This window comes from Zea mays, chromosome 6 (assembly GCF_902167145.1).
Source record: "Zea mays cultivar B73 chromosome 6, Zm-B73-REFERENCE-NAM-5.0, whole genome shotgun sequence".
NCBI classification, from domain to species: domain Eukaryota; kingdom Viridiplantae; phylum Streptophyta; class Magnoliopsida; order Poales; family Poaceae; genus Zea; species Zea mays.
In genome coordinates, this window is record NC_050101.1 from 152030359 (window position 1) to 152102447 (window position 72089).

General features: G+C 45.8%; 1 protein-coding gene across 1 annotated transcript; it reads left to right on the forward strand.

Annotated features, from left to right (window-relative positions):
* The first annotated feature begins 20936 nt into the window (after nucleotides 1-20936).
* LOC103630267 (sorting nexin 2B) lies at nucleotides 20937-30018 on the forward strand. Its single transcript, XM_008651332.4, has 5 exons — nucleotides 20937-22089; nucleotides 27285-27494; nucleotides 27602-27862; nucleotides 28681-28767; nucleotides 29707-30018. The coding sequence occupies exons 1-5, from the start codon at nucleotides 21085-21087 to the stop codon at nucleotides 29803-29805; spliced, it is 1662 nt and encodes a 553-aa protein (XP_008649554.1). The 5' UTR covers nucleotides 20937-21084; the 3' UTR covers nucleotides 29806-30018.
* Nucleotides 30019-72089: the final 42071 nt, after the last annotated feature.

Genomic DNA, 72089 nt, shown 5'->3' on the forward strand with positions numbered 1-72089 from the left:
AACCCTAGGTTTCAAGATCTTTGAGGTTGCTTGGGAGTCTCCAAATTTGTGGACGACCCTAAGAAGTTTGTATCACCCGCTCTTTGAGCTAAGATAAGAAGAGATTGCCTTGACCTTTGTGGTCGGCTTTTGGAGGATTAGGGTTGAAAAAGACCCGGCCCTTTGTGGGCTCCTCAACGGGGAGTAGGACACCTTTGTGGTGTGGCCGAACCTCGGATTAAATCTTGTGTCTTGTGTTCTTGCTTGTTTCAACTTGAGATATTTTTACTTGCAAGATTGACATAAAGATTTCTCCGTAGAGTTTATCTAGAAGTAAAATAGCCTTTACATATTCATCTTTTCATCCTCACTTAGCTATATCTTACTTCTCTCAAGAACTTGCGAAATACTTTTCGAGTAGATTTTAGTCTAAAGTTTTAAAACAGTTGGATTGGTTCAGAGTGGTTCAACTTGCGCACGTAGCTGTTGAACCGGCCTGCACCAGTCGAACTGTGTATCTAACAATCTTTCGAAGTTTGTTGTGAAAATTTTCAGATTAGCCTATTCACCCCCCCTCTAGGCTACTTTCAATTGGTATCAGAGCCTCGTACCTTGTTTTACGCTTAACCGCGTGAGAAAACGATCATGTCTACTCAACGGGACCATGTGGATCCTCTCCTCGAGGAAATCCCCATCACATCTTCCGGTGAGGAACTGGACCCCAAGGTCCTCGACCTCGCCATGAAGATTGCCGAGAGAATGTTCCTCAAAATGAAAGAGGAAGATGCTAAGAAAAAGGCCGAAGAAGAAGAATCAAGAAGAAAGGCCGAAGAAGATAAAGGTAAGGGAACATTTGATTATAATGACGATCTAGTAGATCTTTTGGTGTCTAAGGTATTGAGCAAGGTAAGTCTCAACACCGAAGGATCATCTACCAAAAGCAAAGGTAATGAATTTAGCAAAGTTCAATTTGATTACTCTAGAAATTATATTCCCAACTTCTCTTTCGCCCCACTTGGAAAGTTACCAACTCTTAGTGAGTTGAACTATGATGAGTGGGCCGACAAGATGAAGTCGCATTTAATAGGTGTGCATCCTAGTCTTTGGGAGATTGTTAATGTAGGTATGTACAAGCCCGCCCAAGGAGAAGAGATGACTCCGGAAATGATGCAAGAGGTTCATCGAAATGCTCAAGCAGTGAGCATAATTAAAGGAAGTCTTTGTCCGGAAGAATACCGGAAAGTTCAAGGAAGAGAAGATGCCCGTGACATTTGGAATATTCTTAAAATGTCACATGAAGGAGATCCCAAAGCTAAAAGACATAGAGTTGAGGCTTTGGAAAGTGAGCTTGCAAGATATGATTGGACAAAGGGTGAGTCACTTCAATCACTCTTTGATCGCTTGATGGTGTTGGTCAACAAAATAAGAGTTCTTGGGAGTGAAGATTGGAGTGACTCCAAGGTCACAAGATTGTTCATGAGAGCTTATAAAGAAAAGGATAAGAGTCTTGCAAGGATGATTAGGGATCGTGATGACTATGAGGATATGACACCTCATCAATTATTTGCAAAGATTCAACAACACGAGTCCGAAGAAGCCCCTATCAAGTCAAGGGACTCTCATGCATTGATCACTAATGAACAAGACAACCCCAAGAAGAACAAAGACCACAAAGCAAAGAAAGTGGTCGAGACCTCAAGTGATGAAGATAGCTCAAGTGATGAAGACACTGCTATGTTCATTAAAACATTCAAGAAATTTGTAAGGAAAAATGACAAGTTCCAAAGGAAAGGAAAGAAGAGGGCATGCTATGAATGTGGCCAAACCGGTCATTTCATAGCGGATTGTCCTAACAAGAAGGAACAAGAAGCTAAGAAGGAATACAAGAAGGACAAGTTCAAAAAGGGGGGCAAGACCAAGGGATACTTCAAGAAGAAGAAATATGGTCAAGCCCATATTGGTGAAGAATGGAACTCCGATGAAGAGAGTTCTAGCTCCGAGGAAAAGGAAGTGGTGGCAAACGTGGCCATCCAATCTACATCAAGCTCGCAACTCTTCACCAACCTACAAGACGAATTCTACACTCCAACTTGCCTCATGGCAAAAGGAGATAAGGTAACCTTATTTAGTAATGATTTTTCAAATGATGATGATGATGAACAAATTGCCATGAAAAATAAAATGATTAAAGAATTTGGCTTGAATGGATACAATGTTATCACCAAATTAATGGAGAAGCTAGATAAAAGAAAAGCAACTCTTGATGCTCAAGAAGACTTGCTTATCCTTGAAAAGGAAAGAAACCTAGAGCTTCAAGAATTGCTTCACAATAAAGATGAAATGCTAGATGTCTTGACTAAGGAAGTATCTTTAGTCAAGATAACTATAGAGAATAAAGATAAAGAAGTAATTAACATGAAAACATCTATAGCTAGTCTTGCAAATGAAAAGAATGCACTTGAAGCAAGCATGTTGAGCTTAAATGCTCAAAATCAAGAACTTCAAGTGCAACTTGAAAATTGCAAGAACATCAATGCCTCATGTTTAGTTCTTGAATCTAAGTCTAGCTTAAATGATAATTCTTGCAAACATTGTGCCAAATATCATGCTTCTTGTTGTCTAACTAACCATGCAAGGAAGAATAGCCCACAGGTGAAGGTCAAAGAAATTTTGAAAAGATGCTCTAGCAATGATGGGTTAAATAAAGTTGAACCCAAGTACAAGTCCCTTAAGCCCAACAATGGAAGAAGGGGGCTTGGGTTCAACTCATCCAAGGAAAACCCTAGCACAGTGCATAAGGGGTGGAGATCCCCCAAGTTCATAGAGGGAACCACCCTATATGATGCCTTGGGGAGGATTCACTCCTCAAATGACAAGTCACCTCAGGTAAAGGTTAACTTGAGTTCCACAAAGAGTAAGATGAAGGAAGTGGGATCCTCAAGTGGACAAAAATCTAATGCTCCCATTTCCCACTCATATCTTTGTGATTATATGTTGACTTGGGATTTAGGAAAATTGGTTGTAAAATATGTGGGTGCCTACACTAAACGAAAAGTCATGAAAAGAAGTGTGTGGGTACCCAAGGCTATAACTAACACTGTAGGACCCAATTCAATTTGGGTACCTAAAAGCATAGCCTAAACTTGTTTTGCAGGTCTACTCCTCTGGTGGGTCAAGTTGGGTGCTTGACAGTGGATGTACAAATCACATGACCGGGGAGAAAGACATGTTTCATACATTGCAACTAACTCAAGAAGCACAAGAAATTGTGTTTGGAGATAGTGGCAAAAGTAAGGTGATTGGTATTGGTAAAATTCCTATCTCAGACCAACAATCACTTTCAAATGTTTTATTAGTAGATTCTTTAAGCTATAATTTGTTGTCCGTTTCACAACTTTGTGGAATGGGTTATAATTGCCTATTTTCGGATGTGGATGTGAAGATCCTTAGAAGGGAGGACTCCTCAGTTGCCTTTATCGGTCGCTTGAAGGGCAAGCTTTATCTTGTTGATTTCACAACAAGTAAAGTGACGCCTGAGACTTGTTTAGTGGCAAAGTCCGACAAGGGTTGGCTTTGGCATCGCCGGCTAGCCCATGTCGGTATGAGGAATTTGGCCAAACTTCAAAAGGATAATCACATCATTGGACTAACAAATGTTGTATTTGAGAAAGATAGGGTTTGTGGCGCATGCCAAGCAGGAAAGCAACATGGAGTCCCACATCAATCAAAGAATGTGGTCACAACAAAGAGGCCATTGGAGCTTCTTCACATGGACCTCTTCGGACCTGTGGCCTACATTAGCATTGGTGGTAGTAAGTATGGTTTAGTCATTGTTGATGATTTTTCTCGATTCACCTGGGTTTTCTTTTTGAGTGACAAAGGTGAAACTCAAGAAATTTTGAAGAAATTCATGAGGAGAGCTCAAAATGAATTTGAGCTCAAAATCAAGAAAGTAAGAAGCGATAATGGGACGAAATTCAAAAACACAGGTGTCGAAGAATTCTTAGGAGAAGAGGGAATCAAGCATGAGTTCTCGGTGCCTTACACTCCACAACAAAATGGTGTTGTGGAAAGAAAGAACCGAACTCTAATTGAAGCTGCAAGAACCATGTTGGATGAGTACAAGACACCTGACAACTTTTGAGCAGAGGCGGTCAACACCGCCTGTCATGCAATCAACCGTCTCTATCTTCATAAGATCTACAAAAAGACTGCTTATGAGCTTCTCACCGGTAACAAACCTAAAGTTGATTATTTTAGAGTATTTGGATGTAAATGTTTTATTCTTAACAAGAAAGTCAAGAGCTCAAAGTTTGCTCCTAGAGTGGACGAGGGCTTCTTGCTTGGTTATGCATCAAATGTGCATGGATATCGTGTTTTCAACAATACCACCGGTCTTGTTGAAATAGCGATAGACGTGACATTTGATGAGTCTAATGGCTCGCAAGGGCATGTTTCTAATGACACTGCAGGAAATGAAAAACCACCTTGTGAGGCCATAAAGAAACTTGCAATAGGTGAGGTGAGACCTCAAGAAAGGAATGATGAAGAAGGAACCTTATGGATGACCAATGAGATAGTTGATGTGGGTGCAAGGGTGGTGAGTGACAAAGTCTCCACCCAAGCAAACCCATCAACCTCAAGTCATCCAAGCCACGAAGAAAATCATCAAAGGATGCCAACAGTGGTAGAAGATGAACAAGAAAGTATTGATGGTGAAGTGCCTCTTGATCAAGTAATTGATGAGGAGGAGCAAATACAAAGACATCCATCAGTGCCTCATCCTAGAGTCCATCAAACAATACAAAGGGATCATCCAGTGGACAACATCATGGGTAGCATCAGGAGAGGGGTAACAACTCGATCTCGTTTAGCTAATTTTTGTGAATTTTACTCGTTTGTTTCCTCTCTTGAGCCACTTAAGGTTGAAGAAGCATTGGGTGATCCGGATTGGATAATTGCCATGCAAGAGGAGTTAAACAACTTCACCCGGAATGAAGTCTGGTCCTTAGTCCAAAGACTCAAACAAAATGTGATTGGGACTAAATGGGTCTTTAGGAACAAGCAAGATGAACATGGCGTGGTTACAAGAAACAAGGCACGGTTGGTTGCCCAAGGCTATACTCAAGTGGAAGGACTTGATTTTGGCGAAACATATGCGCCGGTAGCAAGGTTAGAATCAATTAGAATATTAATTGCATATGCTACTAACCATGATTTCAAGCTATATCAAATGGATGTCAAGAGCGCATTTCTAAATGGACCACTACAAGAGAGAGTATATGTGGAACAACCACCGGGTTTTGAAGATCCAAAGAAGCCAAATCATGTTTATCTTCTTCACAAGGCACTCTACGGGCTTAAACAAGCCCCTAGAGCTTGGTATGACTGTCTTAAAGAATTTTTAATTAAGAATGGGTTTACAGTAGGAAAAGCTGACTCTACCTTATTTACTAGAAAAGTTGACAATGAATTATTTGTGTGCCAAGTATATGTTGATGACATTATATTTGGTAGTACTAATGAAAAATTTTGTGAAGAGTTTAGCAAAGTAATGACGAACAGGTTTGAGATGTCTATGATGGGCGAGCTTAAATACTTCCTGGGATTTCAAGTCAAACAGCTCAAGGAAGGTACTTTTCTATGCCAAACCAAATATACACAAGATATGCTCAAGAAATTTGGCATGGAAAAGGCAAAACACGCCAAGACTCCAATGTCATCAAATGGACATCTCGACCTAAATGAGGAAGGTAAACCCGTAGATCAAACATTATATAGATCAATGATAGGATCACTGCTTTACTTATGTGCATCTAGACCTGATATTATGTTGAGTGTTTGCATGTGTGCACGTTTTCAAGCAAATCCTAAAGACTGCCATCTTGTAGCAGTTAAGATAATTCTAAGATACTTAGTTCACACCCAAAACCTAGGATTATGGTATCCCAAAGGCTCCCTTTTCGATTTACTTGGCTATTCTGACTCAGATTATGCCGGTTGCAAAGTAGATCGAAAAAGCACTACTGGGACTTGCCAATTCCTTGGGCGATCCTTAGTATCATGGAGTTCCAAGAAACAAAATTGTGTTGCACTTTCCACTGCAGAAGCTGAGTACATAGCAGCTGGGGCATGTTGTGCACAGTTGTTATGGATGAAGCAAACACTTCGAGATTTTGGTTGTGAGTTTAACAAAATTCCACTTTTGTGTGACAATGAGAGTGCCATAAAACTTGCAAACAACCCTGTGCAACACTCTAGAACTAAACATATTGACATCAGACACCATTTCTTGAGAGACCACGAAGCCAAAGGAGATATCGAATTGTTTCATGTGAGCACCGAAAATCAACTAGCCGATATCTTCACAAAACCCCTCGATGAGACTAGGTTTTGCTTTCTTAGGAGTGAATTAAATATCTTGGATTCTCGTAACTTAACTTGAAAACGGTCACAAAAATTGTTTGATTCACTGTTTTTGATTGATAGTTTTAAAGCTATGTGATGATCTTTCAAAAACTTGGTGAAAATGTTAAAATTTGAATGCATTTTAGTGCTAAGATTTCTTTTGGGCTCAACTGGCTTGACCAGCTGAACTTTCTAGTTCAGCTGGAGGAGGCCAGTTGAACTTAGCAGCTGAACTTCAGCTCAGCTGCTTTTAACCAGTTTTTACCAGGACCATCCTGGTTAAAACCGGTTGAACCGGCATAGTGGACCGTTTGAACCGGTCTCTGACCGGCCTGTCCGCGCAGGTCTGTCACCTGCACTTTTTCAGTCGCACAACACCTTTTTGACCGGTCGCAGGTCTGTCACCTGCACTTTTTTCAGTCGCGCTGCACCTTTTCTTTTGGTCTCGCAGCACTTTTTCTTGACCGGTCGCTTCCTCGTGCATTTTTTTTATTCGGTTGCATCCTGCATGACCAGTCATTTCATCTGCGTCCGGTCACTTCCCCTGCGGCGCACGCAGTGTTTTGTTTTTACTTGCTGCCGCTCTGCAGACAGCAGCGTCTGTCAGCGCCCCTGTCCGGTCACTTCACGCGCGCGCAGAGTTTTTTTTTTGGCTGTGCATGCAGAGGCTTTTCCACTTTTCCCTGTCCGGTCCTTCACGCGAGTGGAGAATCTTTTATTTGGTCACCTGGTTGTCTCAGCTTGCATGCAAATGTCAGGGCGTCAATGCGCGCAGTGTACTTTTTTTTGCATGCATACACCTTTGCCTTGTCCGATCACTTCCCCTGGCGCGCAGATAAAGTTTTTTTTTGCTTGCTGCCGCTCAGCGCGCCACTTTTTCTGTCCGGTCGCTTCTTGTCTGCGTGCACAGTCCTTTTTTTGTGGAGTTCGGTCAGCAGGGGTGTGCATGCAGAATCTTTTTTCTGGGTGTGCATGCTGTGTCCGGTCACTTCTCCTCTGCTGAGCGCGCGCAGATTTTTCTTGGACATTTCTGCTCTGCCCGCGCACTAGCCATGCATGCGTGTCAGGGGCGCCCATTTTTCCTGTCCAGTCGCTTCCAGCAGCTGCGCGCAAATTTGAATTTTTTTTTTTGCATCTTCCCTCTGCTGTTTCTGGTTCTCTGACCACAGTGGTCAGAACCAGCTGAACTGGCCTATGGGGGCGGTTGAACTGGTCCTGAGGACCAGCTCAACTGCCTATATATACTTGACTCTCCCCTTCTCTTCTCCCACTTCATTCACTCTCGCCTTAGTCGCTTCACAATCTTTAGAGCCTCTCCTTCACACACTTCAACCGGTTCGCAGTTTCACCACCTTTTCAATCATGGTGCGTCGTCGCAATCCCTCTGTGATTGAGTTTAGCAGCGACTCCGACGAGATTCAGGAGGAATCTCCCGTCCCCTCTCCTCCGCCTCGTCGCTCCCTCTCTAAGAGAGGACGTGGCTCTGGTCGGATGGATGGCGAGGGCTCTTCCATGCCCTCGCAGCCGACTCGCGGGAGACGCCAAAAGGTTGGCGCCTCTCGTCCTCGTCGTAGCACGTCTTCCTCTGGGTATGCTCCCTGCCAGGAGGAGGATGGGGCTTTCGACGACTTCGTCGACCTTCCGGCGCCTGATGCTCTCTACGTCACCGGACTGCACATGCATCCGGCGAACGTCAGCCGCGGTCCGCATGAATCTCCCGTCGACTTCACTCAGAAGGGAATAGACACCCTTCAGCGTCTGAGGTTTACCAACCCTACTCTCACTCCTCGTCATCCTGGTGTCCAGGACCCTCGGTTCTGGAATCTTTTCCAGGCTGACTTCTACAATTCTGTCATTCTTTCCAAGAAACACCCAGTCGTCCGACATAGATTTATTGACTGGGAGGGTTGTGAGAATATGGGAGATGCTGACATGTCGTCAGCTCTCGTAAACTTAGAGAGAAAGGGGTTACGAAACATTATGACCATGGAATACCCCTGGAACGATGAGGTGGTAGCTCAGTTCTATGCCACCCTCTGGATAAAGAAAGTAGATGAGGAAGCCGATGGGTATGATTACCCAGTCATGTATTTCTTCATCCAGGGTAACTGGCACAAAGTCAGTTATCGTCGTTTTGCCCATATTCTGGGCTTCTCTGATGCAGACATTCAGGGCAGCAACATGCGAGTGCATGGCATTCGGCTGCCCATGCGGGAAGAGACGGAATTCATTCATGTCTCTACTGAGCGGGAGTTCTGGACAACCGCTAACATGCATAGGTACTACAGGTACCTTAATTCTTTGTCCCGGATGACCGTTCTCCCGAAGGGCGGTAATCAAATGAACGTCCTTGGGGAGAGTCGAGTTTTCCTCCTCCTCCTTGCTCCAAACAGTCTCGCCCGCATCAATGTGTTTGACATGATCTGAGAAGAGATCGTCCGTGCTTCCTGGTCTCCTCACAGAGGGTGTCTTCATGCACCCTTTATCATGAAGATGATCGAAGTGGTCACCCAGACCCACTTCGAAAAACCCGTCAAACACTCCCGCTACGTGCCCTACTGGGTTGATTCCTCCAACCCAGCTGCTCGTACGAAGCGGGCTCCCTCACGGTCTGGAGGCCCTGCCTCCTCCTCTGAGCCACCTCGCCAGCCTCCCCATCATCCATCCTCCTCTCCCCCGCTGCTGCCTCGCGTCCCTCTCCTGGCCGCGGCTCTCCCATGCCACGTGCTCGTGGTCGTGGTCGAGGTCGTGGCCGCGGGATGGGTGCTCGCTTGGTCCATGGGCTTGCGGCATTTTTCTCCATGTGCCGCAACATTTCTGCTGATGTCCATGAGGTGGCACGGCGTCAGCGGGAGACTGACAACAATCTTCGTCGTCAAGCTTCCTCCATGGGCATGCCTTTTGTCCCTCGTTCGCCTGATGTGCCTCTCCATCCTCCTCCCCCGGAGATCAATGAGTGGCACCAGCAGGCCTACGGGGTGCCTTTTATGTCTGCAGACGATGAAGATGAAGAAGTCTATGTTGATGATCGCGAGGAGTTTGCCCCGCCTCCCTACCATGGGGATCCGGGTCAATCATCCTCCCACCCTCCGCCTCCTTACCTGGGTCCGGGACCCATTCCTGGTGACCCTAGGCCATCCGGCTCTGGTTACCACCACCACCCTCCACCTCCTCCTGATCATCGTACATCTTCGGCCTCTGTTTTTTCTGCGGCTGATGAGCCACCTCGGGACTCCACTTTTGAGGAGGACGCGATGAGGACTTTTTTCCCTGACTACACTTCATATCCTCCATCGTATCCTCCGTCATATCCTCCTCCTGGAGGATACTGATTCTTGTATCCTTGTCTCTCTCTCTCCGTTTTTTTGGTACTTGTTGCCAAAAAGGGGGAGAAAATCCAACTTCTAGTTTGTGGTTCTTTCGTTTTTCTTTTGGATTATTTTTGTCTTTGGCCACTGTTGTGGTTTGTACTTTCTTTTTACCATTGTATGAAATAGAACTGTTGGATTGTTATTCAAAGTGATATGATGGTCTTCTGGCCATCATCTTTTGTCCTATCAGTTTGTAATGTCTACTCTGCTATGAAGTAAAAATAATGGGTTTTAGAGATAGTCATGTGCATCACAACTCCTGTTATGACACTCTTGCACCCCTCGGATGATTGTACTTAGTATGGTTGTTGTCACTATCTCTAAATGTGTTGCTCACATGACATATTATGTCAAGACGTTGGATTCACAATCGTGCACACATTTAGGGGGAGCCATCTACATACAATCATTCAAAAGAAATTTTCTATTGCAAATATATATCTTTTGACCTTAATTGTTTTGGCATCAATCACCAATAAGGGGGAGATTGTAAGTGCAATCAACCCCAAGTGAGGGTTTTGGTGATTTAATGACAAAACAAATAAGGGTACTAACAGTTTTTGTTCTCAGTATCTGATTAGAAGGAAACAGGAACTTAAGGAAGCACCAAGGAATTCATGCAACGGACGTATAATATTTATGTAAAATCTTGTGTTGCATGATGTAATTCTTCCTTGTTCTTTTCCGCACAGGTACAGGTGTTTGCTATAGCTCAAGTCCTCTAATTCAAAAGCTATTTTTGAAAACCAAAAATCACTTTAACTTTATTTGGCTGACCATGGTTTGGGTTGAGAAACCTAGAGTGTTCTTGCTGAAAAACAGCTGAACTTCTTCAACTGCAGCTGAGCTTTCCAGCTGAACTTAACTTCAGCTGTGATGAGCTTCTTCAGCTGCAGCTGAGCTGGACTTCAGCTGAGTTGAACTTTCAACTCCAGCTGAACTTCAACTTCAGCTGCGGACCTCTCTGACCATACCCAGCTGAACTTGCCCCAGGGCAGCTGAGCTGGGGTTTTCTCTCCAAAACTCTCTGGTCTAGACCAGCTGAACTGGTCCTGGGGGGCAGCTCAACTGGTCTCTGACCCTCTGACCTCTGATCTGCAGTCTGCCAGTCAGACTGGCAGTCAGGTCGCCAGGGGTGTCAGGGGCGGTTCAACCGGTCCTGGCCTGTCTGACCCGCCTGCAGGTCAGTCTGCTAGTCAGTCTGCCAGTCAGACTGGCAGACAGTCTGCTGACCTGTCAGGGGGCGGTTCAACCGCCCTAGGGGGTGGTTCAACCGGTTTTCAACGGGGTTTTTGGTCAAACGGCTAGTTTTTGAGCCGTGACTATAAATAGACCCCCCTCTCTCTCTTCTTCAATACGGCTGAACACTCACTCATTTATTGCTCACCTAACTTGAGACAAAGCACTCATCTCTCCATCTCTCTCACACTTAAATCTTCCTCAAGATTCAACCTTGTTGGAGGAGCTCTTGGGTGTGAGGTTTGTGCTTGTGCTCACAATTTGGTTTTCCTCTCCCATCTCTCTTTCAGAGACTTGAGCTTGTGCAAACCCCTCTTGTGCGTTCTTGGTGTTCTTGAAACCCTAGGTTTCAAGATCTTTGAGGTTGCTTGGGAGTCTCCAAATTTGTGGACGACCCTAAGAAGTTTGTATCACCCGCTCTTTGAGCTAAGATAAGAAGAGATTGCCTTGACCTTTGTGGTCGGCTTTTGGAGGATTAGGGTTGAAAAAGACCCGGCCCTTTGTGGGCTCCTCAACGGGGAGTAGGACACCTTTGTGGTGTGGCCGAACCTCGGATTAAATCTTGTGTCTTGTGTTCTTGCTTGTTTCAACTTGAGATATTTTTACTTGCAAGATTGACATAAAGATTTCTCCGTAGAGTTTATCTAGAAGTAAAATAGCCTTTACATATTCATCTTTTCATCCTCACTTAGCTATATCTTACTTCTCTCAAGAACTTGTGAATACTTTTCGAGTAGATTTTAGTCTAAAGTTTTAAAACAGTTGGATTGGTTCAGAGTGGTTCAACTTGCGCACGTAGCTGTTGAACCGGCCTGCACCAGTCGAACTGTGTATCTAACAATCTTTCGAAGTTTGTTGTGAAAATTTTCAGATTAGCCTATTCACCCCCCCTCTAGGCTACTTTCATTAAGGATGATAAACTTTGCTTTAAATGCTCAAAGAAGGGACACTTAATTAAGTCTTGTCCCTATTTAAAACAAAAAGGCATAGGGTTAGAAAAGAAAACACTCACTAACCATGTAGCAAGCAAGAGACAAGGAAATAAGAAATCTTCAAGACTTGAAGATCGCCTTTGCTACATATGCCGAAAGAAGGGACATCAATGCAAGGATTGTCCCATTGGTAAATCTCTCACTCCTAGCTTGTCAATTAACCTTGATGGACCCATCAAGAGATGGGTACCAAAATATGCTTGACAAGCTTTACAGGAAAAGGAGATGGTATGAAGCTTTGGGGTGCTTGAGAGAGTTAATTCAATTCTTGTTAACTCAAGCTATCAATCTTCAATGATCTATATCCATGATTGACCCAAGGCTATTTTTCAAATTACTATGTCTTAAACTCATATAATCTCGGGAAAGATATTGATGTTGTAGGAATTAAGGAATTAATCCTATGCCAAAAAGTCGAGGCCTACAACTTGGAGGAAAGCCAAAGGATGGTAACATTTATGTTTTTAAATGCAAAGTATCTTAGAATATCATTTCTTATGTGTCTTGTGTAGTCACATAGGAAAAAGAAGCACTTGAGATGTTTTTAAATTATGTCACCATTCTTTGAAGAAATTCCTCTCATATGGTAGATTGCATATTCATCATTTCTATATTATGGCAATCTACATGCTTTAAATTGTTGCAAGTTCCCATGGCATGTTTTACTCTAATTATCATATTATTGTCATGATCTAGATATAGAAAGAGATTCCATGTTCTTAAAAGAATAAGGTGTCATGTAAGGAATTCAAATCCTAAGGACACTTATAAAAGGGAATCTTTCTTTATGTCTAGAATAGTGAGACTAATGTTTTTATCTAAGTAACCTAAGTAGTCTCACATAGAGAATAAGTTTCTCTATGGAAATGCGTAATCCATCATGTCAAGGAAAATCAATCCAACAATTTGTGTTGTATGTCTTATTGTTTAAACTGGATATGATTCTTCTATATTTATCGCTCTCCGTGTTATGAATTAGATTTATTCCCATAATCTTAAGGAATTAACTATGCTTGTTTTATGAGTTAAAACTAAGCGTACTTCATGGAATAGTCTAGTTCATATTATAAAGTTTCCATACTTTGGTAATCCATTTTTCATTCCATGCCAAAATGATTACAAAAAGGGAAACTAATGCTTGTGTTACTAATAACATATCTCTTGAGCTTACATATGAAAATCTACAAGAGAATAAGTGCAAGTCACAAGCCTCAAGGGTTACTCTTTGCCCAAAGGAAGAAAGGTAAAAGCAAAGGTATGGGAACTCATCCTCTTAATCAAATATAGTTCCCTTCAAAAGTTATTTACTCAAAATTATCATTCTTGAAGAATATATTCTTTATTTGACTAAATTTGTCTAGATGTGCATTCAATCACATTCTCATAAATGCACTTGTCCATTAGAATCTAATTTATGTCTTTGCTATATTTGTTTTCATATTGATATGCTTCTAAGTTATGATGTTAAAATTCAATATGAAGAAGTGAACTTCCTATGATTGGTCAAAATGTTTAAAAGGTGCATATTCCTCTTTTCTAATGATGTGCACTAATAATAAGGATTTTACTTCATGTCTGTGTGACTTTTGGATGATGAATTGTGTATATTAATTATCTAAAGAAATCATCCTTCATCATATACTCCCTTGCGCTATTAACATCTCTCTTGAGTATTTTCAATAAGTTTGGAAGGAAAAAGAGACAACTACAAAGGGAGGACACTCAAATAAAAAAGGAAGAACATCAAGGACAACAACACCTACTTGGACAATAAGGTCTTCACAACAATCAATGGTGTGGTTGTAAGCATTCTTTATCTTTTTCATTATGAGATTACAAGGCTTAAGTTTTTTATTGCAAATTTTATAAGTCTTGATCAAGATGTATAATGCTTCTCCCTATATGTCTTTAAAAGTGAATGCATTGAATCAATTCTTTCAATTACTTGATGCATATCCTTAGGGGGAGTCTATTCTTATATCTTGATTATGTTGAGACTATCACTTTATCCTAATAATCTCATATAGTCTATTGAATGGGAATAATGTTTCTCATAAAGTATGCTACTACATTTCAATCCAACTTGGTAATATAATGTCACCTTTATCAAGGATTGTAGCTTTCATTGTTAAAGTAGCATATTTACTAGATTCTCCCATTTTAAACTTGTTTGAAAATCTAATGCCTATGTTGTTCTTTTGATCGCATCTGTTGATCATTGAATAACTTCAATTAACACTTATGTTTCTTAGTGCTTCATGCAATTTCAATTAATATCTCTCTTGATGTGCACTAAGTTAACAGGAGAATTCATGTTACAATTATGCACCTTGTGATCCATTTTGATATATGCTAAACAATGACTTACAAAGGATCACTAGTTGTAGAACTCTCTCTTGTGCAAAATATTTCCATATATTGTCTTGAGTATAGGTCATAAGTGACTAAGACTAAGGACAAAGCACAATGAAGGGAGCGCCTCTATGTGAAGGTACAAAAGGGTAAAATAACTTCATTTCACTTTACCTTGTACCTAAATCTTCCTTTTTCATACTTTCTTTGCATATCTTGTATAAAAGGAAGAGAAAGCATGTTCATGCATTAACCCTGCTTCATACCGAGTTTAACTTCTCAATTACTCATTCTTGCATCTTTGTTAAAACTGGGTGAAGTAATTTTATTGTCAAGGAGCTTAAAGCTTAACCTTGTAACGAGGATAAGCTGCCTTTGTTCCAAAGGTGGATGGTCCTTAAGCCTCTTTGAAATCCTTAAGGGTGAATGCTTGAGATGTTTATAACATGCTTTCATAAGTGCATAAACTGTCATGAGCATCACACTTATACTATGACACAATGCACTTCACATTCTCTATGATATAGACATGATCTCACTAACCTAGTTATGTGCACTTGGCATTTAAGACCAAAAATTTGTATTCCTCTCAAAGCACATATTTAGGAGGAGCAATCTATATTATATAGAATTGTTTAAGCTTAATTGACATATCCTTTTAATCATGTCTCTTTCCTTTGGTACATCTGCATATTTCTTATCACTATTTGTGCCAAGGCTAAGACTAATATGTTTTCATGAGCATCTCATGTATTAAGTCTTAGATTGAAAGGGAAATGGAGTATTCGGCAAAGACATCGCTTCCACTCAACTCCATTGGTATTATCCTTCCTTGCCGGTATTCCGTCGGCTCTCCAATTTGGTATAATCTTCTCTCATATATTATTTGCCAAAGGGGGAGAGAAAGTAAAAGGGCTTATATTTCACTCAAGTATCCGTTTTTTGGCGATTCATGCCAAAGGGGGAGAAAGTAGCCCAAAGCAAAAGGACCGCCACCACCCTAATTTTATTTTAAAATAAAGATTCTCAAATTGATATCTTATTGTGTTCAAAAGGGGGAGAAAGTAGTATCTTCGAAAATTGCAAAACCCTCTTGAACACTAAGAGGAGGATTTTACTGAGGGGGAGTTTTGTTTAGTCAAAGGACAAGCATTTGAAACAGGGGGAGAAAATTTCAAATCTTGAAAATGCTTCTCAAAATCTTATTCATATACCTTTGACTATTTTGCAAAAGACTTCGAAAAGAACTTCCGAAAGAGTTTGCAAAAACAAAACAAATGGTGTAAGCATGGCCCAAAACATTAAATATGAAGAAAATATTCATGCAAATCTTATGAAATAATAGATTGGTTTAATTCCAAGCAATCTTTGCACATATATTATGCAAACTAGTTCAATTATGCACTTATATATTTGCTTTGGTTTGTGTTGGCATCAATCACCAAAAAGGGGGAGATTGAAAGGGAAATAGGGTCAAACCTTTTCCTAATTGATTTTGGTGGTTGAATTGCCCAACACAAATAATTGGACTAACTAGTTTGTTCAAGATTATACATTCTACAGTTGTCAAAGGTTCAACACAAACCAATCAAAAAGAACAAGTTAGGTCTCAAAAGAAAGGAGCAAAAAGGAAACCGAAGGCCGCCCTGGTCTGGCGCACCGGACAGTGTCCGGTGCACCAGGGTGAATCGGCTCGAACTCTTCACCTTCGGGTTTCCCAGGCGCAGCTCCGCTATAATTCACCGGACTGTCCGGTGTGCCACTGGACAGTGTCCGGTGCACCACCGGACTGTCCGGTGCACCAGCGGAGCAACGACTATCTGCGCGCAACGGTCGACTCTGACGGATGAACAGTACCGCGACAGAAGTCAGAACAACGGTCAGAAGGGCACCGGACTGTCCGGTGTGACACCGGACTGTCCGGTGCCACATGAGGACAAAGCCTCCAACAGTCGACCAGCTCAGAGGCCTAACGACGAGGTGACGTGGCGGCGCACCGAACACTGTCCGGTGGCGCACTGGACTGTCCGGTGCGCCCTTCACCAGCAGACTACACCAACAGCTAGATTTTGGTTTGTGGCTATAAATACCACCCCAACCGGCCACTTCAAAGTGTGGGAGTCCAAACAACATTCCAAGTCATATAGTTGACATACTCAAGCCCTCCCAACCACATATATTCATTGATCCATCATATACACAAGATTTAGACCACTACAACCAACACAAGTGCCACAAAAGAGAGAGCAAGCAATAGAGAGCTACTCATTTGAGTTTAGCACTAGTGCCTTGTGAGATTCATTGAGAGATAGTGTGTGCTACATCTTTGTGTTCATTTGCGCGTGGAGTTTTGACTCCCATTGAACTTCCTCCAAAGTTTTGGAGGCTTGTAAAGCTAGCAAGAGACGCCAAAGTGTGTGGTGATCCTTGCGGGGTCTTAAGTGATCCTTGAGAAGAAGAAGAGCTCGTTGGTCTTTGGTGATCGATGGAGAGAGGGAAAGGGTTGAAAGAGACCCGTCCTTAGTGGACTCCTCAACGGGGACTAGGCCTTCGAGGGCCGAACCTCGGTAAAACAAATCACCCGTGTCCATTGTGTTTATTGATTATGATTTGTTTGTTTTCCCTCACTCTAAGTTTTTCTTGCACTATTCTTTGCTAACCTTATTTGGTGTTGCTTTAAGTTAAATTCTCATTTAGTGAAGCAACACATTGCAAGAAAGAACTCGTGTCATTACTCTTCTCATCTAAGCCTTCTTGCTTTATTCTCATAGACTTGTTAGTAGTATTGATTTATCAATTCCGCATTATTTAAGAGCAATACTCTTTACAAGCAAGAACTTAGTTTTTATACTCCGATAATTGTATATCTTGTTCTAACCACTAATCAAGGGATCTAGTTGGGGGATAAAGTTTTAATTTTCAGGTTTCGCCTATCCACCCCCCTCTAGGCGACTTTCAGAGGAGTCACCCAAGCATACTTTGAGCATTCTAAGTCTTTCACATTCCGTCTCCGCGCACTTGATTGACTTTGTTAGTGATTTGAGCTCCGTTCTAGTGGTGAACTTGTTGCGCTTCATTTGAGCTCAAGTCTTGGCTTGTGTGTGTGCGTATTGCTGCAGATTTGTGTGTGTTGCTTCCCACCCTTACTCTTGTGCTTTCACCGTGATCTTTATTGTAAGGGCGAGAGACTCCAACTTGTGGAGATTCCTCACGAACGGGAAAAGAGATAAGAAAGAAGAACACCGTGGTATTCAAGTTGATCATTGGATCACTTGAAAGGGGTTGAGTGCAACCCTCGTCCATTGGGACGCCACAACGTGGAAATAGGCAAGTGTTGTACTTGGCCGAACCACGGGATAACTCGCGTGTCTCTTGTGATTGCTTTTCTGTGACTACTTGTGTATTCGCAAGAGCTCGCTACTTAGCCATACTAACACTTAACGAAGTTTTATTGGCTATTAGTTGTTGAATTTTACAGGATCACCTATTCACCCCCTCTAGGTGCTCTCAAGGTGTCCACGGTGCACCATGCCCTCGCCCCCTCACGTCGCTCAGCTGCCCGCCCCTACCCCCTCCGCAACAGACATCGCACGACCCTCGTCTCCCTGTCCTTGGCGCCCCAATCCCGATGACGGCGCTCACGCTTTACATGCCGATGCGCTCGTGACTGTCGCACACGCCCTCACTCGCGCTTTGCCCGCTACATCTGCCGCAAAAATGGCCACCCTTACCCGCGCCCCCGCCGTCACCTCAAGTACTGCAGCTACGACTCCTCCGGGATCGCGCTCGATGCCGACGCACAGCTCCCTCCCCCGCTTCCACTTCCCCTTCTGATGTGCGGTCGTACGCCCTGTTGCCCATGTCTTCATTGGTGCATTTGCCGGAGACCCGAACCCACCACAGTAGGTATGCCCAGCCCCTTCTCTTCCCTTCTTGTTGTGCAAATTTGAGCATTCGAACTCTAGTCTCTACTACTCTATAAGTGAAAGCTTTTTGTGGGTTTTGGTAGTTTGGATGACAACCCAATTAAAGGGCTGACAGATGTGTTAAGTGTTTAACAAGTGCTTAGTGTAAAGCTTGTAAAGTTCTGCACAAGTGTTCAAGAGTGATGGTCCAAAGGCTGAGTTGATTATGGTTATGGACATCACGAGTGAAGAGGTAAGAATATTACTTTAAAGGAGTCTCGATGTTCATATCTTGGAGACAACTGATCAAGCCAGGGATGGAAGCAATAAGAGCTTCGAGGTATCGAGTGCACGTAAGAAGGTCGAGGAACCCAAAGCCAGAGTGAAGAAAAAGACTTGCAAAGTTAAGGTTAATCGAGTTGAGAAGAGCTATGGTGCATCAAAAATCACTACTTAAGGATGTGACTTACAACCAATGAGATAACATCTATAAGTTATGTGGTGTAAGTCATGAGGTTCAAGATGTATATGAAGGTCACTAGAAGGAGGGGTAGTGTCAAAGCTAGAACCTGAAAGCAACCCAAAAGAGCTAAGTTCATTCTGACTTTTAGTTCAGGTTGTTCCTGTGTTTGGATATGTTACATGTGACCTTTATAGGATGTTGGAGCTCATAGGTGGCAATCTAGATCAAGTCTTGGAGACTCAAGGTTTTGGAGTCCAACATCGACTTCAAATAGGCCAAAAGAAGCAAAACAGCGAAGAAGGATAAGTATGCAGGTTTGACATTCAAATATGTTGTATACACCTTTTACTATGTATACGGCACTTTAGTTTTGCTCTCTAACCATGTTTGTAGAGAAAAGTGTCATTTGGAGCTCTATTTGAGGTGAAACAGAGATCCTGGATAAAAGAAGTGGAGGAGGTATGAACCCATCACTTAGTCAATTGTTTTGGTGGCTAACTATGTTTGTCTAAGTATTAGCGAACCTCTCAAAATGAGTCGATAAGAAGTAAAGGGGTTTAGCTCAAAAGATGCAACCTTGGGCTTCACTATGCTTCACCGGACAGTCCGGTGTGCACCAAACATGTCTGGTGCCTGGACTACTCAACTGGTCACTTAGTCATCCTGTTTGGCCGATGCTCGAGCATGATATAGTTCCGTCTGCCAGTCCTCCGCCACTCAGGCCGTGCGACGAGGCACTCGAGGCGCCTCCGCTGCAGCGCGCGGTCCTCGCTTGTGGGCGCATCACCGATAGTCCTCAACAAGACGGTGCCATGGCTGAAGCATTCTGTCGAGTATTGGGTGGGGCAAGTTGTTGGTGGCTGAGCCATCCTGGAGCAGCGTGTGGTTGCTCGGAATGAGGGAATCCAGATTGGAGCGGAGCATCCAATTGTGCCTTAGGTAGTCGGCCTGTCCCTCCAGCCAGCGCGCCCACCCGACGCGAAGCTGCATCTCGGTGGCCTGCGATGTGGCGACCCCCACCGTGAAGGCGGAGGCGAGAGAGTCAGCCTCGGCGTCATCGGTGTTGGCGATGGAATTGACCTCAGCGGCGACGGTGGTGACAGTGAGGAGCGGTTCGAGCGTGGCGGGGTGGTTGGCGTCGTCTTCCTCGGTGAAGCCGGTGCCATTATTGATGGTGATGCAATCGTCGATGTCCTGTTCTTCCTGGAAGTGAGCAGGATACTCGAACAACCCACCCCATTTGTCGACGATGATGCAGTCCTCGCCTTTGACGAAGAGGCCGCCCCAGCCGTCAGCGACCACGTCAAGACACTCGTGGGTCGCGATGACCTTTGCGTCTCGCTTCGTCCTCAACGCCGCGGAAGGCACAATGGCTACTGCTACCTCCAGGTCGTGGATCGACGCCGAATGGTGCACCGCTATCGACTCCCGACCGCGCCACCGTGCTTCCTGGGCAGCGAGGCAGGCACTGAGCGCGCGAAGGATCTTCGTTTGTTCCTCCAGTGTGGACTGAAGGTTGGGCTCCATATACTTCGAGACCGGTGACGTCTGATACCAATTGTTAGCACCCCTGTCCACGGATGCAGTCAGAAGTACAGAGCATCACTGGTTTTACCGATAACAGGAAGGAAAAGCAGCTAAGCAGGGAGAGGTAGAGGACTAAAAGGAAGAGGAACTCTAACCCTAGAAGAAGCTAGAGATAGGAACCAACAACTAGGAAGGAGGAAGGCGATACTGTTCTGTTCTCTTCGATCCCGTGTCGCTGTCTCTTGTAAAAGATGTTCATATACTGTTCGACGCTAAGGCCCAAGACCCATATCGTTAAACTAGGAGTAAGCATATCGTTAAACTTTAAGCTTTTAGATAATTTCTTCTTTCATCAAGAGTGAAGACCGGAGAGTAGTGTCATTCGTGCATGCTCTTTGTAGTGTTCACAGGTTGGCGAGGACACTAGGATTCAATCTCATGCATCTATTTTTCCTCATAGTTTTTAGAGGATCTTGCTATTCATTTATCAACCATCGGCGGCGAAATTGATTGTACCTTTTGGATTGATGACGTTTCTCTTTGTAGAAATTATATGTTGTATAACTATTTACGTTATATATGACAGAATTGGTATATCGTCGCTACGCATAGACATTGGGACGAGACCAAAAAGACCTACCATCCATCGCTGTTGCTTCAATGCACGATATTCTACTCTCCCACCGTCCCACGTGGCGCCACGTGAGCGTCTCCTTACGCCAACCGCGCGGTGACCACACCACCAGGCAACAAACCGCCGGAGCCTTGCGGCTTGCGCTCGTATTCGCCGCTCACCACACCCATCTGCCCTCCCGGTTTCCCTTTCCCCCCTCCTCCTCCTCAGCGTCATGATGTCCTCGACGCCGCTGTCGCAGCCGGCCACCGCCGGCGACGACGACGACGATATGGAGTCCCTCCCCCTTGCCGCCGCCTCCGACTACGCCTCAGTCGCCTCCACCTTTGACCCCCTCTTCTCCTCCACCTCCGCCACCGCCACCTCGCCCCGCTCCCCTCCCACGCGCGCCGCCGCTTTCACCCTCTCCCCGACCTTTTCCTCCTCCTTCGTTGACCCGCCCTCCTACGCCGACGCCACCGGCGCCGGCGCCGGCGCCGTCTCCTCCTCCCCGTGCTCCGCCTCCTCACCCTCCTCCGCGTCGCCGAGATCCGCGCGCGTGGCGGCCTCCGAGTACTCCTTCCTCGCCGTCTCCGACCCGGAGACTGAAGCAGAGCCTGCCGCCACCTCGCTCGTCCCCGGATCCGCGCCCACCTACGTCTCCTACCTCGTCACCAGCGTCCGCCGCGGGGACCCCGACCAGCGCCGCCATTCCGTGCGCCGCCGCTTCCGCGACTTCGTCACGCTTGCAGACCGCCTCGCCGACGCCTTCCGGGGCCATTTCGTGCCGCCGCGCCCGGACAAGAACACCGTCGAGAGCCAGGTCATGCAGCGGGACGAGTTCGTGGCTCAGCGCCGTGCTGCGCTCGAGCGGTATCTCTGGCGACTCGCCGAGCACCCGGCCATCGGCCCCAGCGACGAGCTGCGCGTCTTTCTGCAGGCCGAGGGCAAGATGCCACTGCCCGGCACCACTGATATGGCATCGCGGATGCTGGATGGTGCAGCAAGGCTGCCGCGGCAGCTCATTGCTGGGGAAGATACCGTCACCGCACCACAGGAAGTCGTGCAGCCTGCCAAGGGCGGCAGGGACCTGCTTAGGATATTCAAGGAGCTCAAGCAGTCGGTGGTAACTGACTGGGCTGGTGTCAAGCCACCCTTGGTAGAGGAGGATAGGGAGTTCCTGGAGAAGAAAGAGAAGCTGCAGGAGTGGGAACAGCAGCTCACCAGTGCGTCACAACAGGTGATCTCTTCTCCCTCAAATGCCAAAACTTTGATGTAATATGTGCCTCGTAGTTCATTGTTATGATCATGGGGTACTGAGGCAATGTATTTCTGACCTTCATCCAAAAAAGAATGTAATCATAGGTTTGGACTAAGCCAAATTTTCTTTAAGCTTGACTAGGTTTATAGAAAATAGCATCAACATTTGGATCTCCAAATAGGTTCATTACGAAATATTTTACATGATTAATTTAATGATATTTGTTACACATCATAAATATTAGGTCAAACTTGAGACTGATTGACTTATTGAAGGTGATAATTTCATTTTTCTAGGATAGAGTAATGAGTATTAGAGTATTTAATAGTGCTTCATTGTCTATTTTGAGATTAAACTTAACACCCCATCCTCCCCGTTTAAAATTAAAATAAAAAAATAAAAAACGTTTAAGCACATTGAATTCATGACATATGAGTATGTTCCATGAATCTCCTTCAGTATCATGCATCTTTCCATTTTTTCACACTAAGTTCCTACATAAATTTTATTTAATTGCAGCACTGCAATTGTAGCTAATGGTGCCTTTATGCCATGCCATCTTTGTTCTAGTAATGTTTGACCATTTTACAGTTCATTTTGATTTCTTCTATCCAGAATTAGAATAGATTGCAATGTGCCAATGTATCTCCATTTCAAGATGTTAGGATTCAGAAACGATTTAGAAAAGTCGAAACATTGTATTTGACCATCAATTTGTCAAAATATATGTATGTTTACTGCAAAATTGCTGCATCAATAGATTTGTATTTTTCATGTATATTCTAGTAATTGAAAATATAATGTAAGAAATACTAAGAGTCAAATTATAACTTCCTCCAATCCTAATATACCTTAGAAAAATAAATGGAGGGAGTAACAAAGGAAGTGGCCAAGCCTTAATACAGCATGGACCTTGAGGACTTTGTAGTATTATTCTAGTAGATTGGCATTTAATTAGTAGAGCTGGGTGATAAGGAAGGTCTGAGAAAGGAAAAACACTTTCTATGGCATGAAGAATTGGTCAAATTACAAAGAAAAAAACATATTGAGACATCTTGAAACCAGTAAGTAGTTAAAAACAATTGATTTGATAGGTTATTTGTAGACAAAGGGAGATGTAGGAGAGCTTTGGGAGTGTCTGTTTGCACCATATGCAGTAGAATATGCAATTCAATTATTATATTTGTATCATGATACCACATTAATGGTCCGTCCTGATTTTCCTCTTCACTAAGCTAAATTTTGTCCTTAGGTTGGTAGTCTCGACATGAGTTATGGGTTAGCCTGTACATGGGCCGGTTCAAAACGGATGAACCCATTAAACTAGCCCATACAAAACTGTTGTGTGATCTATGCTTAGTTTGGTTTGGGTATGGTTCAAGGCTGCTAAACCAAATGTGAGACCATCTTGGCCACCGCCGGCAGCGGTGCAGACTCATCTTAGCCGCCGATAATGCTATGGTATCGACCAAGCTGAAGGTGGAGCTAGTCAGGTGATTGTAGTCATGAGTTCCGTGGCGGTGACAACACGCTTATCCTGGCCCGCAACAATGGCTTGGTATCAAACAGGCTGAAGGTGGGACTGACTGGTATGATGGCTACCGTGGGTTTCATGATGGTAGCGACCTGCGGGTCCATCTTAGCCGGTGGCGGTGGCTTGGTGTTTTCGTGACTCGCCGTGGACTCACCGCAGCCCTCAGCGCTGGGCACCCATGACTACTTTGCGGACCCCTGGTACGTCTTCTTGTCCTCGGACACGGCGCTTGGGCGACCCCATGACTCAGTGCGCTCGTCCCCGGCGGCCGTCGCGGCCTCAGTCGTGCCCTGCCCTACGTCGTCCGCCGCACACAGAGGCTCCCTAGCGCAGCTGTCCCGTCTGTCTCCACCTCCAGCGATGGCGGTGACGCCCTCCCTCCCCCGACGCCGGCGCGGACGTGGCCCATCATCCTCTCCACCGGCGTGGGCGCAGCCCAGCACACGACCGACGACCTCATGGCGCCTGCGCCGCCGCCACCCAGGCCGCGGGCGCCTCACCCCTCCAGGCGCGGGCGCAGGTCTTCCAAGCCTCCTGTTTGCCGGTGCCGCCCCCGACACGCCTGCCGCCGGCTGCTGGCCATGGCCCTCATGACGCCTAGCTCCCTCATCGCCGTCAGCCTCTCCATGACGCCCAAGGTTATTAATGCGATAAAACGCTGAAGCGCTCATGAAAACTTTTTAACTTTAAAACGTTTAAGCGAGCTTTAAAACGTCTTTTTAAACATGGAAAAAATATGAATATAACATAATTTCACATAATAATGTAACATGTCCATAACCACACCCATACCTACCACAAATCCACAATAACACAAGTTCAAGTGTTCAACTAATAGCAACTAGCAAGTAGACAACCACAAACAAAGCGGAATGAAATGTGCAATAGTCCACAATCACAAGCATAGCACAAAAGCAACTAAAGTGGAATGCAATGTCCACAACCACAAAGGCACAAACATAGCACAAAAGCAACTAAAGTGGAATGCAATGTCCACGACTGCAAGCACACAAGCGTTACTCAATCTCCCTTATCATATCTCAATAACCATCATCCAAATCATCTATACCACCATCATTCTTGTCTTTGTCGTGCTCATCACCGTAGCCAACACTATTGTTTGTTGCTTCATCATCATAACCAAAATCAGAGGAGAATGTGAGCAGATCAGTAGGAAAGGGGAGAAGGATGAGAGCAGGGGCAGGGGCGACAAAGGGAGGCAGTGGCGAGCGTGAGCAGCAAAGGGACAGTGAGCAAGGACAACGAGCTGGAGCACTGGAGTGGCGAGCACGAGCGCTGAGCTGGGCAAATAGCCAGATACGGAGCGGTGGTGGCGAGCGCTGAGCAGCACAGGGAGGTAGCGGTGGCGCCAAGCCTGAGCAGGACAAGAAGCGAGCATGACCAACGTAGGGAGGCAACGACGTGAGCGTCGAGCGCGCCCGCGAGTAGGGAGCAACGCAGGGAGGAGGGGAGGGAAACGACGAGCTCAGGCAGGATCTTACCGACGCCGGCGAAGCCCAGGGACGCCGGAGAACGGAGCAAACTCGCTGTCTGTGATGGCTGGGGCGCGTCTGTGACAGATGGAGAAGGACGTTGCGTGACAAAGGAGAAGGGCGTCCCTGTTTTAGGTTAGGAGAAATGGGCTGGGCTGGAAATATGAAAAGCGACAAAACGTGGCCTTTTTACGACCCAGAGCGTTTAAACGCTAAAAAGTGGCGCTTTAGCGCTTAAAACGAGCGCTTTACGTCGATTCGTGAAACGTTACAACGCTTTGCCACCTCAGTAGTGCTTTAGCGCTTAAAAGGTGCTTACAAGGCGCTTAAGCGCCTTTTTAATAACACTGATGGCACCCATGGATTGTCGCTGCCGCGGCTGCCACAGGCACTGCCGCGAGCGCGGGCCCTGTCGCCGCGACCAACCTTCTCTAGGCCAGCGCGACCACCCGTCTCGCCACTGTCGCCCTCCTCTGGCCCGCGTCGCTGTCGTGGCCCTTCCTCCGACGTGCGCCATCACCGTAGCTTCCCTCCCTTACCTAAGACACCTAGCAGCGCCAACCTTTCGAGCTTCTCCCGTCGCCGGCGCTGTACCCCCTTGCTAGGTCTGACGCAGGCCCTTGCCCGGTTGGACCCGCCCTGTCGCCCTCCCCCTTCATCCTGCCATAGCTAGATCTGTCGCTGCCGCGGCTTTCCGAGCTGGATTCACCACTGCCGCGGCTTACCCGGTCGGATTCACCAATGCCGGGACCGTCCCAGCTAGATCCGTTGTCCCTTTGTCTGGATCGCCGTCTTCCCGGCTGGATCCATCGTTGTCGCGACTTTCCCGACCGGATCCGCCGATACCCCTTCTATTCTGTTGCGGGCGCAGCCACCCTGACCGGTGCAGACGCGTGCGCTGCCGCCGGCCTCCATGGCGGGGCTCCTCGACGTCCGGACGATCGAAGAAGCAAGAAGGTCGGCATGTTTGTGCTCTTTTGTTGTGTCGCCCTACCGATCGTTGACGCTCGAATGTCGACCCCTCTCGAAGAACAGGCTACTACTACGTGTCTCTCGACCACGACCACCTGACTTTGGCTACCTCGGCATCCAAGGGCTATCGTCTTCTCGGAGTCCACACCGGTCTCTACTCTAGACACAACATTCACACCCTCACGACGCTGCGGCTGCGTGGGGATATTAACCCGTTGGCTCGGCTCCTACCTTCGGCTTCTACTCCAGTCTCATCGTGTGCGATGCACCCGTTGCGATTGCGGGGATGTTAGACCTTGTGTGTGGGCCGACACCACTGTTGGGTTGCCGGTCCATTACGTTTAGGGTTCTGTGTCTATATATGTAACCACCACCTCTATGCAATACAATCAAGCATTCCACAATCTTACCGTCGATATAACCCTAACTTTACTACGGGTCCCCCAGAACTCCTCCAATCCTGATCCATATCAGCACCGCCACCCATCCACTTTCAGCTACTTGCACCCACTGCTGCCGGCAACTTTTTCACTCTGTGATGTTTCCCTGCCCCTCAAACTGAGCTTCACCCTTTCTGATCGTCTGAGCTGCTGCTCCCTTAGAGATCTATCACACCTCAAACTGACAGGAGCAAGTCCCGTGCCGATCACCAGAGCTAGTGGAAATGGCAGTGGCAGAAGTTTCTGGGACTTGTTGGTTGGTTTCCCTTTGATTCTCCCCCCTCTAACCCCTTCGCTTGCTTCTTTTTAGCTAGGCGATAGGGACACCCAGGATTTTTGAGCGCTGGATGTCTACGCGACGCCTTAGAAACCATGATCATAACCCATGTGCATTGTGTAACATGATATTTTTACAACAATAGTATGGTGAACTAGGGTAATGGACAACATATTCTTACAAAATAGGATGAGAGGTGGGCCTTCTCAAAAGGTTAATAGGCCAATGCATCAATATTTGTAACAAGGGAAACATTCTTAAATCAATAGTGTGAGTCAGAGGATTCTACCCATGGTCATATACAGAATCACAAGAAGGGCATGCTGTGATGCTGTCTCTCTGCTAACATGAAGCAATACCAGTTGATGGGAGATTTTTGTATAAAAAAACTGGATTTATGGAGGAAATTACTTGAACTGTCTTAGAGGAAACTATTGCTAATTCTGTCTTCTCCACAGGCAGAAGCACTTGTCAAGGCTCAACAAGATATGGCTGAAACAATGGGAGCGCTTGGGTTGGCATTCGTTAGACTAACAAAGTTTGAAACCGAGGAGGCAATGTATGACTCTCAGAGGATGAGAGCAGCTGACAGCAGGCGTGTAGCCACTGCAGCTGTTAAAGCTAGCAGGGCATGTCGAGACTTGAATGCGCAAACTGTTAAATATCTGGTAGAGTCTTTAATCTGTGGACTACATTATCTATGATCTCTACTGCTTATGAAGTAATCATTTTCATGGATCTTACTTGTCCTACCTTGTACCTTCTATTTTGGCAGGATACGCTGCATGAACATTTAAGCATAATGTTGTCTGTCCGCACTGCATTTTCTGATCGGGCAAGTGCATTATTGACTGTGCAAACACTTATGTCGGATTTGGCATCATTAGAGTCCAGGATCGAGAAACTCGAGGCTGCATCCTTGAAGATATTTGGTGGTGATAAAGCTAGGACTCGCAAAGTTGAAGAGCTAAGGGAAACAATTAGGGCTACTGAAGATGCTAAGTTCTGCGCTTTAAGAGAGTACGAGAGAATTAAGGTAATGATTGCTCACTTTGTCCAAACTTACTGCCGGTTATAACAAGGACAATAGTGATAACTGACAAAGCATCGACTCCTTACTCTATTACTCTAGTTTCATGTAACTTTTATGTACCATCATGTCTTCCTTACTTATGCAAAACCAATTCGATGTAGTGGTTCCGTCAACATTGAAATGTATGCACATTGTTTTTATTTTGTTGCAACATTCTCATTGAAGTTTGGTGGATTTATAACATCCACAAGGAACTAATTCTCAATCACGTTTCTGTTTGTTTATTTTCAAATATTACACATGTAAGTGTAGCCCAGTGGCCAGATTGTAATTTGGTGGGGTACAGACGTTACTACGATTTGGCTGTAATTTAGGTGGCTTCTCAATCACGTTTCTGTTTGTTTATTTTCAAATATTACACATGTAAGTGTAGCCCAGTGGCCAGATTGTAATTTGGTGGGGGTACAGACATTACTACGATGAGGCTGTAATTTAGGTGGCTTGAAATTCAATCACTAGCTGAATATATTGTGCGTGCTCATTCATTCATGCTTTGAGGAATGTTTCCTTATCAATTCCAAGTGAACAGTAATTTACTTTATTCGACACTATTTCCTTGATGCTGGGCGCTCGGCTAGTACGTATGAAATAAACAAATAAATAGAAACAGAAGTGCTTCCCTCCAGCTTTTCTTGTTGTAATGAAACTGGTAAGAGTGCTTTCTGTAATTCTGTATATGCTTTGCACGCTGCTTCTGATGAGATCTCTCTTTGTCGATGCAACTGAGATCTGATAGAATACCTTATCTGTATGATACACAGGAAAATAACAGGAGCGAACTCCAGCGACTAGACAGCGAAAGGAAAGAAGAATTCATGAGGATGCTAAAAGGATTTGTTGCAAGTCAGGTACTGTTTCAACCCCTATCATTTCATTTCGGCTATCTCCTCCAGCAGATCCTCTACCCTATCCCCTATTTTAAACTTCACTCTGCAAACAGTATCAAACAATGTCATCTACAGTTCCGCCTTTCCTCCTCTACCCCCATCCCCTATTTTAAACTTCACTCTGTAAACAGTATCAAACAATGTCATCTACAGTTCCGTGTTCCATATTTTACACTACTTGCTTGAGACAGTCTTAGGGCTAGTTTGGGAGCCGTAAAACCGGAGGGGCTAAGATTTTAGCCCCTCTAATCATCTCCTGTTTTTGGACTCCCAAACTAGCCCTTAGGGTAGTTTGAAGACGCAAACCCGGAGCCCTCCGGGATTGAGGGGAAATTCGTTCATTTTCACCTCAATCCAGGGGATTTGAATTTCCAAACTAGTCCTTAGGGCTAGTTTGGTGGACAGGAAATTAGAGAGGATCTATAGGGGAGGAATCCCCTTGTTATTCAAAATTGAACAGTAAGGGCTAGTTTGAGAGCCACAAAAACGGAGGGGATTGGAGGGGCTAAAATCCCCTCCTTGTTTAATTTTGAATAAGAAGGGGATTTTAGCCGCTGTAATCCTCTCTGGTTTTTGGACTCCCAAACTAGTCCTAAGGGGATTCCTTCTCTATGGATCTCCTCTAATTCCTTGGTCACCAAATTAACCCTTACCGTGTCGAAAACGACCAACGATTGGGCTGAGTATCTAGCATGCTGGATGGGTGTTCGTTAGACTATCCCCAGCAGACTCCCTATCCTACTCCCTATGTTACTCTCTATTTTAAACCTCACTCTGCCAACAGTGTAATAGAACTTTACATGGCCCTATACTCCTTGCTCAACTGACATCTGATGATGCTTGCAAGTACAGCACATATGTTTTGCCCTTGACCTGTGCAAATCGTATGTCCACACGCAGGCGGCCTACGCGGACAAAATCGTGGATGGATGGGAGACGGTAGCGGAGGAGACGAGCGGTTATGTTGGTGTGCGTGGATCTGATAGCATGACTTCGTAGCTTCGTTTGGTTGGATGTCAAGTGTTTGTACAATGTAATCTAGGTTATGGATTTGGGAATAGAAGAAAGGTGCGCCAGGTTCGATTTGTTTGTATAATCAAATAAAGGTACTGCCATGGAGCCACGATTTCACGTCCTGGATGTCAAGTATACGTTGTTCTTCTGTGGATACCACAAATATATCATTGCTCCGGTTCGTTCCAGAGCAGGATACGACCTATTCACATTTCCGATAAAAAATAACGCCGCCCCCGTTGAAATCCCTTCGTATAGCCGTGAAATAAGACAAATTGAGCTCAAATGTCAAATCAGACGACGACGACGACGATAGTAAGAAAAGAAGGAAAGGCAAATGTGAAACGGATGTAAACGCTCTTTTGTTTTTCCTTTTCTTGTCCTTCCACAGGGTGGGAACTATTTACATCACCACTCCACGTCTTAAGAAAACATGTGGTTCTCCAAATTGTGAAGCAAACACAGTTTTCGCATGCCTAGAGAACTACATAGGAATAAAGCTTAGAATTGCTAGAGCAAGCCTCAATCAGTTCATCCAGCGTTTGCCTTCCCAATTCACAAGCTCAGACATGAAGTGAAATGAAAGCTCGACGGCCAAACATCAGAAAAAATTAACGCAGATTGGATTTGTAACAATATTAGGGTGATAACGTGTTGAGTAAGACGACGTCACACATCTAAAATCTAGACCCGGAACCCGTAAGCAATGAAGACGTAAGCAAAATTAATATGACCACGCCATTAAGCAACACGTTACAACCCCAAGTTATACTACATCATCTCAAGTACAACCAACATCATCACCAACCCAAGTCATTGATAGACCAATTACATGTAGCCGAGCTAAAAAGCTACAACAAGAGGTGCACGCGCTACTTTATGAATTTTAATTAAATATTAATGAGAATTTTATGCTACCTAAGTCGTATATGTTGATATTACTTAGGTTCACCAAAGGTGAAGAACAAAACATATTAAAGGCGAATCAAAAAGAAGAGCTATGTCCGAGTTAGTCTAGCACAACAGAACCGTCCAGAAGAAACAGTCATGTCTTTTGATTCCCAAAAGCTATGAAGGCACATAAGTACTTTTTGGAAAGCTCTTGAAGTCTAGTTTCCAATGCTAAGGCAGACTTAATCAAATCTACCAGAAAGGCAGCCGACCTACTTTAGTGCTGACTGGTCAGAAGGTCAACAGTCTGTTTGATGACCAAGTTTTCGTATTAAACTGCATCAATCTACGAAGTTTCATTAAGTATGCTATACATGGTGAGAAAGCTTATCAAGTTAGCTTTCCAACGCATCCAGTCCCACGTCATTTGAAGATTCCTAGGAGAAGTTATTATCAAAATACTGAAGGCTGCGCAGAAGTCAAACAACCACACATAATTCAGCTCTGTAGATCTCCCGAAGAGGCTCCTTCACATTAGCACGTAAAAATACTTTTGTTTCGTGTTTATACCTCTCTAAGGCTGATTGTTACTAGTATAAATACTCCCCTATGTCTATGATGTAAGGGAGCTTTTGATAATCTAAAAACAGAACCCTTTTGTTCAGCTGTGTGGTAACAAATATTGAGAGTGATCTCTACCCCTTTGCTCTTGTGAATTCCTTCGCGGGATTGCAGAAGCGGCGACTTCATCCACTCCCAAGTGGTGCTCCTACTCCCTTCGAGGTCTCCTCGATTGATTGTAGGTTGTGTTGGTTGGTTCTTTGAGAGTGTGGTTGGGCGAATCCTCGATTCAGGTTGCCGGCTAAAGACGGTGGTTGACTTCGAGTTTTATTTGTCAGGTTGCACTAGTTATCGCTGCTTGCAGCAAGTTATCTTGGCTTCTTCGAAGCTAGTTATCTGAAGATTGATCCTACGTTGTGAAGACCAGACATCGAGACACATCAAAGATATAGATCTATTTCCTTAAACACAACGAAATACAATGGTGGAGGATATTTTCTCTTCTCTTATTATTTATTAATACTTTATTAATACTGAGTACATACCTTATCATATAGAAAGATAAAACCCCTCAACACTACATTAAATATTAGACTACGTAATCCTCTCTTGGCTTCCTTAAGGTAGTGTTGGTTGAAAAGCCAAGTAGAACAGAGCCGTTCTGTTCCAGTTTTGTTGCTATTTGGTTACAAAGTAACTAGAACGGAATGACTCCAATTAGGGAATATTCTCCTCAGATCCAGAACCATTCCGCTCCAAAAAATCAACCGAACGGAGCCGCTTCGTTCCCATCTCGCTCTCACAGTCACGCTTCGTTCCGTTCACTATGCAACCAAACAAAAAACAGAGCCGCTCCGTTCCAGATTACCAAACACAGAATAGAGCGGCTTCGTTCCTAGAATCAGGGATGGAACAGCTCCATTCTATTTGGCTCCTCAACCAAACACTACCTAACAGAACCAATCAATATCGACACGATTTTGTTTTGACATTCTTCGTTTTAAATTACCAGAAAAAATGATGACTGTTTGCAAGGTTCATATCTGCTATTGACAGGCCCATCAAGCGCAGTTGTATTCATTGATCCGGTTACACTTGAAGCTCAGCTACGAGTTAGGCCATGTTCGGTTCTACCTCAATCCATATGGATTGAGGGGGATTGGGAGGGATTCAATCCCTAGTAAGTCAAAATCCCCTCCAATCCGTATCAATCCCCTCCAATCCAAATGGATTGAAAATAACCGAACAAGCCCTTAAGGGGAAAATAGAGTCTCGAACTACACCATGTGGGAGAAAAGAAAGATTCTTAGTTCCTCGGAGGAAAGAAATGTTAATGTCCCTTTAATGATTCAGAGCCCTTGAGCAAGTAAGCGGAGTACGCTTGATTTCACTTTTGCAGCGCTCGTCAATAGTTGAGGCCACTGTGTTGTTTTGTAAACACTCCACGGAAATGGTGAAAGTTGTTGGCTGGCGGTGTCCATGACTTTTTCCCTTCAATTTAGAGGGGTTTCCATGTTAAAATTCTTGTGTCTGAGATTGGTTTTAATCTTCTTTGGTGCGGTTATTCTTATCGAACTATAACAAATGGTATTAGAGCTTTGGTTATTAGATTCAGGAGTCGACATATGCCATCGGTGAAGTATGATCTACCATTGTTGGAATGGGACACTAGATTTTCATTGTGGCAACAATACTGCTATCACAAATTGGTCTAGATGATGCTCTAGAAGGTTTTAGGAAGAAGTACATCAAGGTATGGACTGATAAGGATAAGCACAAGATCATAAGGTGATGCCACATATTCATCTTCATCTGTCCAATGTAGGAGGTGTTGGCGGAGAAGTCCACCGTTGCGTTGTGGCTAAAGTTAGAATCAATCTGCATGTCAAAAGATCTAACTAGCAAGATTCGCATAAAGATGAAGTTGTTTACACACAAACATCAGGAACTGGTTTGATCTTGAATCAAATATCGTCCTTCAAGGAGATAATTGTCGATCTCCAATCAATTACAATGATGAAGATTTATGTCTTCTACTTCTATTGGTATGAATAACGCATGTGGTTCGTTGTGGATGGGAGATAATACTTTATGTGAGGTCATCGGCATTGGATCAATAAAGATCAGGACACATGATGGTATGACACACACATTGATAAATGTGAGTCACATTCCAAACAAGTTCAGAAATCTTATCTCTTTGAGTAACCTTGATAATAAGGGGTACAAGTACTCCGTGGGAAGTGGAGTTCTAAAGGTATCCAAAGGTTCTTTGAAAGCATCCCAGGGGGTGAATAGGCTAAACCTGAAATTTTTACCACAAACTTCAAAATAATATCAAATAAACAGTTCAACTGATGCAGGCCGATTCAATCGCTATTAAGGTCGGTTGAACCACTCTGAATCAGTCCAACTGCGAGAATAGATCTAGGCCATGAATAACGCATAAATACAATGAGACATTCTTTCAAGATAAGAACACAGAGGATAAACTAAGCGTAGGAGGTGAGGAATACAAGTGGATCACCTCCACAAGATCCACACACCTAGAACAACACTTGATGCCTCGCCAAAGATAAAATACAACAAATGAATTCAAGCAAGAACACATGACACAATATTTATCCTGAGGTTTGGCCACACCACAAAGGTGTCCTACTCCCCATTGAAGAGGCCACAAAGGGTCAGGTCTTTTTCAACCATAATCCTCAACAAGTCAACCACAAATGTCAAGGCAAACTGAAAGGGAAATGTGTGCTTGGACCATTTCTAATTGTTTTGGTGATTAAATGCTCACCACATTACTATGAACATACAACTTCTCATTTGAGCATGAGCACAAGTGTTTGTAAATCAAATTGAGGAGTATAAGAAAAAGCACCTTTGGGCTTGAAAGTGGGCATAATAGAAACCTCAATGGTTCAAAGTGATAAAGGTATGTTTCTAGTACTTAGTCAATTATTTTAAGTATTAATCATGTTTGTCTAAGTGCTAGGAATCATCCGAAGTCGAGCTAAGAGAGGCCAAAGGAATTTGGAATAAAAAGGAATAAGATGGACTAGTCTGGGTAGCACCGGACGATCTAGTGCCACCCACCGGACAGTCCGGTGTCCATACGACTGAACTGGTCACTCTCAGGCTCGACCAGGCCCCACTGGCTAAAATTGATCGAACCGTCCACGCAGAGTGCCGGACAGTCCAGTGTGAAGACAACCAACGTGAAAGGGAAATAGGGTTAACCTTTTCCCAGTATTAATTTTGGTGGTTGAATGCCCAACACAAATATTGGATTAACTAGTTTGCTCTAGAGTATATGATCTACAGGTGCATAAAGGTTCAACACAAACCAATAAAAGATTAAAGATAGGGTTCAAATACAAAGGAGCAAAGTAACCGAGAGTGCCCTGGTCTGGCGCACCGGACTGTCCGGTGCCCAGGACCGTACAATCCCAAACCAGCCACTCTCGGGTTTTCGCCAGCGCACTCCACTATAATTCACCGGACTGTCCAGTGCACCAGCGGAGTAATGACTATCTAGCGCACCGGTCGCCTGCAAAAGCTAAAGAATTAGAGGAACAGTGCGCAATAGTGCGCGACAGAGCAGAGCCGCCCGTCAGAGGCGCACCGAACAGTGAACAATGCATATCCGGTGCGGCACCAGACTATCCAGTGCCACTAGAGGACAAAGCTTCCAATGGTCAGAAGCTCCCGAACCCTAACGGTTGGGTGACGTGGCTGGCGCACCGGACTGTCCGGTGCGCCCATCGACAGCAGCCCAACCCCAACGGTTGTTTGGTGGTTGAGGGCTATAAATACCCCTCAACCACCTCCACTCCAACCATCCAAGAATTCCACACATTGCATTCAATACAAGAGCAATAGACTTCACTCCAAGACACAAATCAAAGCGATCGATCCACTCAAAGTCCCAAATTCAACTCTAGCGCATTAGGGCTTGAGAGAGGATCACTTGTGTTTCTTGTTGCTCTTGTTTGTTGCTTGGTTGGCTTTCTTTTCTTTTCATTTGTTACTCCCAAGTGCTTTGTAAGCAAGGCAAGAGACATCAATTGTGTGGTGGTCCTTGCGGGGTCTAAGTGACCCGTGAGAAGTAAGAAGAAAGCTCACTCGGTCTAAGTGACCGTTTGAGAGAGAGAGAAAGGGTTGAAAGAGACCCGGTCTTTGTGACCACCTCAACTGGGATTAGGTTCTTTAGAACCGAACCTCGGTAAAACAAATCACCGTGTTCATCCGCTTTATTCCTTGGTTGATTTGTTTCCCCTCTCTCCCGGACTTAATATTCGTTCTAACGCTAACCCCGGCTTGTAGTGTGTGCTTAAGTTTATAATTTTCAGATTCCGCCTATCCACCCCCTCTAGGCGACTTTCAATTGGTATCAGAGCCCGGTACTTCATTAGACTCTAACAACTCGAAGTGATATCGGGAGCATCCGCCAAGAGGGAGATGGAAATCGGCGAGAAGGCCACAAGCCACGGGAAGGCACCATCAAGGGAGTCCGGCGCTAAAGGCAAGGAGGAATCCCCTCCCCGGATCAAGTCGCATCGGAGTGGCGACAAGAAGAAAAAGATGAAAAAAGCGGTCTACTACGAGATCGATTCTTTGTCGCCCTCCACATCCGGCTCCGACGCCGCGTCCGTCACTTCTAAGCGCCATGAGCGCAAGAAGTATAGTAAGATGCCCCTACACTATCCCCGCATTTCTAAGTGCGCTCCTTTACTTTCTGTTCCATTAGGCAAACCACCATATTTTGATGGTGAGGATTATTGTATGTGGAGTGATAAAATGAGGCATCACCTAACCTCACTCCACGCAACCATATGGGACATTGTTGAATTTGGAGCGTAGGTACCTACTGTGGGGGACGAGGACTACGACTCGGATGAAGTCGCCCAAATACGACACTTTAACTCCCAAGCCACTACTATACTCCTCACCTCTTTATGTCGAGAGGAGTATAATAAGGTGCAAGGGTTAAAGAGTGCCAAAGAAATTTGGGATGTCCTAAAGACCGCGCACGAAGGAGATGAGGTGACCAAGATCACCAAGCGGGAGACGATCGAGGGGGAGCTCGGTCGATTCGTCCTCAACTAAGGAGAGGAGCCACAAGCTATGTATAACCGGCTCAAGACCTTGGTCAATCAAGTGCACAACCTCGGGAGCACAAAATGGGATGACCATGAGATGGTCAAGGTTATTCTAAGATCCCTTGTTTTCGCAATCCTACTCAAGTACAATTAATTCGTGGGATCCTAGATACAAATTAATGTCTCCCGAGGACGTGATAGGAAAATTTGTGAGCTTTGAACTAATGATCAAAGGCTCCAAACACATCGTCGACTTGGAGCAAGGCGGCACCTCCACTCGAGGTGCAACCCGTCGCATTCAAAGCGACGGAAGAGAAGAAAAAAGAGTCTACATCAAGTAGGCTCCCCATCGACGCCTCCAAGCTCGACAATGAGGAGATGGCACTCATCATCAAGAGCTTCCATCAAATCCTCAAGCAAAGGAGGGGGAAAGATTACAAACCCCGCTCCAAGAGGGTGTGCTACAAGTGTGGTAAGCCCAGTCATTTTATTGCAAAATGTCCTATGTCTAGTGATAGTGACAGGGGCGACGACAAGAGGGGGAAGAAGAAGGAGAAGAAGAGATATTACAAGAAGGGCAGCGATGCCCATGTGTGTCGGGAATGTGACTCCGACGAGAGCTGCACCGACTCCTCCTCCGACGAGGATGCCGCCAACATCGCCGTCAACAAGGGTCTTCTCTTCCTCAACGTCGACCACAAGTGCCTCATGGCAAAGGACGGCAAAAAGAAGGTACAAACTAGAACCGCCCCCAAGTATACTACATCTAGTGATGAGGGTAGTTATAGTGATGATGAAGATTATTTACTTACTCTTTTTGCCAACCTTAACATGCAACAAAAAGAAAAATTGAATGAATTGATAGGAGCTATTCGTGAGAAGGATGAACTTTTGGATAGCCAAGAGGAATTCCTTATTAAGGAAAATAAAAAGCATGTTAAAGTGAAAAATGCTTATGCTCAGGAAGTAGAGAAAAATGAAAACTTGACTAAGGAGCTTAGCATTTGCCATGACTCCATTTCAAACCTTAGAACTGAGAATGCTAGTTTAATTACTAAGGTTGAAAAATTAAATGCTTGTAATGATTCAATTGCTAGTCTTAGAAATGAAAATGACAATTTAGTTTCTAAGATTAAAGAGCTAAATGTTTGCAATGTTTCTATTTCCAATATTAGAAATGAAAATGCTATTTTAAATGCTAAGATTGAGAAATTAAAATTATGCAAACCCTCTACATCTACTGCTGAACATGTTTCCATTTGTACTAGATGTAGAGATATTAATGTTGATGCTATAAATAATCACCTTGCTTTAATTAAACAACAAAATGATCATATAGCTCAATTAACTGCAAAAATTAATGAGCATGAAATTGAAAATGAAAATTTTAAATTTGCTATAAGCATGCTCTATAGTGGAAGACGCCATGGCATTAAGAATGGCATTGGTTTCCAACAGGGAAGCAATGTCAAGCTTAATGCCCCTAAAAGATTATCTAATTTTGTAAAGGGCAAGGCACCCATGGTTCAAGATAATGAGGGTTACATTTTATATCCTGCTAATTATCCTGAGCACAAAATTAGGAGAATTCATGATAAGAAATCTCATTCTGTTTCTCACCATGCTTTTATGTATAAGAATGAGACATCTAGCTCTAGGCATTCTACACATGTTAAATTGCCTAAAAAGAAAACTCCTACTGCATCAAATGATCATAATATTTCATTCAAAACTTTTGATGCTTCTTATTTGCTCACTAACAAATCAGACAAAATAGTTGCCAAATATGTTAGGGGCAAAAACAAGGGGTCAAAGACTTGTGTTTGGGTACCCAAGGTGCTTGTTTCTAACGTGAAAGGACCCAAGATTGTTTGGGTACCTAAGAACAAGGCCTAAATTATTTTACAGGTTTATGCATCCGGGGGCTCGAGTTGGATAATTGATAGCGGATGCACAAACCACATGACAGGGGAGAAAAGAATGTTCTCCTCCTACGAGAAAAACAAAGATCCCCAAAGAGCTATCACATTCGGGGATGGAAATTAAGGCTTGGTCAAAGGACTTGGTAAAATTGCTATATCACCTGACCATTCTATTTCCAATGTTTTTCTTGTAGATTCTTTAGATTACAATTTGCTTTCTGTTTCTCAGTTATGTAAAATGGGCTACAACTGTCTTTTTACGGATTTAGGTGTTACTGTCTTTAGAAGAAGTGATGATTCAATAGCATTTAAGGGAGTGTTAGAGGGTCAGCTATATTTAGTTGATTTTAATAAAAACACAGCTGAACTCAAAACTTGTTTAATTGCTAAGACTAATATGGGTTGGCTCTGGCATCGCCGACTAGCCCATGTTGGAATGAAGAATCTTCACAAGCTTCTTAAGGGAGAACACATTTTGGGACTCACCAATGTTCATTTTGAGAAAGACAGAGTTTGTAGCGCATGTCAAGCAGGAAAGCAAGTTGGCGCTCACCATCCACACAAAAACATAATGACAACAGACAGGCCACTGGAACTACTCCACATGGATCTATTCGGCCCAATAGCTTACATAATCATCGACGGGATTAAGTACTGTCTTGTAATTGTGGACGATTATTCTCGCTTCACTTGGGTATTCTTTTTGCAGGAAAAATCACAAACCCAAGAGACTTTAAAGGGATTCTTGAGAGGGGCTCAAAACGAGTTCGGATTGAGAATCAAGAAGATAAGAAGCGATAATGGGACGAAGTTCAAGAACTCACAAATAGAAGGTTTTCTTGAGGAAGAGGGCATCAAGCATGAGTTCTCTTCTCCCTACACACCTCAACAAAATGGTGTAGTGGAGAGGAAGAATAGAACTCTATTGGACATGGCGAGGACCATGCTTGATGAGTACAAGACTCCGGACCGGTTTTGGGCTGAGGAGATTAACACCGCCTACTACTCCATCGACCGACTCTACCTTCACCGAATCCTCAAGAAGACATCATACGAACTCCTCACCGGTAAAAAGCCTAATGTTTCATATTTTAGAGTCTTTGGTAGCAAATGTTTTATTCTTGTTAAAAGAGGTAGAAAATCTAAATTTGCTCCTAAGGTTGTAGAAGGCTTTTTACTTGGTTATGACTCAAACACAAGGGCATATAGAGTCTTCAACAAATCCATTGGATTAGTTGAGGTTTCTTGTGACATTGTGTTTGATGAGACTAATGGCTCCCAAGTGGAGCAAGTTGATCTTGATGAATTAGATGATTAAGAGGCTCCATGCGTCGCGCTAAGGAACATGTCCATTAGGGATGTGTGTCCTGAAGAATCCGAAGAGCCTCCACAAGCACAAGATCAACCGTCATCTTCAAATCAAGCATCCCCTCCAACTCAAGAGGATCAGGCTCAAGACAATGAAGATCAAGATCAAGACGACGAGCCACATCAAGAGGAGGACAATGATCAAGGGGGATATGAAGTTGATCAAGACAAGGAAGATGATCAAGAGATTCAGGGTCAAAGACTGCCACATTCAAGAGTCCACCAAGCAATTCAACAAGATCACCCCGTGAACTCCATCCTCGGTGACAATCATAAGGGGGTAACCACTAGATCTCGAGTTGCTCATTTTTGTGAACATTACTCTTTTGTGTCCTCTATTGAGCCATACAGGGTGGAGGATGCACTAAAAGATTTGGATTGGGTGTTGGCAATGCAAGAGGAGTTCAACAACTTCACAAGGAATGAGGTATGACATTTAGTTCTACGTCCTAACCAAAATGTTGTGGGAACCAAGTGGGTATTCCACAACAAGCAAGATGAGCATGGTGTGGTGACAAGGAACAAAGCCCGACTTGTGGCGAAAGGATATTCACAAGTCGAAGGTTTGGATTTTGGTGAAACTTATGCACCCGTAGCTAGGCTTGAGTCAATTCGTATATTGCTTGCCTATGCTACTTACCATGGATTTAAGCTTTATCAAATGGACGTGAAAAGTGCCTTCCTCAATGGACCAATCAAGGAAGAGGTCTATGTTGAGCAACCTCCTGGCTTTGAAGATAGTGAGTACCCTAACCATGTGTATAAACTCTCAAAGGCGCTTTATGGGCTCAAGCAAGCCCCAAGAGCATGGTATGAATGCCTGCGAGATTTCCTTATCACTAATGGTTTCAAAGTCGGAAAAGCCGATCCTACACTCTTTACTAAAACTATTGCAAAAGATTTGTTTGTATGCCAAATTTATGTTGATGATATCATATTTAGGTCTACTAACAAATCTACTTATGAAGAGTTTAGTAGGATCATGATTCAAAAATTCGAGATGTCAATGATGGGGGAGTTGAAGTATTTCCTAGGATTTCAAGTCAAGCAACTCTAAGATGGCACCTTAATCAGCCAAACAAAGTACATTCAAGACATACTTAACAAGTTTGGAATGAAGGATGCCAAGCCCATCAAGACACCCATGGGAACCAATGGGCATCTCGACCTCGACACGGGAGGTAAATCCGTAGATTAAAAGGTATACCGGTCGATGATAGGATCTTTACTTTATTTATGTGCATCTCGACTGGATATTATGCTTTCCGTATGCATGTGTGCAAGGTTCCAAGTCGATCCTAAGGAAGTTCACCTTAGGGCCGTGAAAAGAATCATGAGATATTTAGTTTACACTCCTAAGTTTGGTCTTTGGTACCCTAAGGGATCCACTTTTGATTTAATAGGATATTCAAATGCTGATTGGGCAGGGTGTAAAATTGATAGAAAGAGCACATCAGGGACTTGTTAGTTTCTAGGAAGATCCCTGATATCTTGGGCTTCAAAGAAACAAAACTCAATAGCTCTTTCTACCACCGAAGCCGAGTATATTGCTGTAGGCCATTGTTGCGCGCAATTACTTTGGATGAGGCAAACTCTCAGGGACTATGGCTACAAATTGAGCAAAGTCTCTCTCCTATGTGACAATGAGAGTGCAATCCGCATGGCGGATAATCCCGTTGAACACAGCCACACTAAGCACATAGACATTCGGTATCACTTTTTGAGGGATCACCAACAAAGGGGGATATCGAGATCGCTTATGTTGGCACCAAAGAACAATTAACCAATATCTTTACCAAGCCATTAGATGAGAAAACTTTTAGCAAACTTAGGAATGAGCTAAATATACTTGATTCTCGAAATTTTGATTGAGACATTGCACACATAGCTCATTTATATACATTTGATCATATCTCTTTCATGACTACGACTAATGTGTTTTCAAGCGTAACTCTATGCTAAGTCGTAGATTGAAAGGGAAATGGAGTACTCGACGAAGACAAGGCTTCCACTCCACATTACCGGTATCATTTATTCTTCGTCGTCACTCCACACCACTCTTCGATTGGTATAATCTTTCACTCATATTTACTTGTACCAATGGGGGAGAAAGTAAAAAGGGCTCACAAAGTCTCCGTTTTTGGCGATTAATGCCAAAGGGGAGAAAGTATTAGCCCAAAGCAAAAGGACCGCACCACCACCTTTCAAATTTTTTTAATTGATATATTTCAAATTGGTATGTTTACTTTCAATTGGTATATTTTTCAAAACTATCATCTAACTATACTTCCAATTGGTATCTATTAAAACCCTCTTGAAAACTAAGAGGAGAATTTTATTAAGGGGGAGTTTTGTTTAAGTCAAAGGAAAAGCATTCGAAACAGGGGGAGAAAATTTCAAATCTTGAAAATGCTTCTCGCAATCTTATTCATATACCTTTGACTATTTGCAAAAGGATCTTGAAAAGATTTTCAAAAAAAAAGAATTTGTAAAAACAAAACAAGTGGTGCAAGCGTGGTCCAAAATGTTAAATAAAAGAAAGCAATCCATGCATATCTTGTGAAATTATAAATTGGTTTAATTCTAAGTAACCTATGCACTTACCTTAAGCAAACTAGTTCAATTCTGCACTTATATATTTGCTTTGGTTTGTGTTGGCATCAATCACCAAAAAGGGGGAGATTGAAAGGGAAATAGGGTTAACCTTTTCCCAGTATTAATTTTGGTGGTTGAATGCCCAACACAAATATTGGACTAACTAGTTTTCTCTAGAGTATATGATCTACAGGTGCATAAAGGTTCAACACAAACCAATAAAAGATTAAAGATAGGGTTCAAATACAAAGGAGCAAAGTAACCGAGAGTGCCCTGGTCTGGCGCACCGGACTGTCCGGTGCACCAGGACCGTACAATCCCAAACCAGCCACTCTCGGGTTTTCGCCAGCACACTCCGCTATAATTCACCGGACTATCCGGTGTGCCACTGGACTGTCCGGTGCACTAGTGGAGTAACGTCTATCCAGCGCAACGGTGGCATGCAAAAGCTGAAGAATTAGAGGAACAGTGCGCAACAGTGCGCGACAGAGCAGAGCCGCCCGTCAGAGGCGCACCGGACAGTGAGCAGTGCATGTCCGGTGCGGCACCGGACTGTCCGGTGCCACTAGAGGACAAAGCCTCCAACGGTCAGAAGCTCCCGAACCCTAACGGTTGGGTGACGTGACTGGCGCACCGGACAGTGTCCGATGGCGCACCGGGCTGTCTGGTGCGCCCATCGACAGCAGCCCAACCCCAACGGTTGTTTGGTGGTTGAGGGCTATAAATACCCGTCAACCACCTCCACTCCAACCATCCAAGCATTCCACAAATTGCATTCAATACAAGAGCAATAGACTTCACTCCAAGACACAAATCAAAGCGATCGATCCACTCAAAGTCCTAAATTCAACTCTAGCGCATTAGGGCTTGAGAAAGGATCACTTGTGTTTCTTGTTGCTCTTGTTTGCTTGGTTGGCTTTATTTTCTTTTCATTTGTTACTCCCAAGTTCTTTGTAAGCAAGGCAAGAGACATCAATTGTGTGGTGGTCCTTTCGGGGTCTAAGTGACCCGTGAGAAGCAAGAAGAAAGCTCACTCGGTCTAAGTGACCGTTTGAGAGAGGGAAAGGGTTGAAAGAGACCCAGTCTTTGTGACCACCTCAACGGGGACTAGGTTCTTTAGAACCGAACCTCGATAAAATAAATCACCGTGTTCATCCACTTTATTCCTTGGTGGATTTGTTTTCCCCTCTCTCCCAGACTTAATATTCGTTCTAACGCTAACCCTAGCTTGTAGTGTGTGCTTAAGTTTATAATTTTCAGATTCTGCCTATCCACCCCCCTCTAGGCAACTTTCACAACGACTATCAACCACGTCAGCCAGCAGCCAACAGTCAGATGCATCACCAGATAGTCTGGTGCCCCCACCGGATAGTCCGGTGTCCGTCTGAAAAGGAAAGTGACCAATGAGGGATATTTTGACCGTTGTACTGTGCGTTGTCCAGTGCGCCACCGGACAGTCTGGTGCACCCGTAGACAGGGAAGGCTGGGAGCTTCCAAATGAAGCTCCAACGGCTCCTAGGTCCCTTGGGACTATAAAAGGACACCCTAGACGCCATGGAGCAGTACCCAAGCATATTTTGAGCACTCCACAACTCTGAAACTCTGCGACCACACTTTTGATTTGTTAGAATTGAAAGAGATTTGAGTGCGTTCTTGAGCTGTGACTATCATTTTGATTCACATGCTCTCTTCTTTGCTTGTGTGCATGGTGTAGCTGCTCTTGTGTGCATTTCTACTCCCCTCCTTACTCTGGATTTGATTGTGATTATTTGTGTAAGGCATGAGAGACCCTAATTTGTGGAGATTCCTCACAATGAGATATTGATATAAGGAAGACAACTATGGCACTCAAGTTTGATCTTTGGATCACTTGAGAGAGGTTGAGTGCAACCCTTAACCAAAGAAGGTCAACACAACATGGAGTAGGCATTGGCCGAACCATGGTAAAAACGGCTCTGTCTCTTGTCCATTTTACTTATTGCGATTACTGTCTTCTTGAGTTCTCATATTCTCTTGCAATATTGCTCGAAAATTTAATACTCATCATAAAGGAGCAATCAAGTGAGAAGTTCTCTTTTCTTCTCTCTTCTCATCCTAACTTGTTTTTTGTTCTCACTAACACTTTTTATAAACCAAGTTTGTGATGCTTAGAGTTAATTTCGTAGGATCACCTATTCACCCCCCTCTAAGTGCTCTCACAAACTCTTTTCTCAAATCGGCTCAAAGAGAGGGTCATATAAACTTCTTGGGGCCGTCCACAAGTTTGGAGACTCCTAAGCAACCTCAATCCATCGAGGAACTTGAAGGTTCCAAGAACAAAAAACACAAGAGGTGTTTGCAACAAGCTTAAGAGATGCGAAAGGGAGAGGACAGGAAAACCAAATTCGAGAGTCACGATGTCACACCCGGTTTTAGAAGGCAAACCGAATGCGAACCATGTACGTGCCAGGATCAGTTATTCACGTACACAGCAGTTACATAACATGGACATCATCACACAGTGCTCAAATAGTATTAAAAGGGAAATAATAGTCGATTACATCACACGTCTGAGACGTCCATATAGTCCTTACAATAAATCAAAGTGCGGAAAAGAAACGCAGATAAACGCGGCCTTCACAGGCAGCCAACTGGGGGTTGCCGCTAACCCACGCCTAGAACTCGTCGTAGTCTTGGAACTCCTGGAAGTCTCCTTCCACAGCTTCATCTTCTCCTGAGCAGTGGTTGCAATGCTGACAACCTGGGGATGGGGGGGGTTTGGTGTGTAGAGCAAGGGTGAGTACACATCAACATACCCAGCAAGTATCCTGTTTGGCTGTAGTGGACTAGCTTTATGTGGGGATAAGTCAAGCAGTTGCTTTTAGTTGGTCAGATTATTACTTCTAGTAGAGAAAGCCAAGTTTTAGATTTAACCCACGTTATTAACCCAAACGTACTCCTTTCCAAACGGAAAGAGTACCACTTACCAGCACCATAGTCATAACCAAAGCCATCGATCTCATAGCCACCTGTACCATAATGTCTCTGATCAAGTACCACTAATCACTGGAGCTCCCTTGGCCGCTCATAACCGCGAGCACGGCTGATATATCAGTTTTCAAACACTCTGCAGAGGTTGTGCACTTTACCCACAAGCCGTGATTCCCTCTTGCCTCGGGCCGATCAAACCCTTAAACACTACCAAGGTGAATAGGCAGGGTCTCACTACGTAGCCTTTACAAAGATTCCCCGGGGCTGTAACCGCCCGTTAGGTTTCCTAAATGTACCGCACTCCTCCCCAAGGGACAAATCAACCATGGCAGAGCGAGCCGCATACACCGAGCCCCATTGACGGCACGACGGCGAAGCGAACTACACCCCAGATCCTCTAATTATTCAGCTAAGGGCACCCCATTCCACCCTCATGGTTGCACTGTTTTCCCGGTCGGTCATCCATAGAACAGGTCCTTACGGAGAGGCACTCGAGAAACCGCTCGAGCCCCCTTAAAGCCACAAGTACAACATCATAATAAGAGAAGGGAAAACAGCGTATCATAGATAATCTCATCATATTCATTGATTAGAGTTAAGCAATAGCATAAAGCTAAACAATAATAATCCAACCTAGATAGGTAAACAAGGACATGGATAACAAAAGCTAGTCAAACCTTAGGTATAAATATGTAAAGCGGGAGGTGAATTAAATAACGAATAGGACAGAGATAGGTCAAAGGACACTTGCCTCCACCAACCGACTGCTGCTCAGGGGCTTCTCCTTCGGGTTCTCCGACCGGATCGTTCTCTATGCGAGCGCAAACATACATACATCCACATATTTAATACAAAAGAACAGTACACCATTCAATAGAATGCAATAAGTAAACAGATGTTCCACGCGGGCTCGCGAGTACGGTTAAGAGAGAAAGAGGAAAAGACAGTCGAGAAACGATCACGTTACATGATTATAAATTAACCACTCGCTTAATGGAAGGAAATTTAATGTAGACACTATGTTTAGTGTAACGTAAAGTCATGTTTCATGTCTAATCATTATAAGCAGGTGGAGATAAATAAAAAGGATGGTCGCGCGGCGAGACGCGCGACATAGCACTCTAAAACAAATTAAGAAGTTAACGACTCGTCGCGCGACCGGGCACGCAACGAGACACTTCGCCTTGGTTATGAGGAGACGTTAAGCGTCGCGCGACGAAACGCACGACGACATACGTCGACTAAACTAAGTCCAAAGTGGAACGTAGCGTGAATACACACGCGGCGTTACACCTTAAACAACCTGAAATTAAAATGGATCGTCGCGCGACGAAGCGCACGACGCAACACACATATAGAATCTGAAATTAGACAATCCGTCGCACGGCGAAGCGCGCGACGCAGCACGCTAACTAACGGAGTTTGACATTAACCATCAACTAACAAAAATAATCACCACGAGCGCGGGCGAGCGGGGACACGGTCGGACGAGGCCGAGCGCGGGAACGGGCGGCCGAGCCGGGGCCGGGGCGGTTGAACCGGGGGGGGGGGTTGAACCGGCCAGGGGCGGCTGGGCCGGCCGGGGCCGCGCACCGGCGAGCAGGGGCGGGCGGGATCGCCGCCGCGGGCCGGGGAGGGGCGGGGGGCGCCGCGTGGGCGGGCAGGGGGCGAGGAGCGCCGCCGCGGGGCCGGGGGAGGGGCGGGCGAACGCCGCCGCGGCCGGGGGAGGGGCGGGCGCCGCCGCCGCGTGCGAGGGGAGGGGCGGGGAGCGCCGCCGCGGCCGGGGGAGGGCGGGCGAGCGCCGCCACGGCCGGGGGGGAGGGGCGGGCGCTGCCGCGCGGGGCCGGGGGAGGGCGGGGGGCGCCGCGCCGCCGACGAGCAGGGGCGGGCAGGGGCACGCGCGAGCAGGGGAAAAAAGGGGGGGCGCGCGTGGGGAGGAAGAAGAGGAGGGAGAGAGAGAGGAGAAGGGGAGGGGAGGGGAGCTCACCTCGGGGTCCAAAATCCGGTGATCGCCGTCTCCAATTCCTAGGGCACCACGGGGAGAGAGAGGTGGAAGAGGGAGAGGAGAGGTTGTTGCGCGGGAGATCCAAATGAGAGAGAGAGAAGGGGGGGGGGGCGCATGGGGGGGTTTGGGCGCCAGGGGCACGCAGGGCCGGGCCGGACCGGGCCGAGCAGGGCTGGGCTGGGCCGGGCTGGGCCGGGCCACTTCACGGATCGAAAACCCACAACGCGCACGGACCACTAAACGGAATTAAATCGCAAATCGAAATCCGGAACGGAACGAGACGAACACTCAACATCAGACCAAGAAATGTGCTTCGGCATGATGCAACACCCATGACACTTAGGTTTTAGTTTATACATGACACGAACACCTGTCACTATACTGGTTTGAAATTGGGAAGAATGAGCAAAATGGGGAAAGAGAAAAGAGAGTAACGCCCGAATTTGGTGAGAGAAAAGAAGAAAAAATTCTACCCCCAAATTCAGGGCGTTACAAACCTATCCCCCTTAAAAGAATCTCGCCCTCGAGATTCAGGGTTGGCTAGCAAAGAGCTCAGGGTATTTAGCCATCAGATCATCTTCACGCTCCCAGGTTGCTTCTTCCTCAGAGTGGTGATCCCATCTGACTTTGCACATTCTGATGGTCTTCCTTCGGGTGACTCTGTCTGCAACCTCAAGGATTTGCACTGGCTTCTCAACGTAGGTCAAGTCCTCTTGGACTTCAAGACCTTCCACTGGCAACTGCTCTTCTGGCACACGCAAGCACTTCTTCAACTGAGACACATGAAAGACATCGTGCACAGCAGACAAATTCTCTGGCAAACTGAGCTGATAGGCCACTTCTCCTCGTCTTGCAAGAATCTGATACAGACCAATGTAGTGGGGTGCTAGCTTGCCTTTCACTCCGAACCTTCTGACTCCTCTGATCGGTGACACTTTCAGATAGACAAAGTCTCCGACTTCGAAACTTAGCTCTCTTCTTCTTGTGTCTGCATAGCTTCGCTGTCTTGATTGCGCTATCTTCAGATTCTCCCGGACCATCTTGATGTTCTCTTCAGCTTCAAGCAGAATGTCTGGCCCAAACACTTGCTTCTCTCCAGGTTGATCCCATTGCAACGGAGTTCTACAACTCCTTCCATAAAGCGCCTGAAATGGTGACATCTTCAAACTGGCCTGGTAACTGTTGTTATAGGAAAATTCTGCATAAGGCAATCGCTTGTCCCATCCGGACTGATCTTGCAACGCACAGGCTCTCAACATGTCTTCAAAAATTTGATTGGTCCTTTCAGTCTGGCCATCTGTCTGCGGATGATATGCTGAACTGAAATTCAGATGCGTGCCCAAGGCTTCATGCAACTGCTGCCAGAAATGGGAGGTGAACTGCGTTCCTCTGTCTGACACTATCTTCTTTGGCACACCATGAAGACAAACGATCCGAGACATATACAACTCTGCCAATACTGCACTGCTGTAGTTGGTCTTGACAGGTATGAAGTGGGCTGACTTGGTCAAGCGGTCCACTACTACCCAAATGGAATCGTAGCCGGCTCGAGTGCGAGGCAATCCGACTATGAAATCCATACCGATTTCGTCCCATTTCCACTGAGGGATCTGCAACGGTTGCAACAATCCAGCTGGTCTCTGGTGCTCTGCCTTAATTCTTCGACAACTATCACACATAGCCACATGCTCTGCGATTTCCCTCTTCATTCCGTACCACCAGAATTTCTTCTTCAGATCCTGATACATCTTCTCACTGCCAGGGTGAATCGAATAGGCTGTCTCATGAGCTTCCTTGAGGATCAACTCCCGAATGGACTGGACATTGGGAACACATAAGCGGTCTTTGAACCATATCACGCCTTCTGCATCTTCTCGAAAATCTTTGCCTCTGCCATCTAGAATCAGTCGCCGGATCTCACTGATCTTCTCATCATTCTTCTGCGCTTCTTTGATTTCGCGCTCTAAGGTAGGTTCCAACTCAACTGTAACTCCTCGCGAATTGTTCAGAAACCCGAGACTCAACCTGTCAAACTCCTTGGCCAACTCATAAGGCATCGGACGAGCGACCATCAGATTGACTTGACTCTTTCTGCTCAAAGCATCTGCCACTACGTTTGCTTTGCCTGGATGGTAATGAATCTCCAACTCATAATCTTTGATCAACTCTAACCATCTTCGTTGCCTCATGTTCAACTCTGACTGAGTGAATATGTACTTCAGACTCTTGTGATCTGTGTAAACATCGCATTTCTGTCCATACAGATAGTGCCTCCATGTCTTCAGTGCGTGATCCACTACTGCCAACTCTAGATCATGGATTGGGTAATTCTTCTCATGAACCTTCAGCTGTCGGGACGAGTAAGCCACAACTCTTCCCTCTTGCATCAACACACATCCCAAACCTGTGTAACAAGCATCACAATACACCGAGAAGGGCTTGTGCACATCAGGCAAGACTAGGACAGGCACTGTAGTCAACTTCTCTTTCAGCGCTTCAAAGGCCTCTTGGCATTTCTGGGTCCACTTGAACTCAACTTTGTTGCCTAGCAACGCTGTCATTGGTTTCGCAATCTTCGAAAACCCTTCAATGAATCGCCGATAATATCCGGCCATTCCAATGAAACTCTTGATTCCTCGAGCATCTGTTGGCGCTTTCCAGTTCAGAATGTCTGCCACTTTCTTCGGATCTACAGCCAATCCTTCTTTGTTGATTATGTGACCCAAGAACAGGACTCCACTGATCCAGAACTCACATTTGCTCAACTTTGCATACAACTGGTGCTCTCGCAATCTCTGCAATACCATCCTCAAATGATCTGCGTGCTCTTCTTCGCTTTGAGAATAAACCAGAATGTCATCAATGAATACCACCACAAACTTATCGAGATAATCCATGAACACACTATTCATCAAGTTCATGAAGAACGCTGGCGCATTGGTCAAACCAAAAGACATCACTGTGAACTCATACAAACCATACTTTGGTAATGAATGCCGTCTTCGGAATGTCCGAAGGTCGGATCCTGAGCTGATGATAACCTGACCTCAGATCAATCTTGGAGAACACACTGGCTCCTCTCAACTGGTCGAACAGATCTTCTATTCTGGGCAAGGGATACTTGTTCTTGATCGTGACTTCATTCAAAGCTCGATAATCGATACACATCCTTTTGGTGCCATCTTTCTTTTCCACGAACAAGACAGGAGCGGCCCAAGGCGAGGTGCTTGGCCGAATGTAACCTTTCTCTGACAGCTCATCAATTTGCTTCTTAAGCTCAATCAACTCTGGTCCAGATATTCTGTAAGCTCTCTTAAAGATGGGGGCGGTTCCAGGAAGAAGCTCTATGGCAAATTCAACTTTCCGCTCTGGTGGCATACCCGGTAAGTCCTTTGGAAACACATCCGGGAACTCGGACACAACCTTGATACTCTCGATTGGGTCTGCTTCACTGCTATCAACAGCTATCTGATAACAACTTCCTTTCTTTGGCTCAGGCGGGACTAACTCGGTCACCACTTCCTCTCCTATTAGGGACACCAACTTGATTGTCCTCTTATCACAACTGATAACTGCCTGATACTTATCTAGCCAATTCATCCCTAGGATGACATCTATTCCCTGAGTACCCATTACTATAAGGTTGGCGGGAAACGCTATCCCCCTTATTTCCACACTTATATTCAAACAAATGCTATCGGCTCGAATTCTACCACCGGCTGAGTCAATTTGAATGGGGGTTGACATGGTAGTAATTGGAAGATTATGTGCTTCTACCCATGATGCAGTAATGAAAGAATGTGTTGCTCCAGTATCAAATAACACTTCTGCAATATGGGAGTCGACTGGGAACATACCTACTATCATGCCGGGGGTCTCCTGAACTGCTTCAGCCTCCAAGTGATTCAGCCTTCCATGATTGTAACGCGGCTGAGAGCGGTTGCCTGCTCTAGGCTGAGACACATTCTGCTTCGCTGGGGCATTGGGGCCTGGCTGCTGCTGGGCTGCCTTCTTTGGACATTGCATCACCCAATGGCCTTGCTCTCCACAGTGGAAACATGCCCTGTTTCCAACCTGAGCTGGTGCTGCCTGACTGCTCTGCTGGGCTGCTGGGGCAGGAAGACGAGGTGCCTGCTGATTCCGCCTCTGAAACTGACCTCCTGACTGATTGCTCTGACGGTTCTGGTACTGATGCTGAGGATACTGCCTTTGGAACTGCTGATACTGCTGAGGTGGACGCTGGTTCTGCCTGAACTGCTGAGGCTGATTGCCTGAGAAACGAGGACGACTGCTGCTTCCAGGCTGGGGTCCACTGATCTTGCGCTTACGATCCTCCATCTCCTTACGCTTCCTCTCTGTCATGATTGCTCTGTCAATCAGGTGCTGGAATGTCGGGAAGGTGTGATTCATCAGTTGATACTGCAGAGGGTCAACCAAGCCTCTCAGGAAACGGTACTGTCGCTTGGCGTCAGTGTTGACATCTTCAGGAGCATAGCGAGACAATTGCAGAAACCTGTCTCGGTACTCACTGACAGACGATGACCCTTGCTTGAGGGCCAGGAACTCCTCCTTCTTCACTGTCATCAGACCTGCAGGAACATGGTACTGACGAAAGCTACCTCTGAACTCTTCCCAGGTGATGGCGTCAGGGTGGGCATGGGTGGCAAGGTAAGACTCCCACCATGACTGGGCTGCTCCTCTCAACAGACGGGGACCGTACAGGACTTTCTCCCTGTCATCGCACTGAGCGGTATGCAACTCCCGCTCCACAGTGCGCAGCCAGTCTTCAACATCCATGGGGTTAGAAGAATGAGCGAACGTTGGTGGATGGCCTCTCATGAATTCAGCACGCTTGTCTCTAGGCATCTGAGGCTGAGGCTGAGGTGGTGCCTGCTGCTGCTGCTGAATGGCGGCCAGAGTCTGACCGATGGCTTGAACTGCCTGAGTCTGCATCAGAAACATCTGCTCGATGGACATCGGGGGCGGGGGTGGCAGGTGCTGCTGCTGAGGCACCTCCTCCTGTTGAGCGGCTCGCTCCTGCTGAGCACGCCTTCCTCCTCTGCACCTGTTCTCTGACATCTGCAGAATGCAACCACACATCAGAACTGATCTGGCAAATCTTGCAGCATAAGAAAAGAGTATAGAATTCTTCAACAGCACTGAATAGATGAGCATCTTCACTGATCTTCAACACAGACCACACAGCCTCTCAGATAAAAGGAAAGTGGAACAAGAGGTTTCCCAACTATATAACTAACTCCATTAACATAATAGGTAAACCAAAATGCAAGGGATACCCACACTCTGGTGACAATCATTACAAGGATCCAAACCAAACATAGTTCATCATGACAAACATAAATGCACAGGATATAGCAAACTACCCTGTCTAACTAAGACTAACTAAGACCGAGACTAACGCTAAGACTGAAGCTTCTATGTATATATATATATATATCGTATTAATTACAAGATCCAACTCTAACGAGCTATGGTTCTAGATTTATCTTGGTCTTGCAGTCGGGGTTGCCATAAGACTGGTGTCCACGCCGAGGTGAGCGGTACGGGTGCTGAGTCCCGACGGGAGCGGGGGAACCATCGTCCAGGTGACGACGTTCCGCGCGCTCAGCCCGCAGCAGGGCGATCTCAGCATGAGCCCTACTCAGCTCGTGTAGTGCATGGTCCAGCTCCGTGTTTAGCACGGCGGCTAGGTTGACTGTGCTGCTCAACCTAGGATTGCCCTCACCGACAGGTGAGACAATCACGCCTCCTGTGCTGCCAGATGGACGGCGGGGGTAATACTTCAGGTCAAGACCGTCAGCTACCCCACCGAAAATCGAGCAGTAGTGCGAAAGCGCACGCCGTGCAGCATCTTGCATGGCTGCCTCAGCTGAGTCCCGCTCAGAGATAGAATAGTGCTCTGAGCAGGCCTCCGCACCCTGGAGACTGTTCTCCGGACGGCGCACCAAGCAGGTCGCCTCCCAGCGGTCCGGGTAGACCCCGCGACTGTGCTGGTAGACCACACAGCGATACTCGATGGACCAAGTATGCCGGTTAAGTGCCCGACGTAGCAGGGTGTCGAGCGCATCGTGGAAGTGACACCTGCGAGCAGCATCGCGAGTGATGGATCGAGCAATCCATCCTTCCGGCTCATGGTTAGCAGAGAGGTCGGTGCCGTGGCTCGAGCTGTCGTCGCCACCTCCGTCGTCTGGGTCTCCTCCAGCAGCTACTCCAGAGGCTGGGGCGCCCAGTGGTGGTGCAGGGGGCGCCTCCAGAGGAAGCACGGGGGAGCAGCTCCTCACGGACTCTATCTCCTATTGGAGCGAGAAGGAAGAGCTCTGCTGCTCCTGTCGTCGACGTTCCTGCTCCTCATGCAGGCGGTGGTGCAGTCTCTCCAAGTGGCTGGACTGTCCGGCCACGGGACGGCGAAGCGGACGCTCAGCAAGGCGGGAGGGTAAGAAGGGGATGACAGACTTTCGTGCAGTGTGTCTAAGTCGAGCCATCTACAAAAGACATCGCAAGCAAAAGGGTGAGAACAGAATCAATATGACCAGCAGGTAATGAATCATAAATAAATGAAGGATTAGAATAAAACACAATTTTTCAGCAAGGTATAATATATAGTAGAACATAGGTTTGGTCGGTATGACCAACTTTTGAAGGGATATCAAAGTCAAGGCAGGGACAGAGGTCTATAGTCCTTAGAACGACCATTCTATTCTAGGTTAGCGGTCCTACAGTCAGCACGGCTCTGATACCACTTATGTCACACCCGGTTTTAGAAGGCAAACCGAATGCGAACCATGTACGTGCCAGGATCAGTTATTCACGTACACAACAGTTACATAACATGGACATCATCACACAGTGCTCAAATAGTATTAAAAGGGAAATAATAGTCGATTACATCATACGTCTGAGACGTCCATATAGTCCTTACAATAAATCAAAGTGCGGAAAAGAAACGCAGATAAACGCGGCCTTCACAGGCAGCCAACTGGGGGTTGCCGCTAACCCACGCCTAGAACTCGTCGTAGTCTTGGAACTCCTGGAAGTCTCCTTCCACAGCTTCATCTTCTCCTGAGCAGTGGTTGCAATGCTGACAACCTGGGGATGGGGGGGGGGGGTTTGGTGTGTAGAGCAAGGGTGAGTACACATCAACATACCCAGCAAGTATCCTGTTTGGCTGTAGTGGACTAGCTTTATGTGGGGATAAGTCAAGCAGTTGCTTTTAGTTGGTCAGATTATTACTTCTAGTAGAGGAAGCCAAGTTTTAGATTTAACCCACGTTATTAACCCAAACGTACTCCTTTCCAAACGGAAAGCGTACCACTTACCAGCACCATAGTCATAACCAAACCCATCGATCTCATAGCCACCTGTACCATAATGTCTCTGATAAAGTACCACTAATCACTGGAGCTCCCTTGGCCGCTCATAACCACGAGCACGGCTGATATATCAGTTTTCAAACACTCTGCAGAGGTTGTGCACTTTACCCACAAGCCGTGATTCCCTCTTGCCTCGGGCCGATCAAACCCTTAAACACTACCAAGGTGAATAGGCAGGGTCTCACTACGTAGCCTTTACAAAGATTCCCCGGGGCTGTAGCCGCCCGTTAGGTTTTCTAAATGTACCGCACTCCTCCCCAAGGGACAAATCAACCTTGGCAGAGCGAGCCGCATACACCGAGCCCCATTGACGGCACGACGGCGAAGCGAACTACACCCCAGATCCTCTAATTATTCAGCTAAGGGCACCCCATTCCACCCTCATGGTTGCACTGTTTTCCCGGGTGGTCATCCATAGAACAGGTCCTTACGGAGAGGCACTCGAGAAACCGCTCGAGCCCCCTTAAAGCCACAAGTACAACATCATAATAAGAGAAGGGAAAACAACGTATCATAGATAATCTCATCATGTTCATTGATTAGAGTTAAGCAATAGCATAAAGCTAAACAATAATAATCCAACCCAGATAGGTAAACAAGGACATGGATAACAAAAGCTAGTCAAACCTTAGGTATAAATATGTAAAGCGGGAGGTGAATTAAATAATGAATAGGACAGAGATAGGTCAAAGGACACTTGCCTCCACCAACCGACTGCTGCTCAGGGGCTTCTCCTTCGGGTTCTCCGACCGGATCGTTCTCTATGCGAGCGCAAACATACATACATCCACATATTTAATACAAAAGAACAATACACCATTCAATAGAATGCAATAAGTAAACAGACGTTCCACACGGGCTCGCGAGTACGGTTAAGAGAGAAAGCGGAAAAGACAGTCGAGAAACGATCACGTTACATGATTATAATTTAACCACTCGCTTAATGGAAGGAAATTTAATGTAGACACTATGTTTAGCGTAAAGTAAAGTCATGTTTCATGTCTAATCATTATAAGCAGGTGGAGATAAATAAAAAGGATGGTCGCGCGGCGAGACGCGCGACATAGCACTCTAAAACAAATTAAGAAGTTAACGACTCGTCGCGCGACCGGGCACGCAACGAGACACTTCGCCTTGGTTATGAGGAGACGTTAAGCGTCGCGAGACGAAACACATGATGGCATACGTCGACTAAACTGAGTCCAAAGTGGAACGTCGCGTGAATACACACGCGGCGTTACACCTTAAACAACCTGAAATTAAAATGGATCGTCGCGCGACGAAGCGCACGACGCAACACACAAATAGAATCTGAAATTAGACAATCCGTCGCGCGGCGAAGCGCGCGACGCAGCACGCTAACTAACGGAGTTTGACATTAACCATCAACTAACAAAAATAATCACCACGAGCGCGGGCGAGCGGGGACACGGTCGGACGAGGCCGAGCGCGGGAACGGGCGGCCGAGCCGGGGCCGGGGCGGTTGAACGGGGGGGGGGGGGCTGGGCCGGCCGGGGCCGCGCACCGGCGAGCAGGGGCGGGCGGGATCGCCGCCGTGGGCCGGGGAGGGGCGGGGGGGCGCCGCGCGGGCGGGCAGGGGGCGGGGAGCGTCGCCGCGGCCGGGGGAGGGCGGGTGAGCGCCGCCGCGGCCGGGGGGGGAGGGGCGGGCGCCTCCGCGCGGGGCCGGGGGAGGGCGGGGGGCGCCGCGCCGCTGGCGAGCAGGGGCGGGCAGGGGCGCGCGCGAGCAGGGGAAAAAAGGGGGGGGGCGCGTGGGGAGGAAGAAGAGGAGGGAGAGAGAGAGAGAGGAGAAGGGGAGGGGAGGGGAGCTCACCTCGGGGTCCAAAATCCGGTGATCGCCGTCTCCAATTCCTAGGGCACCACGGGGAGAGAGAGGTGGAAGAGGGAGAGGAGAGGTTGTTGCGCGGGAGATCCAAATGAGAGAGAGAGAGAAAGGGGGGGGCGCATGGGGGGTTTGGGCGCCAGGGGCGCGTAGGGCCAGGCCGGACCGGGCCGGGCAGGGCTGGGCTGGGCTGGGCCGGGCCACTTCGCGGATCGAAAACCCACGACGCGCGCGGACCACTAAACGGAATTAAATCGCAAATCAAAATCCGGAACGGAACGAGACGAACACTCAACATCAGACCAAGAAATGTGCTTCGGCATGATGCAACACCCATGACACTTAGGTTTTAGTTTATACATGACACGAACACCTGTCACTATACTGGTTTGAAATTGGGAAGAATGAGCAAAACGGGGAAAGAGAAAAGAGAGTAACGCCCGAATTTGGTGAGAGAAAAGAAGAAAAAAATTCTACCCCCAAATTCAGGGCGTTACACACGAAGTCAAACCTCACACCAAGGGCCCTTCAATCAAGTGATTAGGGAGCAATTTAGGGTGCAAGAGAGAGGCTGTGAGATTTTGTCTCAAGTTAGGTCAACAATGAGTACTGCGAGTAGCTAGTGTAAATGAGGAGAGAGACACAAGGAGGTATTTATAGAGGTCCCTCCAAAGGTGTTGACAGATTGAACTTTCTGCATGAAAAGCGGTTGAACCACCCCCAAAACCAGTTAACCAGAGCCAAACCAAGTTCAAATGGTTTAGTTTGACTAGAAGTCAACCAGCAAAACCGGTTGAACCACACACTAGGGCCAGTTTAACCGTCTAGCCTATCAGTCTGCCAATCTAACTAGCAGAGAGAGGTCAGAACGACTAGCAGGCCTTGACATCATTGAAGCACCCTAGGGCCGATTCAACCGGTTTTGACTAGAGAGGTCTGTGGAGAAAGCCCTGGTTGAACCGCCACAGGGCTAGTTCAACCGGTTTTGAGCAGAGTGCTCCTCTGCTCAAAACAGGTTGAACTGCCCCTGAGGGCGAGTTCAACTGCTTTTGAGCAGGGAGGTTCTCTAACCCCCAAAACCTCACTCCAATTGAACTCACAGAGTGTCCAAAGAATTTGGTTTTTGAAATAGCTTTTGAAATTGGGAAACTTGAGTTTTGCAAACATATTTACACTGACAAATTTCTCTCAAATGAACGGTGAACCCTACGACACAAGAAATATAAAATTTTACACGATCATCTAATGGAATCACATCAATTACCATATGATGTTCTCGACACACTCCTTTTTCACTTATAGTTAGAATTGATACTCCTTCTGTCTTTACAATAACTGAACATACACTAGGAGCAAACTTGTTAGAAACTTTATTTGTTTTGTCATTTAATCATCAAAACCCTCAATTGGGGTTGATTGCACTTACAATCTCCCCCTTTTTGGTGATTGATGCCAAAACAAATAAAGTTGAAAAAGATAAAGTTTTTACAATCTCATAAGCTTTTGAATACTTGTGTATGTGTGGCTCCCCCTAAATGTGTGCATATGATTTGAACTTCAATATTGAGTTAATATGTCAATGTTGCAACACATTTGGAGAAGGTGAAAAATCCACACATTACACAATTATTCGAGGGGTGCAAACATAGTATCCTATAAGGAGACATGATGCAAGTGATAGTACATGCACATAGTTCATCACATATCATCAAAGAGTAGCAAATGACATAATAAAACATCATAAATGTTCTAATAGATATTACAATAGAGATGAGCATAATCAAATTGTTCATGGCCCACAACTAACATACATCATAAGTTGTTCGAATCATCACCACATAAAAGTTATTACATACCAAGGTTCAATACATAAATAGATAAAATATATAATAAAAAGGTCAGCCCCAATGGCCATAGAAACACCATCTTCCAAAGCTTCAACTCTAGGGTCTTCAAGAACTTCAATCATAATCTTCTTCTTCAACATACTTCTCCCCCTTTTTGGCACCAAACAACAAATGGATAAGAGAGACCAACTCACCACCGGCAAGGACCACCATAAGAACCAGGAGGAGGAGGATATGATGGAAATAAAGAATCAACCCAGTCTTCTGCAAAATAAGACTCACGTGGAGGATCTTCTGCAGGTGGCTGATGAAAGGGAAATAGGCTAAAAGCTTTTCCTAATTGATTTTGGTGGTTGAATTGCCCAACACAAATAATTGGACTAACTAGTTTGCTCTAGATTATAAGTTCTACAGGTGCCAAAGGTTCAACACAAACCAATAAAAAATCCAAGAAAGGGTTCAAAAAAAGAGTAAAAGACAACCGAAGGTTCCCTGGTCTAGCGCACGGGACTGTCCGGTGCACCAGGGAGAATCACTCCAAACTTGCCACCTTCGGGTTTCTGGGATTGCCTCTCCGCTATAATTCACCGGACTGTCCGGTCTGCCAAACGGAGTAATGGCTACAGCGCCAACGGTCGTCTGCAAAAGGTGAACAGTGAGCTACAGTGCGGGGACTGCGCGCGCAGAAGTCAGAGTAGGCGCAGATGGTGCACCAGACAGTGAACTGGACCTGTCCGGTGCACCACCGGACTGTCCGGTGGCCCCATATGTCGAGCTCCAATGGTCGAACCCTAACGGTTGGGTGACGTGGCTGGCGCACCGGACAGTGTTCGATGGCGCACTGGACTGTCCGGTGCGCCCGTCGACAATAGACTTCACCAACAACCATTTTGGTGGTTGGGGCTATAAATACCCCCAACCACCACACTTCATTGGATCCAAGTTTTTAGCCAACACATTCAATACAAGAGCTAGTGCATTCAATACAAGACACAAATAGAGTGAATCAAAATCTCTCCAAGTCCCAAATTCCACTCAAAGCAATAGAGACTAGAAGAGAGAGTTTTACCGTGTTCTTTTGAGCTCTTGCGCTTGGATCGCTTTTCTTCTTCCCCATTTCTTGTTCCTAAGATCTTTGTAATCAAAGCAAGAGACACCAATTGTGTGGTGGTCCTTGTGGGGACTAAGTGTCCCAATTGATTGAGAAGAGAAGCTCACTCGGTCTAGGTGACCGTTTGAGAGAGGGAAAGGGTTGAAAGAGACCCGGTCTTTGTGACCACCTCAACAGGGAGTAGGTTTGCAAGAACCGAACCTCGGTAAAACAAATCACCGTGTCATCTGCCTTATTTGCTTGTGATTTGTTTTTCGCCCTCTCTTTCGAACTTGACTTTATTTCTAACGCTAACCCCAGCTTGTAGTTGTGCTTAAAGTTTATAAATTTCAGATTTGCCTATTCACCCCCCTCTAGGTGACTTTCAATTGGTATCAGAGCCTGGTACTTCATTAGAGCCTAACCGCTCGAAGTTATGTCAGGAGCTCACGCCAAGAAGGAGATGGTGACCGATGACAAGCCCGCCACAAGCCACGGGAAGGCTCCATCAGGGGAGTCCAGCAACAAGAAGAGGGAAGAATCACCTCTCCGCGTCAAGTCGCACCGGAGTGGCAACAAGAAGAAGAAAATGAAGAAAGTGGTCTACTACGAGACCGATTCTTCGTCGCCTTCCACCTCCGGTTCCGACACGCCGTCCGTCACTTCTAAGCGCCATGAGCGCAAGAAGTTTAGTAAGATCCCCTTATGCTACCCTCGCATTTCTAAACGTACTCCATTACTTCTCGTCCCATTAGGCAAACCACCGGTTTTTTATGGTGAAGATTATTGTATGTGGAGTGATAAAATGAAACACCATCTAACCTCACTCCACACTAGCATTTGAGATGTTGTTGAGTTTGGAGTACAGGTACCATCCGTAGGGGATAAAGGCTATGACTCGGACGAAGTTGTCCAAATCCGGCACTTCAACTCCCAAGCCACAACTATACTCCTCGCCTCTCTAAGTCGAGAGGAGTATAATAAGGTGCAAGGGTTGAAGAGTGCGAAAGAGATTTGGGACGTGCTCAAGACCACGCACGAAGGAGACAAGGTGACCAAGATCACCAAGAGGGAAACGATCGAGGGGGAGTTCGGTCGATTTATGCTCAACCAAGGAGAGGAGCCACAAGCCATGTACAATCGGCTCAAAACCTTAGTGAACCAAGTGCGCAACCTCGGGAGCACCAAATGGGATGACCATGAAATGGTCAAGGTTATTCTTAGATCACTCGTTTTTCTTAACCCTACTCAAGTTCAATTAATTCGCGGTGATCCTAGATATAAACTAATGTCTCCCGAGGAAGTGATAGGAAAGTTTGTGAGCTTTGAGCTAATGATCAAAGGCTCCAAACAAATCATCGAGCGAGGCGCCACCTCCACACCCGAGGTGCAACCCATCACATTCAAAGCAACAGAAGAGAAGAAAGAAGAGTCTACGTCAAGTAGGCTCCCCATCGATGCCTCCAAGCTCGACAATGAGGAGATGGCTTTAATCATCAAAAGCTTTCGCCAAATCCTCAAGCAAAGGAAGGGGAAAGACTACAAGCCCCGTTCCAAGAAGGTTTGCTACAAGTGTGGTAAGCTCGGTCACTTTATAGCAAAATGTCATATTTCTAGTGACAGTGACAAGGGCGACAACAAGAGAGGGAAGAAGAAGAAGAGGTACTACAAGAAGAAGGACGGCGATGCCCATGTTTGCCGGGAGTGGGACTCCGACGAGAGCTCCACCGACTCCTCCGACGAGGACGCCGCAAACATCACCGTCAACAAAGGTCTCCTCTTCCCCAACGTCGGCCACAAGTGCCTCATGGCAAAGGACGACAAAAAGAAGGTAAAATCTAGAGCCTCCACTAAATATGCAACATCTACTGATGAGGAAAACTCTAGTGATGATGAAGATAATTTGCTTGTCCTTTTTGCCAACCTAAACATGCAACAAAAAGAAAAATTAAATGAATTGATAGGAGCCATTCATGAGAAGGATGAACTCTTGGATATCCAAGAGGACTTCCTAATTAAAGAAAATAAGAAGCATGTTAAGGTTAAAAATGCTTATGCTCAAGAAGTAGAAAAATGTGAAAAATTAACTAGTGAGCTTAGCACTTGCCATGACACTATTTCCAACCTTAGATGTGAAAATGCTAAATTGATTGCTAAGGTTGAGAAATTAGATGTTTGTGATGATTCGATTGTTAGTCTTAGAAATGATAATGCTAGTTTGATTACTAAGATTGACAAGTTAAATGCATCACTCTCTAGCCTTAAAATTGAGAATGAAAAATTAATTGCTAAGGCTAAAAATTTAGATGTTTGCAATGTTTCTATTTCCAATCTTAAGAATGAGAATGCTATTTTACATTCTAAGATTGATGAACTAAATGTTTGCAAACCCTCTACATCTACCATTGAGCATGTTACCATTTGCACTAGATGTAGAGATATTAATGTTGATGCTATTCATGATCACCTAGCCTTAATTAAACAACAAAATGATCACATAGCTCAACTTAGTGCTAAGATTAATGAGCATGACTTAGAAAAAAAGAAAAATTTAAATTTGCTAGAAGCATGCTCTATAGTGGGAGATGCCCAGGCATTAAGGATGGCATTGGCTTCCAACAGGGAGACAATGTCAAGCTTAATGCCTCTAAGAAATTGTCTAACTTTGTTAAGGGCAAAGCTCCCATGACTCAGGATAACGAGGGGTACATTTTATATCCTGCTGGTTATCTCGAGCACAAGATTAGGAGAATTCATTCTAGGAAGTCTCACTCTGGCTCTCATCATGCTTTTATGTATAAGAGTGAGGCATCTAGTTCTAGGCAATCCACTCATGTTAAATTGCCTAAGAAGAAAACTCCTATTGCATCAAATGATCATAACATTTCATGTAAGACTTTTGATGCTTCATATGTTTTAACTAACAAATCAGGCAAAGTAGTTGCCAAATATGTTGGGGGCAAACACAAGGGGTCAAAGACTTGTGTTTGGGTACCCAAGGTGCTTGTTTCTAATGTCAAAGGACCCAAGACCGTTTGGGTACCTAAGAACAAGGCCTAAATTTGTTTTGTAGATTTATGCATTCGGGGGCTCAAGTTCGATCATTGATAGCGGGTGCACAAACCACATGACTGGGGAGAAAAGGATGTTCTCCTCCTATGAGAAAAATCATGATCCCCAAAGAGCTATCACATTCGGGGATGGAAATCAAGGTTTGGTCAAAGGACTTGGTAAAATTGCTACATCATCTGACCATTCTATTTCCAATGTTTTTCTTGTAGATTCTTTAGATTACAACTTGCTTTCAGTTTCTCAATTATGCAAAATGGGCTACAATTGTCTTTCTACGGATATAGGTGTTACTGTCTTTAGAAGAAGTGATGATTTAGTAGCATTTAAGGGAGTATTAGAGGGTCAGCTATACTTAGTTGATTTTAATAGAGCTGAACTTGATACTTGCTTAATTGCTAAGACTAATATGGGATGGCTCTGGCACCGCCGACTAGCCCATGTTGGGATGAAGAATCTTCATAAGCTTCTAAAGGAAGAGCACATTTTGGGACTACCAAATGTTCATTTTGAGAAAGACAGGATATGTAGCGCATGTCAAACAGGAAAGCAAGTTGGTGTTCATCATCCACACAAGAACATCATGATGACTGACAGGCCGCTTGAGCTACTCCACATGGATCTATTCGGCCCGATAGCTTACATAAGCATCGGCAGGAGTAAGTACTGTCTAGTTATTATGGATGATTATTCTCACTTCACTTGGGTGTTCTTTTTGCAGGAAAAATCTCAAACCCAAGAGACCTTAAAAGGATTCTTGAGACGGGCTCAAAATGAGTTCAACTTAAGGATCAAAAAGATTCGAAGCGACAACGGGACGGAGTTCAAGAACTCTCAAATTGAAGGCTTTCTTGAGGACGAGGGCATCAAGCATGAGTTCTCTTCTCTCTTCACGCCACAACAAAATGGTGTAGTGGAGTGGAAGAATAGAACTCTACTTGACATGGTAAGAACCATGTTTGATGAGTACAAGACTTCGGACCGGTTTTGGGCGGAAGCAATCAACACCGCTTGCTACGCCATCAACCGTCTCTACCTTCACCGAATCCTCAAGAAGACATCATATGAACTCCTCACCAGTAAAAAGCCCAATGTTTCATATTTTAGAGTCTTTGGTAGCAAATGTTTTGTTCTTGTTAAAAGAGGTAGAAAATCTAAATTTGCTCCTAAGGCTGTAGAAGGCTTTTTACTTGGTTATGACTCAAACACAAGGGCATATAGGGTCTTTAACAAGTCCACTGGACTAGTTGAAGTCTCTTGTGACATTGTGTTTGATGAGACTAACGGCTCTCAAGTAGAGCAAGTTGATCTTGATGAGCTAGATGATGAAGAGGCTTCGTGCGTCGCGCTAAGGAACATGTCCATTGGGGATGTGTGTCCTAAGGAATCCGAAGAGCCTCCACATGCACAAGATCAACCATCTTCCTCCATGCAAGCATCTCCACCAACCCAAGATGAATATCAAGCTCAAGATGATGAAAATGAAGATCAAGAGGAGCCACCTTACTTGCCTATGCTACTTATCATGGCTTCAAGCTTTATTAAATGGACGTGAAGAGTGCCTACCTTAGTGGACCAATCAAGGAGGAGGTCTATGTTGAGCAACCTCCCGGCTTTGAAGATAGTGAGTATCCTAACCATGCCTATAAACTCTCTAAGGCGCTTTATGGGCTCAAGCAAGCCCCAAGAGCATGGTATGAATGCCTAAGAGATTTTCTTATTGCTAATGGCTTCAAAGTCAGAAAAGTCGATCCTACTCTCTTTACTAAAACAATTGCAAATGATTTGTTTGTATGCCAAATTTATGTTGATGATATCATATTTGGGTCTACTAACAAATCAACATGTGAAGAGTTTATTAGGATTATGATTCAAAAATTCGAGATGTCTATGATGGGGGAGTTGAAGTATTTTCTAGGATTTCAAGTCAAGCAACTCCAAGAGGGCAGCTTCATCAGCCAAACGAAGTACATTCAAGACATACTCACCAAGTTTGGGATGAAGGATGCCAAGCCCATCAAGACACCCATGGGAACTAATGGGCATCTCGACCTCGACACGAGAGGTAAATCCGTAGATCAAAAGGTATACCGGTCGATGATAGGATCTTTACTCTATTTATGTGCATCTCGACCGGATATTATACTTTCCGTATGCATGTGTGCAAGATTTCAAGCCGATCCTAAGGAAGTTCACTGTCGGAGAGTAGATCTCCGGCCGGGTGGCGGAGTGCACCCGCCCTAAATCCTGAGATGAGGAGGGGCTTAGGCTTTTTGCTTGATCGTTGGGATGAACGGGAAGAACTCAAGAACAAACAAGGATTTAGAGTGGTTCGGGCCACCGAAGCGTAATACCCTACTCCACTGTGAGATGTATTGCTTGTGAGCTTGTATGAGCTTGCGAGTCTAAGGTGTGACATGAGATTGCGTGTGTGTGTAACGTCGCATGCCTCCCCTTTTATAGCTGAAGGGGGCATGCACAAAGGTACTTGGCCCCGACATGTGGGCCCATGGACATAAAGAATATGGCGCTTGGAGCCACTAATGCCTGATGTCGAGACAATCTTCTTGTGCCCTGACGCGCGAGGTCTTCGTATCCTCGGCGTGCAGGGGAAGCTTCTTGTAGAAGGGAAGACGAGTATAGCGCGCCGCTCGGCACGGGCGCACTGTTTGCCAGTAGGCTGAGCAGACGTGTCATCTGTTGGGCGGGTCTGACACCGTCTGCCAGCGGATGGGACATGGCACATTTAATGTCGAGAGGGAACGTCGCCCGTTAGCGTGGTGGCAGGCGGCGTGTCCTCTCCACAATAAATGCAAAGGCTGCATGACTATATGAACCTTGCATCAGGCTCGGCCTGCTGGCTTATGTCACGGGCCACATGCCACGCGGCAGCAGCGGGCCTTCGCTTGAGCGCGAAGCGTAGGGCAAGGCCTGGACATGTGCCGGCATCGGACCCCTACCCATGTCGGGGTCCTCCTCGTATCGGGACCTTGCCAAGACCCGGACCTTACTGGGGGGAGCCTGGAGCTTATTTCGAGGGTCCCGACATGTCCTTCTGGGAGCTCCGAACCCGTTCGTATAGGGGTCCGGTGTCCCTCGGAGGTCCGGACCCATCGATGCGCCTCGGGATGTATTATCTTTCCTTGTCACGTGGTGCCCCTGGTCCTGCCCATGGGAGGCGCTCTCCATATGACCTGGAGGTACGGGTGCAGCGCTTTCATACCATAGAAGAGGGTACCCCTGATTCAGGGTACCGATAGTGGCCCCCGGGCCCGCCTCAGGGAAGGATGCGAGCCTACAGGTGAACCAGAGTCTGATTAGCGGTTGGACCACTGCTCCTGCGTGCCTGTTGTTGCAATTACTGATGGCCCGCCTATGGCCATGCCAACTGCTACGCCTTTTCCCACGGCTGACTGGCTCGTGACCATTGTACTTAATGTCACTGTTGGGCCATGCGCGGGGGCGCCTCGAGTCGCTGCACTGGTTCTGAAAAATTTACCTTTTCAGACTCTCGTGACGGCCTCGAGAAGACGTGGCATTGGCGCAAGCGGCGGTGCGGTTTTTTCACACTCGGTAACCGGCGCGCCGGTTGCATGACATGTGGGCCTGGGCCCCAGTGTTGGACCGCCGGTTGCAGCGAAGCTGAGGGAGCGCACAGTCGTGCGATGGTTGTATGCTTCCTGCGCGGCGGTTTGCCTCTTTGACCGCTGGTTACGGTGAAGATGAAGGGGCGCTTAACCGTGGGGCGGTTGCATGCCTCTTGCACGACAGTTTGCCTTCTTGACCGCTGGTTGCTCCGAAAATGAAGGGGCACGTAACCGCGGGGCAGTTGCACGCTCCTTCTTCGGGTCAGTCTGTATGACATGTAGGGCCTGGCCCCCGTGTCATAAGGTGGGATCCTTGGTGCACGCCGGGGGAGACTTCACCCATGACGCTTCAGGGGCGCGAGTGGGGGGGATCTGCCTTTAAAAAGGGGTCGATCTCCCGGGCAGTAGGCATGCCTCGCTCCTCTTGCGACCATCGCGCCCTTTCGCCTTCCGGGCCTCCAGATGGGGTGCGCCGGTGTCCTCTGGAGGGAACTGAGAGCACCTAGAGGGGGGGGTGAATAGGTGATCCTGTAACACTTTAAAACTTAAGCCACAAAACTTGGTTAAACGTTAGCACAGTTAATGCCAAGTGGCTAGAGAGAAGATCTTGCACAATACGATAACCACAAGGAGTTCAACACAGAGAGGACACAGTGGTTTATCCCGTGGTTCGGCCAAGTACAAAACTTGCCTACTCCACGTTGTGGCGTCCCAACGGACGAGAGTTGCACTCAACTCCTCTCAAGTGATCCAATGATCAACTTGAATACCACAGTGTTATGCTTTTCTTTTCTTATCCCGTTCGCGAGGAATCTCCACAACTTGGAGCCTCTCGCCCTTACACTTAAGATTCACAAAGAAATACGGAGTAAGGGAGAAACTAGCAACGCACACAAGACTCAAAATCAGAGCAACAGCACGCACACAAGTCGCAACAAGAGCTCGCAACACAACTCACTGAGTTCACAACTCAACAAGAGCTCTAGATGCTATCACAATGAACCAAATGCGTGGAATCGATGTCTTGGTGCTTAGGAATGTTGTAGGAATGCTTGATGTGCTCCTCCATGCGCCTAGGGGTCCCTTTTATAGCCCCAAGGCAGCTAGGAGCCGTTGAGAGCAATCCAGGAAGGCTGATCTTGCCTTCTGTCGACTGGCGCACCGGACAGTCCGGTGTACACCGGACACTGTCCGGTGCCCGATTTCTTTCCTTAAATGGCGCAGCCGACCGTTGGCAGCCAGAGAGCCGTTGGCGCACCGGACATGTCCGGTGCACACCGGACAGTCCGGTGCCCCCTTCCGACCGTTGGCTCGGCCACGTGTCCCGCGCAGATCGCGCGGCCGACCGTTGGCCCGGCCGACCGTTGGCTCACCGGACAGTCCGGTGCACACCGGACAGTCCGGTGAATTTTAGCCGTACGTCGCCGGTCAATTCCCGAGAGCGGCCAGTTCGCTCGAGCCAGCCTGGCGCACCGGACACTGTCCGGTGCACCACCGGACAGTCCGGTGCACCACCGGACAGTCCGGTGCCCCAGACCGAAACAGCCTCTTGGCTGTACACAGCCAACTCTTCTCTTTTCTTCTTCTTTCTGTTTCTGATACTTAGACAAGTATATTAGTACACAAAACCAATGTACTAAGACTTAGAAACATACCTTTGCTCTTGATTTGCACTTTGTTCATCCATGGGCATAGATTCACATTTAAGCACTTGTGTTGGCACTCAATCACCAAAATACTTAGAAATGGCCCAAGGGCACATTTCCCTTTCAATCTCCCCCTTTTTGGTGATTTATGCCAACACAACATAAAGCAACTAGAACAAGTGCAATATCACTTCAAAATAAAAACTCAAATATATTTTGATTCAATTTGGCATATATGGATCATCCTTTGCCACCACTTGGTTTGTTTTTGCAAATCAAACACAAAATCCTATCTCTAAGTCAAATCCACTTGTAGAGACATAAAGAGAGGTTTTCCAAAGAAAATTGATTCAAGATTCCAAAAACTCCCCCTTTTTCCCATAATCAACACTTCTCCCCACAAGAGGCCAACTTTTGACAAAAGAGACAATGCAAGAGTTTTGACAAACCAAAAGCTTTATCCTACTGTTTTCAAAGTTTCTCAAGTGGTAGCTGATCCATTTATTGCTTTGGCCTTTATTTTCTCCCCCTTTGGCATCAAGCACCAAAACGGGATCAATCTTGGCCCTTTAACCCTATTGCCTCACCAAAATCTTCAATTAAGAGCAAATAGGCAATAAGAGTCTAAAGATGAACTTGGAATAAGTTACCCTCTCATCGGAGTGCAGTGGAAGTCTTTCATGGTCCAAGTCCACCTTTTTCCCTCTCAATCCATCTTCGAGACTAAATCATCAAACTCAAGCACATGGTTAGTCTTCAAAGGGTCAAGTTGTAACATATCTCCCCCTAAACATGTGCATCACTTTGCAACGGACTTGTGAGGTCCAGGGAGTGTTTGTACAACTTGAGCACCACAATAAACAACAAAATGCAGAATGAATATGATCAAAAGCATAAACATATGTATGCTACATTTCAATCCAAGTTCCGCGAATCTAAGATATTGAGCTCACTACGCAGCCTGCAAAAGGTCTTCTCATCTAGAGGCTTGGTAAAGATATCGGCTACCTGGTTCTCGGTGCTAACATGAAACACTTCGATATCTCCCTTTTGCTGGTGGTCTCTCAAAAAGTGATGCCGGATGTCAATGTGCTTTGTGCGGCTGTGTTCAATAGGATTTTCCGCCATGCGGATAGCACTCTCATTGTCACATAGGAGTGGGACTTTGCTCAGATTGTAGCCAAAGTCCCTGAGGGTTTGCCTCATCCAAAGTAGTTGCGCGCAACACTGTCCTGCGGCAACATACTCGGCCTCAGCGGTGGATAGGGCAACGGAGGTTTGTTTCTTAGAGTTCCACGACACCAGGGACCTTCCTAAGAATTGACACGTCCCTGATGTACTCTTCCTATCGACCTTACATCCAGCATAGTCGGAATCTGAGTATCCAACCAAGTCAAAGGTAGACCCCTTTGGATACCAGAGCCCGAAGCAAGGCGTAGCAACCAAATATCTAAGAATTCGCTTCACCGCCACTAAGTGACACTCCTTAGGATCGGATTGAAATCTAGCACACATGCATACGCTAAGCATAATATCCGGTCTACTAGCACATAAATAAAGTAAAGATCCTATCATTGACCGGTATGCTTTTTGATCAACGGACTTACCTCCTTTGTTGAGGTCGGTGTGTCCGTCGGTCCCCATCGGAGTCTTTGCGGGCTTGGCGTCCTTCATCCCAAACCGCTTCAGCAAGTCTTGCGTGTACTTTGTTTGGGAGATGAAGGTGCCGTCCTTGAGTTGCTTCACTTGAAACCCAAGGAAGTAGTTCAACTCGCCCATCATCGACATCTCGAATTTCTGCGTCATTACCCTGCTAAACTCTTCACAAGACTTTTGGTTAGTAGAACCAAATATTATGTCATCGACATAAATTTGGCACACAAACAAATCACCATCACATGTCTTTGTAAAAAGAGTTGGATCAGCTTTCCCAACCTTGAAAGCATTAGCAAGTAAAAAGTCTCTAAGGCATTCATACCATGCTCTTGGGGCTTGCTTAAGTCCATAGAGCGCCTTAGAGAGCTTACACACGTGGTCGGGGTACCGTTCATCCTCGAAGCCAGGGGGTTGCTCCACGTACACCTCCTCCTTGATTGGCCCGTTGAGGAAAGCGCTCTTCACATCCATTTGGAACAACCTGAAAGAATGGTGAGCGGCATATGCTAGCAAGATACGAATTGATTCTAGCCTAGCCACAGGAGCAAACGTCTCCTCAAAGTCCAAACCTGCGACTTGGGCATAACCTTTTGCCACAAGTCGAGCCTTGTTCCTCGTCACCACCCCGTGCTCGTCCTGTTTGTTGCGGAACACCCACTTGGTTCCCACAACATTTTGCTTGGGACGAGGCACCAGTGTCCAAACTTCATTGCGCTTGAAGTTGTTGAGTTCCTCCTGCATGGCCAACACCCAGTCCGGATCTAGCAAGGCCTCTTCTACCCTGAAAGGCTCAATAGAGGAGACAAAAGAGTAATGCTCACAAAAATTAACTAATCGAGATCGAGTAGTTACTCCCTTGCTAATATCACCCAGAATTTGGTCGACGGGATGATCCCTTTGAATCATCGCTCGAACTTGGGTTGGAGGTGCCGGTTGTGCTTCTTCCTCCATCACCTGATCATCTTGTGCTCCCCCTTGATCACACTCCTCTTGATGAACCTGTTCATCGTTTTGAGTTGGGGGATGCATCATTGTTGAGGAAGAAGGTTGATCTTGCTCCAATTGTTCCTGTGGTCGCACATCACCAATCGTCATGGTGCGCATAGCGGCCGTTGGAATGTCTTCTTCATCTACATCATCAAGATCAACAACTTGCTCTCTTGGAGAGCCATTAGTCTCATCAAATACAACGTCGCTAGAGACTTCAACCAAACCCGATGATTTGTTGAAGACTCTATACGCCTTTGTATTTGAGTCATAACCTAACAAAAACCATTCTACAGCTTTGGGAGCAAACTTAGAATTTCTACCCTTCTTTACTAGAATGTAGCACTTGCTCCCAAATACACGAAAGTAAGATACATTGGGTTTGTTACCGGTTAGTACCTCATACGAAGTCTTCTTGAGGAGGCGATGAAGGTATACCCTGTTGATGGCGTGGCAAGCCGTGTTCACGGCTTCCGACCAGAAACACTCGGGGGTCTTGAATTCTCCAAGCATCGTCCTCGCCATATCGATTAGCGTCCTGTTCTTCCTCTCTACCACACCATTTTGCTGTGGTGTGTAGGGAGCGGAGAACTCGTGCTTGATCCCTTCCTCCTCAAGGAACTCCTCCACTTGAAGATTCTTGAACTCGGACCCGTTGTCGCTCCTTATCTTCTTCACCTTGAGCTCAAACTCATTTTGAGCTCTCCTAAGGAAGCGCTTGAGGGTCCCTTGGGTTTCAGACTTATCCTGCAAAAAGAACACCCAAGTGAAGCGGGAAAAGTCATCGACAATAACTAGACCATACTTACTTCCCCCTATGCTCAGATAGGCGACGGGTCCGAAGAGGTCCATATGTAGCAGCTCCAGGGGTCTTGATGTTGTCATCACATTTTTGGTGTGATGAGAGCCTCCCACCTGTTTCCCTGCTTGACAAGCTAACCCTTTTACCTTGCCTTGATTCCCATCACCGAATATTATTGAATCTTGGGAATCCTTATTCTTGACGTAGGAGGTGAACATCTTCTTCTCCCCCGTCATATGGTTTGTGCATCCGCTGTCGATAATCCAGCTTGAACCCCCGGATGCATAAACCTGCAAGGCAAATTTAGGCTTGGGACTTAGGTACCCAACTCTTGTTGGGTCCTACAAGGTTAGTCACAATTTCCTTAGGGATCCAAATGCAAGTTTTATCACCCTTGCATTTTGCCCCTAACTTCCTAGCAATCACCTTTCTATCCTTTCTACAAATTGCAAAGGAAGCATTCAAAGCATGATATATTGTAGAAGGTTCATTAACTTTCCTAGGAACATTAACAACATTTCTCCTAGGCATATTATGAACAACATTTCTCCTACCAACATTCCTATCATGCACATAGAAAGAACTAGAAGCAAACATGTCATGAGAATCATTAACATATGAATCAAAAACATTATAACTTCTATTTGCATTTCTAGTATGTCTCCTATCATGGTACATAAAAGCATGGTTCTTTTTAGCACTACTAGCCATAGGAGCCTTCCCTTTCTCCTTGGCGGAGATAGGAGCCTTATGGCTTGTCAAGTCCTTGGCTTCCCTCTTGTAGCCAAGTCCATCCTTAATTGAGGGGTGTCTACCAATTGTGTAGGCATCCCTTGCAAATTTTAGCTTATCAAAATTACTCTTGCTAGTCTTAAGTTGAGCATTAAGACTAGCCAATTCATCATTAAGTTTGGAAATTGAAACTAGGTGTTCACTACAA

Excerpts from the sequence above, each read along its gene's own strand:
- LOC103630267 (XM_008651332.4), top strand. The coding sequence starts at position 21,085 with ATGATGTCCTCGACGCCGCTGTCGCAGCCGGCCACCGCCGGCGACGAC. Across the intron at positions 22,090-27,284 it reads TCACCAGTGCGTCACAACAG|GCAGAAGCACTTGTCAAGGC; the intron begins GTGATCTCTTCT and ends TCTTCTCCACAG. Across the intron at positions 27,495-27,601 it reads CGCAAACTGTTAAATATCTG|GATACGCTGCATGAACATTT; the intron begins GTAGAGTCTTTA and ends CTATTTTGGCAG.